Source organism: Bombus terrestris, chromosome 7 (genome assembly GCF_910591885.1).
Source record: "Bombus terrestris chromosome 7, iyBomTerr1.2, whole genome shotgun sequence".
Classification (NCBI taxonomy): Eukaryota; Metazoa; Arthropoda; class Insecta; order Hymenoptera; family Apidae; genus Bombus; species Bombus terrestris.
The window spans coordinates 6,033,971-6,106,059 of NC_063275.1; positions in this window are offsets into that span (position 1 = coordinate 6,033,971).

Consider the following 72,089-nt stretch of genomic DNA (forward strand, 5'->3'; position numbering starts at 1 on the left):
TACATGTTATCAATAGTTTTACACAAAGAGTAATAGTTCGACGAAGTAAAGTGCAACGTGAGTACCAGTATCGCTGAGAAAACTTGGAAATAACCGGAACTAAATGTAAGGAAATATAAAGTATATGTATAACCAGGAAGTTGAAACTAATGAAAATATATGTTAGGAACTATGAAGTATGTGTGTAGCATGAAAATTGTAATCGTTGCTTGCTCGCAGCGTGCGCTCGTAAAAATCTAGTCCTACCTCACAACCGATCCGGCTCGCTCGCAAATTTGAAGTAAATCGCCTCCATATCGAAGGACGAACGCAGGTGGGATTGGTTTTAGGTTAGGCTATAGTTTTTCGAGCGAGCGCAGCGAGCGAGCAATGCGTATACGTGCGTCACAAACCAATTGATTAGCACGTAGGTACACAGAAATATTTGCACCTGCCCGAGGAGCCGGAAGCTTTTATCGAATTGCACACTGAGCAAAGTTTACATGTTATCAATTGTTTTACACAAAGAGTAATAGTTCGGCGAAGTGCAGTGCAACGTGAGTACCAATATCGCTGAGAAAACTTGGAAATAACAGGAAATATATATAAGGAAATATAAAGTATATGTATGACCAGGAAGTTGAATCTAATGAAAATATATGTTAGGAATTATAAAGAATGTGTGTAGCATAAAATTGTAATCGTTGCTCGCTCCGCTCGCTCATAAAAAGATCGTCCAACCTCACAACCGATCCGGCACGTTCGCAAATTTGAAGTGAATTGCCTCCTTACCGAAAAACGAACGAAAGAGGGATTGGTTTTAGGTTAGGCTATAGTTTTTCGAGCGAGCGCAGCGAGCGAGCAATGCGTAAACATGCGTCACAAACCAATTGATTGGCACGAAGGTACATAGAAATATTTGCACCAGCCCGAGGAGCCGGAAGCTTTTATCGAATTGCTCACTGAGCAAAGTTTACATGTTATCAATAGTTTTACACAAAGAGTAATAGTTCGACGAAGTAAAGTGCAACGTGAGTACCAGTATCGCTGAGAAAACTTGGAAATAACCGGAACTAAATGTAAGGAAATATAAAGTATATGTATAACCAGGAAGTTGAAACTAATGAAAATATATGTTAGGAACTATGAAGTATGTGTGTAGCATGAAAATTGTAATCGTTGCTTGCTCGCAGCGTGCGCTCGTAAAAATCTAGTCCTACCTCACAACCGATCCGGCTCGCTCGCAAATTTGAAGTAAATCGCCTCCATATCGAAGGACGAACGCAGGTGGGATTGGTTTTAGGTTAGGCTATAGTTTTTCGAGCGAGCGCAGCGAGCGAGCAATGCGTATACGTGCGTCACAAACCAATTGATTAGCACGTAGGTACACAGAAATATTTGCACCTGCCCGAGGAGCCGGAAGCTTTTATCGAATTGCTCACTGAGCAAAGTTTACATGTTATCAATTGTTTTACACAAAGAGTAATAGTTCGGCGAAGTGCAGTGCAACGTGAGTACCAATATCGCTGAGAAAACTTGGAAATAACAGGAAATATATGTAAGGAAATATAAAGTGTATGTATGACCAGGAAGTTGAATCTAATGAAAATATATGTTAGGAATTATAAAGAATGTGTGTAGCATAAAATTGTAATCGTTGCTCGTTCCGCTCGCTCATAAAAAGATCGTCCAACCTCACAACCGATCCGGCACGTTCGCAAATTTGAAGTGAGTTGCCTCCTTACCGAAAAACGAACGAAAGAGGGATTGGTTTTAGGTTAGGCTATAGTTTTTCCAGCGAGCGCAGCGAGCGGGCAATGCGTAAACGTGCGTCACAAACCAATTGATTGGCACGAAGGTACATAGAAATATTTGCACCAGCCCGAGGAGCCGGAAGCTTTTATCGAATTGCTCACTGAGCAAAGTTTACATGTTATCAATAGTATTACACAAAGAGTAATAGTTCGACGAAGTAAAGTGCAACGTGAGTACCAGTATCGCTGAGAAAACTTGGAAATAACCGGAACTAAATGTAAGGAAATATAAAGTATATGTATAACCAGGAAGTTGAAACTAATGAAAATATATGTTAGGAACTATGAAGTATGTGTGTAGCATGAAAATTGTAATCGTTGCTTGCTCGCAGCGTGCGCTCGTAAAAATCTAGTCCTACCTCACAACCGATCCGGCTCGCTCGCAAATTTGAAGTAAATCGCCTCCATATCGAAGGACGAACGCAGGTGGGATTGGTTTTAGGTTAGGCTATAGTTTTTCGAGCGAGCGCAGCGAGCGAGCAATGCGTATACGTGCGTCACAAACCAATTGATTAGCACGTAGGTACACAGAAATATTTGCACCTGCCCGAGGAGCCGGAAGCTTTTATCGAATTGCTCACTGAGCAAAGTTTACATGTTATCAATTGTTTTACACAAAGAGTAATAGTTCGGCGAAGTGCAGTGCAACGTGAGTACCAATATCGCTGAGAAAACTTGGAAATAACAGGAAATATATGTAAGGAAATATAAAGTATATGTATGACCAGGAAGTTGAATCTAATGAAAATATATGTTAGGAATTATAAAGAATGTGTGTAGCATAAAATTGTAATCGTTGCTCGTTCCGCTCGCTCATAAAAAGATCGTCCAACCTCACAACCGATCCGGCACGTTCGCAAATTTGAAGTGAGTTGCCTCCTTACCGAAAAACGAACGAAAGAGGGATTGGTTTTAGGTTAGGCTATAGTTTTTCGAGCGAGCGCAGCGAGCGGGCAATGCGTAAACGTGCGTAACAAACCAATTGATTAGCACGTAGGTACACAGAAATATTTGCACCTGCCCAAGGAGCCGGAAGCTTTTATCGAATTGCTCACTGAGCAAAGTTTACATGTTATCAATAGTTTTACACAAAGAGTAATAGTTCGACGAAGTAAAGTGCAACGTGAGTACCAGTATCGCTGAGAAAACTTGGAAATAACCGGAACTATATGTAAGGAAATATAAAGTATATGTATAACCAGGAAGTTGAAACTAATGAAAATATATGTTAGGAACTATGAAGTATGTGTGTAGCATGAAAATTGTAATCGTTGCTTGCTCGCAGCGTGCGCTCGTAAAAATCTAGTCCTACCTCACAACCGATCCGGCTCGCTCGCAAATTTGAAGTAAATCGCCTCCATATCGAAGGACGAACGCAGGTGGGATTGGTTTTAGGTTAGGCTATAGTTTTTCGAGCGAGCGCAGCGAGCGAGCAATGCGTATACGTGCGTCACAAACCAATTGATTAGCACGTAGGTACACAGAAATATTTGCACCTGCCCGAGGAGCCGGAAGCTTTTATCGAATTGCTCACTGAGCAAAGTTTACATGTTATCAATTGTTTTACACAAAGAGTAATAGTTCGGCGAAGTGCAGTGCAACGTGAGTACCAATATCGCTGAGAAAACTTGGAAATAACCGGAACTAAATGTAAGGAAATATAAAGTATATGTATAACCAGGAAGTTGAAACTAATGAAAATATATGTTAGGAACTATGAAGTATGTGTGTAGCATGAAAATTGTAATCGTTGCTTGCTCGCAGCGTGCGCTCGTAAAAATCTAGTCCTACCTCACAACCGATCCGGCTCGCTCGCAAATTTGAAGTAAATCGCCTCCATATCGAAGAACGAACGCAGGTGGGATTGGTTTTAGGTTAGGCTATAGTTTTTCGAGCGAGCGCAGCGAGCGAGCAATGCGTATACGTGCGTCACAAACCAATTGATTAGCACGTAGGTACACAGAAATATTTGCACCTGCCCGAGGAGCCGGAAGCTTTTATCGAATTGCTCACTGAGCAAAGTTTACATGTTATCAATTGTTTTACACAAAGAGTAATAGTTCGGCGAAGTGCAGTGCAACGTGAGTACCAATATCGCTGAGAAAACTTGGAAATAACAGGAAATATATGTAAGGAAATATAAAGTGTATGTATGACCAGGAAGTTGAATCTAATGAAAATATATGTTAGGAATTATAAAGAATGTGTGTAGCATAAAATTGTAATCGTTGCTCGTTCCGCTCGCTCATAAAAAGATCGTCCAACCTCACAACCGATCCGGCACGTTCGCAAATTTGAAGTGAGTTGCCTCCTTACCGAAAAACGAACGAAAGAGGGATTGGTTTTAGGTTAGGCTATAGTTTTTCCAGCGAGCGCAGCGAGCGGGCAATGCGTAAACGTGCGTCACAAACCAATTGATTGGCACGGAGGTACATAGAAATATTTGCACCAGCCCGAGGAGCCGGAAGCTTTTATCGAATTGCTCACTGAGCAAAGTTTACATGTTATCAATAGTTTTACACAAAGAGTAATAGTTCGACGAAGTAAAGTGCAACGTGAGTACCAGTATCGCTGAGAAAACTTGGAAATAACCGGAACTAAATGTAAGGAAATATAAAGTATATGTATAACCAGGAAGTTGAAACTAATGAAAATATATGTTAGGAACTATGAAGTATGTGTGTAGCATGAAAATTGTAATCGTTGCTTGCTCGCAGCGTGCGCTCGTAAAAATCTAGTCCTACCTCACAACCGATCCGGCTCGCTCGCAAATTTGAAGTAAATCGCCTCCATATCGAAGGACGAACGCAGGTGGGATTGGTTTTAGGTTAGGCTATAGTTTTTCGAGCGAGCGCAGCGAGCGAGCAATGCGTATACGTGCGTCACAAACCAATTGATTAGCACGTAGGTACACAGAAATATTTGCACCTGCCCGAGGAGCCGGAAGCTTTTATCGAATTGCTCACTGAGCAAGGTTTACATGTTATCAATTGTTTTACACAAAGAGTAATAGTTCGGCGAAGTGCAGTGCAACGTGAGTACCAATATCGCTGAGAAAACTTGGAAATAACAGGAAATATATATAAGGAAATATAAAGTATATGTATGACCAGGAAGTTGAATCTAATGAAAATATATGTTAGGAATTATAAAGAATGTGTGTAGCATAAAATTGTAATCGTTGCTCGCTCCGCTCGCTCATAAAAAGATCGTCCAACCTCACAACCGATCCGGCACGTTCGCAAATTTGAAGTGAATTGCCTCCTTACCGAAAAACGAACGAAAGAGGGATTGGTTTTAGGTTAGTCTATAGTTTTTCGAGCGAGCGCAGCGAGCGAGCAATGCGTAAACGTGCGTCACAAACCAATTGATTGGCACGAAGGTACATAGAAATATTTGCACCAGCCCGAGGAGCCGGAAGCTTTTATCGAATTGCTCACTGAGCAAAGTTTACATGTTATCAATAGTTTTACACAAAGTGTAATAGTTCGACGAAGTAAAGTGCAACGTGAGTACCAGTATCGCTGAGAAAACTTGGAAATAACCGGAACTAAATGTAAGGAAGTATAAAGTATATGTATAACCAGGAAGTTGAAACTAATGAAAATATATGTTAGGAACTATGAAGTATGTGTGTAGCATGAAAATTGTAATCGTTGCTTGCTCGCAGCGTGCGCTCGTAAAAATCTAGTCCTACCTCACAACCGATCCGGCTCGCTCGCAAATTTGAAGTAAATCGCCTCCATATCGAAGGACGAACGCAGGTGGGATTGGTTTTAGGTTAGGCTATAGTTTTTCGAGCGAGCGCAGCGAGCGAGCAATGCGTATACGTGCGTCACAAACCAATTGATTAGCACGTAGGTACACAGAAATATTTGCACCTGCCCGAGGAGCCGGAAGCTTTTATCGAATTGCTCACTGAGCAAAGTTTACATGTTATCAATTGTTTTACACAAAGAGTAATAGTTCGGCGAAGTGCAGTGCAACGTGAGTACCAATATCGCTGAGAAAACTTGGAAATAACAGGAAATATATGTAAGGAAATATAAAGTATATGTATGACCAGGAAGTTGAATCTAATGAAAATATATGTTAGGAATTATAAAGAATGTGTGTAGCATAAAATTGTAATCGTTGCTCGTTCCGCTCGCTCATAAAAAGATCGTCCAACCTCACAACCGATCCGGCACGTTCGCAAATTTGAAGTGAGTTGCCTCCTTACCGAAAAACGAACGAAAGAGGGATTGGTTTTAGGTTAGGCTATAGTTTTTCGAGCGAGCGCAGCGAGCGGGCAATGCGTAAACGTGCGTCACAAACCAATTGATTAGCACGTAGGTACACAGAAATATTTGCACCTGCCCGAGGAGCCGGAAGCTTTTATCGAATTGCTCACTGAGCAAAGTTTACATGTTATCAATAGTTTTACACAAAGAGTAATAGTTCGACGAAGTAAAGTGCAACGTGAGTACCAGTATCGCTGAGAAAACTTGGAAATAACCGGAACTATATGTAAGGAAATATAAAGTATATGTATAACCAGGAAGTTGAAACTAATGAAAATATATGTTAGGAACTATGAAGTATGTGTGTAGCATGAAAATTGTAATCGTTGCTTGCTCGCAGCGTGCGCTCGTAAAAATCTAGTCCTACCTCACAACCGATCCGGCTCGCTCGCAAATTTGAAGTAAATCGCCTCCATATCGAAGGACGGACGCAGGTGGGATTGGTTTTAGGTTAGGCTATAGTTTTTCGAGCGAGCGCAGCGAGCGAGCAATGCGTATACGTGCGTCACAAACCAATTGATTAGCACGTAGGTACACAGAAATATTTGCACCTGCCCGAGGAGCCGGAAGCTTTTATCGAACTGCTCACTGAGCAAAGTTTACATGTTATCAATTGTTTTACACAAAGAGTAATAGTTCGGCGAAGTGCAGTGCAACGTGAGTACCAATATCGCTGAGAAAACTTGGAAATAACAGGAAATATATATAAGGAAATATAAAGTATATGTATGACCAGGAAGTTGAATCTAATGAAAATATATGTTAGGAATTATAAAGAATGTGTGTAGCATAAAATTGTAATCGTTGCTCGCTCCGCTCGCTCATAAAAAGATCGTCCAACCTCACAACCGATCCGGCACGTTCGCAAATTTGAAGTGAATTGCCTCCTTACCGAAAAACGAACGAAAGAGGGATTGGTTTTAGGTTAGGCTATAGTTTTTCGAGCGAGCGCAGCGAGCGAGCAATGCGTAAACGTGCGTCACAAACCAATTGATTGGCACGAAGGTACATAGAAATATTTGCACCAGCCCGAGGAGCCGGAAGCTTTTATCGAATTGCTCACTGAGCAAAGTTTACATGTTATCAATAGTTTTACACAAAGAGTAATAGTTCGACGAAGTAAAGTGCAACGTGAGTACCAGTATCGCTGGGAAAACTTGGAAATAACCGGAACTAAATGTAAGGAAATATAAAGTATATGTATAACCAGGAAGTTGAAACTAATGAAAATATATGTTAGGAACTATGAAGTATGTGTGTAGCATGAAAATTGTAATCGTTGCTTGCTCGCAGCGTGCGCTCGTAAAAATCTAGTCCTACCTCACAACCGATCCGGCTCGCTCGCAAATTTGAAGTAAATCGCCTCCATATCGAAGGACGAACGCAGGTGGGATTGGTTTTAGGTTAGGCTATAGTTTTTCGAGCGAGCGCAGCGAGCGAGCAATGCGTATACGTGCGTCACAAACCAATTGATTAGCACGTAGGTACACAGAAATATTTGCACCTGCCCGAGGAGCCGGAAGCTTTTATCGAATTGCTCACTGAGCAAAGTTTACATGTTATCAATTGTTTTACACAAAGAGTAATAGTTCGGCGAAGTGCAGTGCAACGTGAGTACCAATATCGCTGAGAAAACTTGGAAATAACAGGAAATATATATAAGGAAATATAAAGTATATGTATGACCAGGAAGTTGAATCTAATGAAAATATATGTTAGGAATTATAAAGAATGTGTGTAGCATAAAATTGTAATCGTTGCTCGCTCCGCTCGCTCATAAAAAGATCGTCCAACCTCACAACCGATCCGGCACGTTCGCAAATTTGAAGTGAATTGCCTCCTTACCGAAAAACGAACGAAAGAGGGATTGGTTTTAGGTTAGGCTATAGTTTTTCGAGCGAGCGCAGCGAGCGAGCAATGCGTAAACATGCGTCACAAACCAATTGATTGGCACGAAGGTACATAGAAATATTTGCACCAGCCCGAGGAGCCGGAAGCTTTTATCGAATTGCTCACTGAGCAAAGTTTGCATGTTATCAATAGTTTTACACAAAGAGTAATAGTTCGACGAAGTAAAGTGCAACGTGAGTACCAGTATCGCTGAGAAAACTTGGAAATAACCGGAACTAAATGTAAGGAAATATGAAGTATATGTATAACCAGGAAGTTGAAACTAATGAAAATATATGTTAGGAACTATGAAGTATGTGTGTAGCATGAAAATTGTAATCGTTGCTTGCTCGCAGCGTGCGCTCGTAAAAATCTAGTCCTACCTCACAACCGATCCGGCTCGCTCGCAAATTTGAAGTAAATCGCCTCCATATCGAAGGACGAACGCAGGTGGGATTGGTTTTAGGTTAGGCTATAGTTTTTCGAGCGAGCGCAGCGAGCGAGCAATGTGTATACGTGCGTCACAAACCAATTGATTAGCACGTAGGTACACAGAAATATTTGCACCTGCCCGAGGAGCCGGAAGCTTTTATCGAATTGCTCACTGAGCAAAGTTTACATGTTATCAATTGTTTTACACAAAGAGTAATAGTTCGGCGAAGTGCAGTGCAACGTGAGTACCAATATCGCTGAGAAAACTTGGAAATAACAGGAAATATATGTAAGGAAATATAAAGTGTATGTATGACCAGGAAGTTGAATCTAATGAAAATATATGTTAGGAATTATAAAGAATGTGTGTAGCATAAAATTGTAATCGTTGCTCGTTCCGCTCGCTCATAAAAAGATCGTCCAACCTCACAACCGATCCGGCACGTTCGCAAATTTGAAGTGAGTTGCCTCCTTACCGAAAAACGAACGAAAGAGGGATTGGTTTTAGGTTAGGCTATAGTTCTTCCAGCGAGCGCAGCGAGCGGGCAATGCGTAAACGTGCGTCACAAACCAATTGATTGGCACGAAGGTACATAGAAATATTTGCACCAGCCCGAGGAGCCGGAAGCTTTTATCGAATTGCTCACTGAGCAAAGTTTACATGTTATCAATAGTTTTACACAAAGAGTAATAGTTCGACGAAGTAAAGTGCAACGTGAGTACCAGTATCGCTGAGAAAACTTGGAAATAACCGGAACTAAATGTAAGGAAATATAAAGTATATGTATAACCAGGAAGTTGAAACTAATGAAAATATATGTTAGGAACTATGAAGTATGTGTGTAGCATGAAAATTGTAATCGTTGCTTGCTCGCAGCGTGCGCTCGTAAAAATCTAGTCCTACCTCACAACCGATCCGGCTCGCTCGCAAATTTGAAGTAAATCGCCTCCATATCGAAGGACGAACGCAGGTGGGATTGGTTTTAGGTTAGGCTATAGTTTTTCGAGCGAGCGCAGCGAGCGAGCAATGCGTATACGTGCGTCACAAACCAATTGATTAGCACGTAGGTACACAGAAATATTTGCACCTGCCCGAGGAGCCGGAAGCTTTTATCGAATTGCTCACTGAGCAAAGTTTACATGTTATCAATTGTTTTACACAAAGAGTAATAGTTCGGCGAAGTGCAGTGCAACGTGAGTACCAATATCGCTGAGAAAACTTGGAAATAACAGGAAATATATGTAAGGAAATATAAAGTATATGTATGACCAGGAAGTTGAATCTAATGAAAATATATGTTAGGAATTATAAAGAATGTGTGTAGCATAAAATTGTAATCGTTGCTCGTTCCGCTCGCTCATAAAAAGATCGTCCAACCTCACAACCGATCCGGCACGTTCGCAAATTTGAAGTGAGTTGCCTCCTTACCGAAAAACGAACGAAAGAGGGATTGGTTTTAGGTTCGGCTATAGTTTTTCCAGCGAGCGCAGCGAGCGGGCAATGCGTAAACGTGCGTCACAAACCAATTGATTGGCACGAAGGTACATAGAAATATTTGCACCAGCCCGAGGAGCCGGAAGCTTTTATCGAATTGCTCACTGAGCAAAGTTTACATGTTATCAATAGTATTACACAAAGAGTAATAGTTCGACGAAGTAAAGTGCAACGTGAGTACCAGTATCGCTGAGAAAACTTGGAAATAACCGGAACTAAATGTAAGGAAATATAAAGTATATGTATAACCAGGAAGTTGAAACTAATGAAAATATATGTTAGGAACTATGAAGTATGTGTGTAGCATGAAAATTGTAATCGTTGCTTGCTCGCAGCGTGCGCTCGTAAAAATCTAGTCCTACCTCACAACCGATCCGGCTCGCTCGCAAATTTGAAGTAAATCGCCTCCATATCGAAGGACGAACGCAGGTGGGATTGGTTTTAGGTTAGGCTATAGTTTTTCGAGCGAGCGCAGCGAGCGAGCAATGCGTATACGTGCGTCACAAACCAATTGATTAGCACGTAGGTACACAGAAATATTTGCACCTGCCCGAGGAGCCGGAAGCTTTTATCGAATTGCTCACTGAGCAAAGTTTACATGTTATCAATTGTTTTACACAAAGAGTAATAGTTCGGCGAAGTGCAGTGCAACGTGAGTACCAATATCGCTGAGAAAACTTGGAAATAACAGGAAATATATGTAAGGAAATATAAAGTATATGTATGACCAGGAAGTTGAATCTAATGAAAATATATGTTAGGAATTATAAAGAATGTGTGTAGCATAAAATTGTAATCGTTGCTCGTTCCGCTCGCTCATAAAAAGATCGTCCAACCTCACAACCGATCCGGCACGTTCGCAAATTTGAAGTGAGTTGCCTCCTTACCGAAAAACGAACGAAAGAGGGATTGGTTTTAGGTTAGGCTATAGTTTTTCGAGCGAGCGCAGCGAGCGGGCAATGCGTAAACGTGCGTCACAAACCAATTGATTAGCACGTAGGTACACAGAAATATTTGCACCTGCCCGAGGAGCCGGAAGCTTTTATCGAATTGCTCACTGAGCAAAGTTTACATGTTATCAATAGTTTTACACAAAGAGTAATAGTTCGACGAAGTAAAGTGCAACGTGAGTACCAGTATCGCTGAGAAAACTTGGAAATAACCGGAACTATATGTAAGGAAATATAAAGTATATGTATAACCAGGAAGTTGAAACTAATGAAAATATATGTTAGGAACTATGAAGTATGTGTGTAGCATGAAAATTGTAATCGTTGCTTGCTCGCAGCGTGCGCTCGTAAAAATCTAGTCCTACCTCACAACCGATCCGGCTCGCTCGCAAATTTGAAGTAAATCGCCTCCATATCGAAGGACGGACGCAGGTGGGATTGGTTTTAGGTTAGGCTATAGTTTTTCGAGCGAGCGCAGCGAGCGAGCAATGCGTATACGTGCGTCACAAACCAATTGATTAGCACGTAGGTACACAGAAATATTTGCACCTGCCCGAGGAGCCGGAAGCTTTTATCGAACTGCTCACTGAGCAAAGTTTACATGTTATCAATTGTTTTACACAAAGAGTAATAGTTCGGCGAAGTGCAGTGCAACGTGAGTACCAATATCGCTGAGAAAACTTGGAAATAACAGGAAATATATATAAGGAAATATAAAGTATATGTATGACCAGGAAGTTGAATCTAATGAAAATATATGTTAGGAATTATAAAGAATGTGTGTAGCATAAAATTGTAATCGTTGCTCGCTCCGCTCGCTCATAAAAAGATCGTCCAACCTCACAACCGATCCGGCACGTTCGCAAATTTGAAGTGAATTGCCTCCTTACCGAAAAACGAACGAAAGAGGGATTGGTTTTAGGTTAGGCTATAGTTTTTCGAGCGAGCGCAGCGAGCGAGCAATGCGTAAACGTGCGTCACAAACCAATTGATTGGCACGAAGGTACATAGAAATATTTGCACCAGCCCGAGGAGCCGGAAGCTTTTATCGAATTGCTCACTGAGCAAAGTTTACATGTTATCAATAGTTTTACACAAAGAGTAATAGTTCGACGAAGTAAAGTGCAACGTGAGTACCAGTATCGCTGAGAAAACTTGGAAATAACCGGAACTAAATGTAAGGAAATATAAAGTATATGTATAACCAGGAAGTTGAAACTAATGAAAATATATGTTAGGAACTATGAAGTATGTGTGTAGCATGAAAATTGTAATCGTTGCTTGCTCGCAGCGTGCGCTCGTAAAAATCTAGTCCTACCTCACAACCGATCCGGCTCGCTCGCAAATTTGAAGTAAATCGCCGCCAGATCGAAGGACGGACGCAGGTGGGATTGGTTTTAGGTTAGGCTATAGTTTTTCGAGCGAGCGCAGCGAGCGAGCAATGCGTATACGTGCGTCACAAACCAATTGATTAGCACGTAGGTACACAGAAATATTTGCACCTGCCCGAGGAGCCGGAAGCTTTTATCGAATTGCTCACTGAGCAAAGTTTACATGTTATCAATTGTTTTACACAAAGAGTAATAGTTCGGCGAAGTGCAGTGCAACGTGAGTACCAATATCGCTGAGAAAACTTGGAAATAACAGGAAATATATATAAGGAAATATAAAGTATATGTATGACCAGGAAGTTGAATCTAATGAAAATATATGTTAGGAATTATAAAGAATGTGTGTAGCATAAAATTGTAATCGTTGCTCGCTCCGCTCGCTCATAAAAAGATCGTCCAACCTCACAACCGATCCGGCACGTTCGCAAATTTGAAGTGAATTGCCTCCTTACCGAAAAACGAACGAAAGAGGGATTGGTTTTAGGTTAGGCTATAGTTTTTCGAGCGAGCGCAGCGAGCGAGCAATGCGTAAACATGCGTCACAAACCAATTGATTGGCACGAAGGTACATAGAAATATTTGCACCAGCCCGAGGAGCCGGAAGCTTTTATCGAATTGCTCACTGAGCAAAGTTTACATGTTATCAATAGTTTTACACAAAGAGTAATAGTTCGACGAAGTAAAGTGCAACGTGAGTACCAGTATCGCTGAGAAAACTTGGAAATAACCGGAACTAAATGTAAGGAAATATAAAGTATATGTATAACCAGGAAGTTGAAACTAATGAAAATATATGTTAGGAACTATGAAGTATGTGTGTAGCATGAAAATTGTAATCGTTGCTTGCTCGCAGCGTGCGCTCGTAAAAATCTAGTCCTACCTCACAACCGATCCGGCTCGCTCGCAAATTTGAAGTAAATCGCCTCCATATCGAAGGAAGAACGCAGGTGGGATTGGTTTTAGGTTAGGCTATAGTTTTTCGAGCGAGCGCAGCGAGCGAGCAATGCGTATACGTGCGTCACAAACCAATTGATTAGCACGTAGGTACACAGAAATATTTGCACCTGCCCGAGGAGCCGGAAGCTTTTATCGAATTGCTCACTGAGCAAAGTTTACATGTTATCAATTGTTTTACACAAAGAGTAATAGTTCGGCGAAGTGCAGTGCAACGTGAGTACCAATATCGCTGAGAAAACTTGGAAATAACAGGAAATATATGTAAGGAAATATAAAGTGTATGTATGACCAGGAAGTTGAATCTAATGAAAATATATGTTAGGAATTATAAAGAATGTGTGTAGCATAAAATTGTAATCGTTGCTCGTTCCGCTCGCTCATAAAAAGATCGTCCAACCTCACAACCGATCCGGCACGTTCGCAAATTTGAAGTGAGTTGCCTCCTTACCGAAAAACGAACGAAAGAGGGATTGGTTTTAGGTTAGGCTATAGTTTTTCCAGCGAGCGCAGCGAGCGGGCAATGCGTAAACGTGCGTCACAAACCAATTGATTGGCACGAAGGTACATAGAAATATTTGCACCAGCCCGAGGAGCCGGAAGCTTTTATCGAATTGCTCACTGAGCAAAGTTTACATGTTATCAATAGTTTTACACAAAGAGTAATAGTTCGACGAAGTAAAGTGCAACGTGAGTACCAGTATCGCTGAGAAAACTTGGAAATAACCGGAACTAAATGTAAGGAAATATAAAGTATATGTATAACCAGGAAGTTGAAACTAATGAAAATATATGTTAGGAACTATGAGGTATGTGTGTAGCATGAAAATTGTAATCGTTGCTTGCTCGCAGCGTGCGCTCGTAAAAATCTAGTCCTACCTCACAACCGATCCGGCTCGCTCGCAAATTTGAAGTAAATCGCCTCCATATCGAAGGACGAACGCAGGTGGGATTGGTTTTAGGTTAGGCTATAGTTTTTCGAGCGAGCGCAGCGAGCGAGCAATGCGTATACGTGCGTCACAAACCAATTGATTAGCACGTAGGTACACAGAAATATTTGCACCTGCCCGAGGAGCCGGAAGCTTTTATCGAATTGCTCACTGAGCAAAGTTTACATGTTATCAATTGTTTTACACAAAGAGTAATAGTTCGGCGAAGTGCAGTGCAACGTGAGTACCAATATCGCTGAGAAAACTTGGAAATAACAGGAAATATATGTAAGGAAATATAAAGTGTATGTATGACCAGGAAGTTGAATCTAATGAAAATATATGTTAGGAATTATAAAGAATGTGTGTAGCATAAAATTGTAATCGTTGCTCGTTTCGCTCGCTCATAAAAAGATCGTCCAACCTCACAACCGATCCGGCACGTTCGCAAATTTGAAGTGAGTTGCCTCCTTACCGAAAAACGAACGAAAGAGGGATTGGTTTTAGGTTAGGCTATAGTTTTTCCAGCGAGCGCAGCGAGCGGGCAATGCGTAAACGTGCGTCACAAACCAATTGATTGGCACGAAGGTACATAGAAATATTTGCACCAGCCCGAGGAGCCGGAAGCTTTTATCGAATTGCTCACTGAGCAAAGTTTACATGTTATCAATAGTTTTACACAAAGAGTAATAGTTCGACGAAGTAAAGTGCAACGTGAGTACCAGTATCGCTGAGAAAACTTGGAAATAACCGGAACTAAATGTAAGGAAATATAAAGTATATGTATAACCAGGAAGTTGAAACTAATGAAAATATATGTTAGGAACTATGAAGTATGTGTGTAGCATGAAAATTGTAATCGTTGCTTGCTCGCAGCGTGCGCTCGTAAAAATCTAGTCCTACCTCACAACCGATCCGGCTCGCTCGCAAATTTGAAGTAAATCGCCTCCATATCGAAGGACGAACGCAGGTGGGATTGGTTTTAGGTTAGGCTATAGTTTTTCGAGCGAGCGCAGCGAGCGAGCAATGCGTATACGTGCGTCACAAACCAATTGATTAGCACGTAGGTACACAGAAATATTTGCACCTGCCCGAGGAGCCGGAAGCTTTTATCGAATTGCTCACTGAGCAAAGTTTACATGTTATCAATTGTTTTACACAAAGAGTAATAGTTCGGCGAAGTGCAGTGCAACGTGAGTACCAATATCGCTGAGAAAACTTGGAAATAACAGGAAATATATGTAAGGAAATATAAAGTATATGTATGACCAGGAAGTTGAATCTAATGAAAATATATGTTAGGAATTATAAAGAATGTGTGTAGCATAAAATTGTAATCGTTGCTCGTTCCGCTCGCTCATAAAAAGATCGTCCAACCTCACAACCGATCCGGCACGTTCGCAAATTTGAAGTGAGTTGCCTCCTTACCGAAAAACGAACGAAAGAGGGATTGGTTTTAGGTTAGGCTATAGTTTTTCGAGCGAGCGCAGCGAGCGGGCAATGCGTAAACGTGCGTCACAAACCAATTGATTAGCACGTAGGTACACAGAAATATTTGCACCTGCCCAAGGAGCCGGAAGCTTTTATCGAATTGCTCACTGAGCAAAGTTTACATGTTATCAATAGTTTTACACAAAGAGTAATAGTTCGACGAAGTAAAGTGCAACGTGAGTACCAGTATCGCTGAGAAAACTTGGAAATAACCGGAACTATATGTAAGGAAATATAAAGTATATGTATAACCAGGAAGTTGAAACTAATGAAAATATATGTTAGGAACTATGAAGTATGTGTGTAGCATGAAAATTGTAATCGTTGCTTGCTCGCAGCGTGCGCTCGTAAAAATCTAGTCCTACCTCACAACCGATCCGGCTCGCTCGCAAATTTGAAGTAAATCGCCTCCATATCGAAGGACGAACGCAGGTGGGATTGGTTTTAGGTTAGGCTATAGTTTTTCGAGCGAGCGCAGCGAGCGAGCAATGCGTATACGTGCGTCACAAACCAATTGATTAGCACGTAGGTACACAGAAATATTTGCACCTGCCCAAGGAGCCGGAAGCTTTTATCGAATTGCTCACTGAGCAAAGTTTACATGTTATCAATTGTTTTACACAAAGAGTAATAGTTCGGCGAAGTGCAGTGCAACGTGAGTACCAATATCGCTGAGAAAACTTGGAAATAACAGGAAATATATATAAGGAAATATAAAGTATATGTATGACCAGGAAGTTGAATCTAATGAAAATATATGTTAGGAATTATAAAGAATGTGTGTAGCATAAAATTGTAATCGTTGCTCGCTCCGCTCGCTCATAAAAAGATCGTCCAACCTCACAACCGATCCGGCACGTTCGCAAATTTGAAGTGAATTGCCTCCTTACCGAAAAACGAACGAAAGAGGGATTGGTTTTAGGTTAGGCTATAGTTTTTCGAGCGAGCGCAGCGAGCGAGCAATGCGTAAACGTGCGTCACAAACCAATTGATTGGCACGAAGGTACATAGAAATATTTGCACCAGCCCGAGGAGCCGGAAGCTTTTATCGAATTGCTCACTGAGCAAAGTTTACATGTTATCAATAGTTTTACACAAAGAGTAATAGTTCGACGAAGTAAAGTGCAACGTGAGTACCAGTATCGCTGAGAAAACTTGGAAATAACCGGAACTAAATGTAAGGAAATATAAAGTATATGTATAACCAGGAAGTTGAAACTAATGAAAATATATGTTAGGAACTATGAAGTATGTGTGTAGCATGAAAATTGTAATCGTTGCTTGCTCGCAGCGTGCGCTCGTAAAAATCTAGTCCTACCTCACAACCGATCCGGCTCGCTCGCAAATTTGAAGTAAATCGCCTCCATATCGAAGGACGAACGCAGGTGGGATTGGTTTTAGGTTAGGCTATAGTTTTTCGAGCGAGCGCAGCGAGCGAGCAATGCGTATACGTGCGTCACAAACCAATTGATTAGCACGTAGGTACACAGAAATATTTGCACCTGCCCGAGGAGCCGGAAGCTTTTATCGAATTGCTCACTGAGCAAAGTTTACATGTTATCAATTGTTTTACACAAAGAGTAATAGTTCGGCGAAGTGCAGTGCAACGTGAGTACCAATATCGCTGAGAAAACTTGGAAATAACAGGAAATATATGTAAGGAAATATAAAGTGTATGTATGACCAGGAAGTTGAATCTAATGAAAATATATGTTAGGAATTATAAAGAATGTGTGTAGCATAAAATTGTAATCGTTGCTCGTTTCGCTCGCTCATAAAAAGATCGTCCAACCTCACAACCGATCCGGCACGTTCGCAAATTTGAAGTGAGTTGCCTCCTTACCGAAAAACGAACGAAAGAGGGATTGGTTTTAGGTTAGGCTATAGTTTTTCCAGCGAGCGCAGCGAGCGGGCAATGCGTAAACGTGCGTCACAAACCAATTGATTGGCACGAAGGTACATAGAAATATTTGCACCAGCCCGAGGAGCCGGAAGCTTTTATCGAATTGCTCACTGAGCAAAGTTTACATGTTATCAATAGTTTTACACAAAGAGTAATAGTTCGACGAAGTAAAGTGCAACGTGAGTACCAGTATCGCTGAGAAAACTTGGAAATAACCGGAACTAAATGTAAGGAAATATAAAGTATATGTATAACCAGGAAGTTGAAACTAATGAAAATATATGTTAGGAACTATGAAGTATGTGTGTAGCATGAAAATTGTAATCGTTGCTTGCTCGCAGCGTGCGCTCGTAAAAATCTAGTCCTACCTCACAACCGATCCGGCTCGCTCGCAAATTTGAAGTAAATCGCCTCCATATCGAAGGACGAACGCAGGTGGGATTGGTTTTAGGTTAGGCTATAGTTTTTCGAGCGAGCGCAGCGAGCGAGCAATGCGTATACGTGCGTCACAAACCAATTGATTAGCACGTAGGTACACAGAAATATTTGCACCTGCCCGAGGAGCCGGAAGCTTTTATCGAATTGCTCACTGAGCAAAGTTTACATGTTATCAATTGTTTTACACAAAGAGTAATAGTTCGGCGAAGTGCAGTGCAACGTGAGTACCAATATCGCTGAGAAAACTTGGAAATAACAGGAAATATATGTAAGGAAATATAAAGTATATGTATGACCAGGAAGTTGAATCTAATGAAAATATATGTTAGGAATTATAAAGAATGTGTGTAGCATAAAATTGTAATCGTTGCTCGTTCCGCTCGCTCATAAAAAGATCGTCCAACCTCACAACCGATCCGGCACGTTCGCAAATTTGAAGTGAGTTGCCTCCTTACCGAAAAACGAACGAAAGAGGGATTGGTTTTAGGTTAGGCTATAGTTTTTCGAGCGAGCGCAGCGAGCGGGCAATGCGTAAACGTGCGTCACAAACCAATTGATTAGCACGTAGGTACACAGATATATTTGCACCTGCCCAAGGAGCCGGAAGCTTTTATCGAATTGCTCACTGAGCAAAGTTTACATGTTATCAATAGTTTTACACAAAGAGTAATAGTTCGACGAAGTAAAGTGCAACGTGAGTACCAGTATCGCTGAGAAAACTTGGAAATAACCGGAACTATATGTAAGGAAATATAAAGTATATGTATAACCAGGAAGTTGAAACTAATGAAAATATATGTTAGGAACTATGAAGTATGTGTGTAGCATGAAAATTGTAATCGTTGCTTGCTCGCAGCGTGCGCTCGTAAAAATCTAGTCCTACCTCACAACCGATCCGGCTCGCTCGCAAATTTGAAGTAAATCGCCTCCATATCGAAGGACGAACGCAGGTGGGATTGGTTTTAGGTTAGGCTATAGTTTTTCGAGCGAGCGCAGCGAGCGAGCAATGCGTATACGTGCGTCACAAACCAATTGATTAGCACGTAGGTACACAGAAATATTTGCACCTGCCCGAGGAGCCGGAAGCTTTTATCGAATTGCTCACTGAGCAAAGTTTACATGTTATCAATTGTTTTACACAAAGAGTAATAGTTCGGCGAAGTGCAGTGCAACGTGAGTACCAATATCGCTGAGAAAACTTGGAAATAACAGGAAATATATATAAGGAAATATAAAGTATATGTATGACCAGGAAGTTGAATCTAATGAAAATATATGTTAGGAATTATAAAGAATGTGTGTAGCATAAAATTGTAATCGTTGCTCGCTCCGCTCGCTCATAAAAAGATCGTCCAACCTCACAACCGATCCGGCACGTTCGCAAATTTGAAGTGAATTGCCTCCTTACCGAAAAACGAACGAAAGAGGGATTGGTTTTAGGTTAGTCTATAGTTTTTCGAGCGAGCGCAGCGAGCGAGCAATGCGTAAGCGTGCGTCACAAACAAATTGATTGGCACGAAGGTACATAGAAATATTTGCACCAGCCCGAGGAGCCGGAAGCTTTTATCGAATTGCTCACTGAGCAAAGTTTACATGTTATCAATAGTTTTACACAAAGAGTAATAGTTCGACGAAGTAAAGTGCAACGTGAGTACCAGTATCGCTGAGAAAACTTGGAAATAACCGGAACTAAATGTAAGGAAATATAAAGTATATGTATAACCAGGAAGTTGAAACTAATGAAAATATATGTTAGGAACTATGAAGTATGTGTGTAGCATGAAAATTGTAATCGTTGCTTGCTCGCAGCGTGCGCTCGTAAAAATCTAGTCCTACCTCACAACCGATCCGGCTCGCTCGCAAATTTGAAGTAAATCGCCTCCATATCGAAGGACGAACGCAGGTGGGATTGGTTCTAGGTTAGGCTATAGTTTTTCGAGCGAGCGCAGCGAGCGAGCAATGCGTATACGTGCGTCACAAACCAATTGATTAGCACGTAGGTACACAGAAATATTTGCACCTGCCCGAGGAGCCGGAAGCTTTTATCGAATTGCTCACTGAGCAAAGTTTACATGCTATCAATTGTTTTACACAAAGAGTAATAGTTCGGCGAAGTGCAGTGCAACGTGAGTACCAATATCGCTGAGAAAACTTGGAAATAACAGGAAATATATGTAAGGAAATATAAAGTATATGTATGACCAGGAAGTTGAATCTAATGAAAATATATGTTAGGAATTATAAAGAATGTGTGTAGCATAAAATTGTAATCGTTGCTCGTTCCGCTCGCTCATAAAAAGATCGTCCAACCTCACAACCGATCCGGCACGTTCGCAAATTTGAAGTGAGTTGCCTCCTTACCGAAAAACGAACGAAAGTGGGATTGGTTTTAGGTTAGGCTATAGTTTTTCGAGCGAGCGCAGCGAGCGGGCAATGCGTAAACGTGCGTCACAAACCAATTGATTGGCACGAAGGTACATAGAAATATTTGCACCAGCCCGAGGAGCCGGAAGCTTTTATCGAATTGCTCACTGAGCAAAGTTTACATGTTACCAATAGTTTTACACAAAGAGTAATAGTTCGACGAAGTAAAGTGCAACGTGAGTACCAGTATCGCTGAGAAAACTTGGAAATAACCGGAACTAAATGTAAGGAAATATAAAGTATATGTATAACCAGGAAGTTGAAACTAATGAAAATATATGTTAGGAACTATGAAGTATGTGTGTAGCATGAAAATTGTAATCGTTGCTTGCTCGCAGCGTGCGCTCGTAAAAATCTAGTCCTACCTCACAACCGATCCGGCTCGCTCGCAAATTTGAAGTAAATCGCCTCCATATCGAAGGACGAACGCAGGTGGGATTGGTTTTAGGTTAGGCTATAGTTTTTCGAGCGAGCGCAGCGAGCGAGCAATGCGTATACGTGCGTCACAAACCAATTGATTAGCACGTAGGTACACAGAAATATTTGCACCTGCCCGAGGAGCCGGAAGCTTTTATCGAATTGCTCACTGAGCAAAGTTTACATGTTATCAATTGTTTTACACAAAGAGTAATAGTTCGGCGAAGTGCAGTGCAACGTGAGTACCAATATCGCTGAGAAAACTTGGAAATAACAGGAAATATATGTAAGGAAATATAAAGTATATGTATGACCAGGAAGTTGAATCTAATGAAAATATATGTTAGGAATTATAAAGAATGTGTGTAGCATAAAATTGTAATCGTTGCTCGTTCCGCTCGCTCATAAAAAGATCGTCCAACCTCACAACCGATCCGGCACGTTCGCAAATTTGAAGTGAGTTGCCTCCTTACCGAAAAACGAACGAAAGAGGGATTGGTTTTAGGTTAGGCTATAGTTTTTCGAGCGAGCGCAGCGAGCGGGCAATGCGTAAACGTGCGTCACAAACCAATTGATTGGCACGAAGGTACATAGAAATATTTGCACCAGCCCGAGGAGCCGGAAGCTTTTATCGAATTGCTCACTGAGCAAAGTTTACATGTTATCAATAGTTTTACACAAAGAGTAATAGTTCGACGAAGTAAAGTGCAACGTGAGTACCAGTATCGCTGAGAAAACTTGGAAATAACCGGAACTAAATGTAAGGAAATATAAAGTATATGTATAACCAGGAAGTTGAAACTAATGAAAATATATGTTAGGAACTATGAAGTATGTGTGTAGCATGAAAATTGTAATCGTTGCTTGCTCGCAGCGTGCGCTCGTAAAAATCTAGTCCTACCTCACAACCGATCCGGCTCGCTCGCAAATTTGAAGTAAATCGCCTCCATATCGAAGGACGAACGCAGGTGGGATTGGTTTTAGGTTAGGCTATAGTTTTTCGAGCGAGCGCAGCGAGCGAGCAATGCGTATACGTGCGTCACAAACCAATTGATTAGCACGTAGGTACACAGAAATATTTGCACCTGCCCGAGGAGCCGGAAGCTTTTATCGAATTGCTCACTGAGCAAAGTTTACATGTTATCAATTGTTTTACACAAAGAGTAATAGTTCGGCGAAGTGCAGTGCAACGTGAGTACCAATATCGCTGAGAAAACTTGGAAATAACAGGAAATATATATAAGGAAATATAAAGTATATGTATGACCAGGAAGTTGAATCTAATGAAAATATATGTTAGGAATTATAAAGAATGTGTGTAGCATAAAATTGTAATCGTTGCTCGCTCCGCTCGCTCGTAAAAAGATCGTCCAACCTCACAACCGATCCGGCACGTTCGCAAATTTGAAGTGAATTGCCTCCTTACCGAAAAACGAACGAAAGAGGGATTGGTTTTAGGTTAGTCTATAGTTTTTCGAGCGAGCGCAGCGAGCGAGCAATGCGTAAGCGTGCGTCACAAACCAATTGATTGGCACGAAGGTACATAGAAATATTTGCACCAGCCCGAGGAGCCGGAAGCTTTTATCGAATTGCTCACTGAGCAAAGTTTACATGTTATCAATAGTTTTACACAAAGAGTAATAGTTCGACGAAGTAAAGTGCAACGTGAGTACCAGTATCGCTGAGAAAACTTGGAAATAACCGGAACTAAATGTAAGGAAATATAAAGTATATGTATAACCAGGAAGTTGAAACTAATGAAAATATATGTTAGGAACTATGAAGTATGTGTGTAGCATGAAAATTGTAATCGTTGCTTGCTCGCAGCGTGCGCTCGTAAAAATCTAGTCCTACCTCACAACCGATCCGGCTCGCTCGCAAATTTGAAGTAAATCGCCTCCATATCGAAGGACGAACGCAGGTGGGATTGGTTTTAGGTTAGGCTATAGTTTTTCGAGCGAGCGCAGCGAGCGAGCAATGCGTATACGTGCGTCACAAACCAATTGATTAGCACGTAGGTACACAGAAATATTTGCACCTGCCCGAGGAGCCGGAAGCTTTTATCGAATTGCTCACTGAGCAAAGTTTACATGCTATCAATTGTTTTACACAAAGAGTAATAGTTCGGCGAAGTGCAGTGCAACGTGAGTACCAATATCGCTGAGAAAACTTGGAAATAACAGGAAATATATGTAAGGAAATATAAAGTATATGTATGACCAGGAAGTTGAATCTAATGAAAATATATGTTAGGAATTATAAAGAATGTGTGTAGCATAAAATTGTAATCGTTGCTCGTTCCGCTCGCTCATAAAAAGATCGTCCAACCTCACAACCGATCCGGCACGTTCGCAAATTTGAAGTGAGTTGCCTCCTTACCGAAAAACGAACGAAAGTGGGATTGGTTTTAGGTTAGGCTATAGTTTTTCGAGCGAGCGCAGCGAGCGGGCAATGCGTAAACGTGCGTCACAAACCAATTGATTGGCACGAAGGTACATAGAAATATTTGCACCAGCCCGAGGAGCCGGAAGCTTTTATCGAATTGCTCACTGAGCAAAGTTTACATGTTACCAATAGTTTTACACAAAGAGTAATAGTTCGACGAAGTAAAGTGCAACGTGAGTACCAGTATCGCTGAGAAAACTTGGAAATAACCGGAACTAAATGTAAGGAAATATAAAGTATATGTATAACCAGGAAGTTGAAACTAATGAAAATATATGTTAGGAACTATGAAGTATGTGTGTAGCATGAAAATTGTAATCGTTGCTTGCTCGCAGCGTGCGCTCGTAAAAATCTAGTCCTACCTCACAACCGATCCGGCTCGCTCGCAAATTTGAAGTAAATCGCCTCCATATCGAAGGACGAACGCAGGTGGGATTGGTTTTAGGTTAGGCTATAGTTTTTCGAGCGAGCGCAGCGAGCGAGCAATGCGTATACGTGCGTCACAAACCAATTGATTAGCACGTAGGTACACAGAAATATTTGCACCTGCCCGAGGAGCCGGAAGCTTTTATCGAATTGCTCACTGAGCAAAGTTTACATGTTATCAATTGTTTTACACAAAGAGTAATAGTTCGGCGAAGTGCAGTGCAACGTGAGTACCAATATCGCTGAGAAAACTTGGAAATAACAGGAAATATATGTAAGGAAATATAAAGTATATGTATGACAAGGAAGTTGAATCTAATGAAAATATATGTTAGGAATTATAAAGAATGTGTGTAGCATAAAATTGTAATCGTTGCTCGTTCCGCTCGCTCATAAAAAGATCGTCCAACCTCACAACCGATCCGGCACGTTCGCAAATTTGAAGTGAGTTGCCTCCTTACCGAAAAACGAACGAAAGAGGGATTGGTTTTAGGTTAGGCTATAGTTTTTCCAGCGAGCGCAGCGAGCGGGCAATGCGTAAACGTGCGTCACAAACCAATTGATTGGCACGAAGGTACATAGAAATATTTGCACCAGCCCGAGGAGCCGGAAGCTTTTATCGAATTGCTCACTGAGCAAAGTTTACATGTTATCAATAGTTTTACACAAAGAGTAATAGTTCGACGAAGTAAAGTGCAACGTGAGTACCAGTATCGCTGAGAAAACTTGGAAATAACCGGAACTATATGTAAGGAAATATAAAGTATATGTATAACCAGGAAGTTGAAACTAATGAAAATATATGTTAGGAACTATGAAGTATGTGTGTAGCATGAAAATTGTAATCGTTGCTTGCTCGCAGCGTGCGCTCGTAAAAATCTAGTCCTACCTCACAACCGATCCGGCTCGCTCGCAAATTTGAAGTAAATCGCCTCCATATCGAAGGACGGACGCAGGTGGGATTGGTTTTAGGTTAGGCTATAGTTTTTCAAGCGAGCGCAGCGAGCGAGCAATGCGTATACGTGCGTCACAAACCAATTGATTAGCACGTAGGTACACAGAAATATTTGCACCTGCCCGAGGAGCCGGAAGCTTTTATCGAATTGCTCACTGAGCAAAGTTTACATGTTATCAATTGTTTTACACAAAGAGTAATAGTTCGGCGAAGTGCAGTGCAACGTGAGTACCAATATCGCTGAGAAAACTTGGAAATAACAGGAAATATATATAAGGAAATATAAAGTATATGTATGACCAGGAAGTTGAATCTAATGAAAATATATGTTAGGAATTATAAAGAATGTGTGTAGCATAAAATTGTAATCGTTGCTCGCTCCGCTCGCTCATAAAAAGATCGTCCAACCTCACAACCGATCCGGCACGTTCGCAAATTTGAAGTGAATTGCCTCCTTACCGAAAAACGAACGAAAGAGGGATTGGTTTTAGGTTAGGCTATAGTTTTTCGAGCGAGCGCAGCGAGCGAGCAATGCGTAAACGTGCGTCACAAACCAATTGATTGGCACGAAGGTACATAGAAATATTTGCACCAGCCCGAGGAGCCGGAAGCTTTTATCGAATTGCTCACTGAGCAAAGTTTACATGTTATCAATAGTTTTACACAAAGAGTAATAGTTCGACGAAGTACAGTGCAACGTGAGTACCAGTATCGCTGAGAAAACTTGGAAATAACCGGAACTAAATGTAAGGAAATATAAAGTATATGTATAACCAGAAAGTTGAAACTAATGAAAATATATGTTAGGAATTATATAGAATGTGTGTAGCATAAAATTGTAATCGTTGCTCGCTCCGCACGCTCGTAAAAAAATGGTCCAACCTCACAACCGATCCGGCTCGCTCGCAAATTTGAAGTAAATCGCCTCCATATCGAAGGACGAAAGCAGGTGGGATTGGTTTTAGGTTAGGCTATAGTTTTTCGAGCGAGCGCAGCGAGCGAGCAATGCGTAAACGTGCGTCTCAAACCAATTGATTGGCACGAAGGTACATAGAAATATTTGCACCAGCCCGAGGAGCCGGAAGCTTTTATCGAATTGCTCACTGAGCAAAGTTTACATGTTATCAATTGTTTTACACAAAGAGTAATAGTTCGGCGAAGTGCAGTGCAACGTGAGTACCAGTATCGCTGAGAAAACTTGGAAATAACAGGAACTAAATGTAAGGAAATATAAAGTATATGTATAACCAGGAAGTTGAAACTAATGAAAATATATGTTAGGAATTATATAGAATGTGTGTAGCATAAAATTGTAATCGTTGCTCGCTCCGCACGCTCGTAAAAAAATGGTCCAACCTCACAACCGATGCGGCTCGCTCTCAAATTTGAAGTAAATCGCGTTCTTATTGAAGGTCGAACGCCAGTGGGATTGGTTTTAGGTTAGGCTATAGTTTTTCGAGCGAGCGCAGCGAGCGAGCAATGCGTAAACGTGCGTCACAAACCAATTGATTGGCACGAAGGTACATAGAAATATTTGCACCAGCCCGAGGAGCCGGAAGCTTTTATCGAATTGCTCACTGAGCAAAGTTTACATGTTATCAATAGTTTTACACAAAGAGTAATAGTTCGACGAAGTACAGTGCAACGTGAGTACCAGTATCGCTGAGAAAACTTGGAACTAACCGGAACTAAATGTAAGGAAATATGAAGTATATGTATAACCAGGAAGTTGAAACTAATGAAAATATATGTTAGGAACTATGAAGTATGTGTGTAGGATGAAAATTGTAATCGTTGCTTGCTCGCAGCGTGCGCTCGTAAAAATCTAGTCCAACCTCACAAGCGATGCGCCTCGCTCTCAAATTTGAAGTAAATCGCCTTCTTATCGAAGGTCGAACGCCAGTGGGATTGGTTTTATGTTAGGCTATAGTTTTTCGAGCGAGCGCAGCGAGCGAGCAATGCCTAAACGTGCGTCTCAATCCAATTCATTGGCACGTAGGCACATAGAAATAATTGCACCTGCCCGAAGAGCCGGAAGCTTTTATCGAATTGCTCACTGAGCAAAGTTTACATGTTATCAATAGTTTTACACAAAGAGTAATAGTTCGACGAAGTACAGCGCAACGTGGGTACCAGTATCGCTGAGAAAACTTGGAAATAACCGGAACTAAATGTAAGGAAATATAAAGTATATGTATAACCAGGAAGTTGAAACTAATGAAAATATATGTTAGGAACTATGAAGTATGTATGTAGCATGAAAATTGTAATCGTTGCTTGCTCGCAGCGTGCGCTCGTAAAAATCTAGTCCTACCTCACAACCGATCCGGCTCGCTCGCAAATTTGAAGTAAATCGCCTCCATATCGAAGGACGAACGCAGGTGGGATTGGTTTTAGGTTAGGCTATAGTTTTTCGAGCGAGCGCAGCGAGCGAGCAATGCGTATACGTGCGTCACAAACCAATTGATTAGCACGTAGGTACACAGAAATAATTGCACCTGCCCGAGGAGCCGGAAGCTTTTATCGAATTGCTCACTGAGCAAAGTTTACATGTTATCAATTGTTTTACACAAAGAGTAATAGTTCGGCGAAGTGCAGTGCAACGTGAGTACCAATATCGCTGAGAAAACTTGGAAATAACAGGAAATATATGTAAGGAAATATAAAGTATATGTATGACCAGGAAGTTGAATCTAATGAAAATATATGTTAGGAATTATAAAGAATGTGTGTAGCATAAAATTGTAATCGTTGCTCGCTCCGCTCGCTCATAAAAAGATCGTCCAACCTCACAACCGATCCGGCACGTTCGCAAATTTGAAGTGAGTTGCCTCCTTACCGAAAAACGAACGAAAGAGGGATTGGTTTTAGGTTAGGCTATAGTTTTTCGAGCGAGCGCAGCGAGCGGGCAATGCGTAAACGTGCGTCACAAACCAATTGATTGGCACGAAGGTACATAGAAATATTTGCACCAGCCCGAGGAGCCGGAAGCTTTTATCGAATTGCTCACTGAGCAAAGTTTACATGTTATCAATAGTTTTACACAAAGAGTAATAGTTCGACGAAGTAAAGTGCAACGTGAGTACCAGTATCGCTGAGAAAACTTGGAAATAACCGGAACTATATGTAAGGAAATATAAAGTATATGTATAACCAGGAAGTTGAAACTAATGAAAATATATGTTAGGAACTATGAAGTATGTGTGTAGCATGAAAATTGTAATCGTTGCTTGCTCGCAGCGTGCGCTCGTAAAAATCTAGTCCTACCTCACAACCGATCCGGCTCGCTCGCAAATTTGAAGTAAATCGCCTCCATATCGAAGGACGGACGCAGGTGGGATTGGTTTTAGGTTAGGCTATAGTTTTTCAAGCGAGCGCAGCGAGCGAGCAATGCGTATACGTGCGTCACAAACCAATTGATTAGCACGTAGGTACACAGAAATATTTGCACCTGCCCGAGGAGCCGGAAGCTTTTATCGAATTGCTCACTGAGCAAAGTTTACATGTTATCAATTGTTTTACACAAAGAGTAATAGTTCGGCGAAGTGCAGTGCAACGTGAGTACCAATATCGCTGAGAAAACTTGGAAATAACAGGAAATATATATAAGGAAATATAAAGTATATGTATGACCAGGAAGTTGAATCTAATGAAAATATATGTTAGGAATTATAAAGAATGTGTGTAGCATAAAATTGTAATCGTTGCTCGCTCCGCTCGCTCATAAAAAGATCGTCCAACCTCACAACCGATCCGGCACGTTCGCAAATTTGAAGTGAATTGCCTCCTTACCGAAAAACGAACGAAAGAGGGATTGGTTTTAGGTTAGGCTATAGTTTTTCGAGCGAGCGCAGCGAGCGAGCAATGCGTAAACGTGCGTCACAAACCAATTGATTGGCACGAAGGTACATAGAAATATTTGCACCAGCCCGAGGAGCCGGAAGCTTTTATCGAATTGCTCACTGAGCAAAGTTTACATGTTATCAATAGTTTTACACAAAGAGTAATAGTTCGACGAAGTACAGTGCAACGTGAGTACCAGTATCGCTGAGAAAACTTGGAAATAACCGGAACTAAATGTAAGGAAATATAAAGTATATGTATAACCAGAAAGTTGAAACTAATGAAAATATATGTTAGGAATTATATAGAATGTGTGTAGCATAAAATTGTAATCGTTGCTCGCTCCGCACGCTCGTAAAAAAATGGTCCAACCTCACAACCGATCCGGCTCGCTCGCAAATTTGAAGTAAATCGCCTCCATATCGAAGGACGAAAGCAGGTGGGATTGGTTTTAGGTTAGGCTATAGTTTTTCGAGCGAGCGCAGCGAGCGAGCAATGCGTAAACGTGCGTCTCAAACCAATTGATTGGCACGAAGGTACATAGAAATATTTGCACCAGCCCGAGGAGCCGGAAGCTTTTATCGAATTGCTCACTGAGCAAAGTTTACATGTTATCAATTGTTTTACACAAAGAGTAATAGTTCGGCGAAGTGCAGTGCAACGTGAGTACCAGTATCGCTGAGAAAACTTGGAAATAACAGGAACTAAATGTAAGGAAATATAAAGTATATGTATAACCAGGAAGTTGAAACTAATGAAAATATATGTTAGGAATTATATAGAATGTGTGTAGCATAAAATTGTAATCGTTGCTCGCTCCGCACGCTCGTAAAAAAATGGTCCAACCTCACAACCGATGCGGCTCGCTCTCAAATTTGAAGTAAATCGCGTTCTTATTGAAGGTCGAACGCCAGTGGGATTGGTTTTAGGTTAGGCTATAGTTTTTCGAGCGAGCGCAGCGAGCGAGCAATGCGTAAACGTGCGTCACAAACCAATTGATTGGCACGAAGGTACATAGAAATATTTGCACCAGCCCGAGGAGCCGGAAGCTTTTATCGAATTGCTCACTGAGCAAAGTTTACATGTTATCAATAGTTTTACACAAAGAGTAATAGTTCGACGAAGTACAGTGCAACGTGAGTACCAGTATCGCTGAGAAAACTTGGAACTAACCGGAACTAAATGTAAGGAAATATGAAGTATATGTATAACCAGGAAGTTGAAACTAATGAAAATATATGTTAGGAACTATGAAGTATGTGTGTAGGATGAAAATTGTAATCGTTGCTTGCTCGCAGCGTGCGCTCGTAAAAATCTAGTCCAACCTCACAAGCGATGCGCCTCGCTCTCAAATTTGAAGTAAATCGCCTTCTTATCGAAGGTCGAACGCCAGTGGGATTGGTTTTATGTTAGGCTATAGTTTTTCGAGCGAGCGCAGCGAGCGAGCAATGCCTAAACGTGCGTCTCAATCCAATTCATTGGCACGTAGGCACATAGAAATAATTGCACCTGCCCGAAGAGCCGGAAGCTTTTATCGAATTGCTCACTGAGCAAAGTTTACATGTTATCAATAGTTTTACACAAAGAGTAATAGTTCGACGAAGTACAGCGCAACGTGGGTACCAGTATCGCTGAGAAAACTTGGAAATAACCGGAACTAAATGTAAGGAAATATAAAGTATATGTATAACCAGGAAGTTGAAACTAATGAAAATATATGTTAGGAACTATGAAGTATGTATGTAGCATGAAAATTGTAATCGTTGCTTGCTCGCAGCGTGCGCTCGTAAAAATCTAGTCCTACCTCACAACCGATCCGGCTCGCTCGCAAATTTGAAGTAAATCGCCTCCATATCGAAGGACGAACGCAGGTGGGATTGGTTTTAGGTTAGGCTATAGTTTTTCTAGCGAGCGCAGCGAGCGAGCAATGCGTATACGTGCGTCACAAACCAATTGATTAGCACGTAGGTACACAGAAATATTTGCACCTGCCCGAGGAGCCGGAAGCTTTTATCGAATTGCTCACTGAGCAAAGTTTACATGTTATCAATTGTTTTACACAAAGAGTAATAGTTCGGCGAAGTGCAGTGCAACGTGAGTACCAATATCGCTGAGAAAACTTGGAAATAACAGGAAATATATGTAAGGAAATATAAAGTATATGTATGACCAGGAAGTTGAATCTAATGAAAATATATGTTAGGAATTATAAAGAATGTGTGTAGCATAAAATTGTAATCGTTGCTCGTTCCGCTCGCTCATAAAAAGATCGTCCAACCTCACAACCGATCCGGCACGTTCGCAAATTTGAAGTGAGTTGCCTCCTTACCGAAAAACGAACGAAAGAGGGATTGGTTTTAGGTTAGGCTATAGTTTTTCGAGCGAGCGCAGCGAGCGAGCAATGCGTAAACGTGCGTCACAAACCAATTGATTAGCACGTAGGTACACAGAAATATTTGCACCTGCCCGAGGAGCCGGAAGCTTTTATCGAATTGCTCACTGAGCAAAGTTTACATGTTATCAATAGTTTTACACAAAGAGTAATAGTTCGACGAAGTACAGTGCAACGTGAGTACCAGTATCGCTGAGAAAACTTGGAAATAACCGGAACTAAATGTAAGGAAATATAAAGTATATGTATAACCAGGAAGTTGAAACTAATGAAAATATATGTTAGGAATTATATAGAATGTGTGTAGCATAAAATTGTAATCGTTGCTCGCTCCGCACGCTCGTAAAAAAATGGTCCAACCTCACAACCGATCCGGCTCGCTCGCAAATTTGAAGTAAATCGCCTCCATATCGAAGGACGAACGCAGGTGGGATTGGTTTTAGGTTAGGCTATAGTTTTTCGAGCGAGCGCAGCGAGCGAGCAATGCGTAAACGTGCGTCACAAACGAATTGATTAGCACGTAGGTACACAGAAATATTTGCACCTGCCCGAGGAGCCGGAAGCTTTTATCGAATTGCTCACTGAGCAAAGTTTACATGTTATCAATTGTTTTACACAAAGAGTAATAGTTCGGCGAAGTGCAGTGCAACGTGAGTACCAATATCGCTGAGAAAACTTGGAAATAACAGGAAATATATGTAAGGAAATATAAAGTATATGTATGACCAGGAAGTTGAATCTAATGAAAATATATGTTAGGAATTATAAAGAATGTGTGTAGCATAAAATTGTAATCGTTGCTCGTTCCGCTCGCTCATAAAAAGACCGTCCAACCTCACAACCGATCCGGCTCGCTCGCAAATTTGAAGTAAATCGCCTTCTTATCGAAGGTCGAACGCCAGTGGGATTGGTTTCATGTTAGGCTATAGTTTTTCGAGAGAGCGCAGCGAGCGAGCAATGCCTAAACGTGCGTCTCAATCCAATTCATTGGCACGTATGCACATAGAAATAATTGCACCTGCCCGAAGAGCCGGAAGCTTTTATCGAATTGCTCACTGAGCAAAGTTTACATGTTATCAATAGTTTTACACAAAGAGTAATAGTTCGACGAAGTACAGTGCAACGTGAGTACGAGTATCGCTGAGAAAACTTGGAAATAACAGGAAATATATATAAGGAAATATAAAGTATATGTATGACCAGGAAGTTGAATCTAATGAAAATATATGTTAGGAATTATAAAGAATGTGTGTAGCATAAAATTGTAATCGTTGCTCGCTCCGCTCGCTCATAAAAAGATCGTCCAACCTCACAACCGATCCGGCACGTTCGCAAATTTGAAGTGAATTGCCTCCTTACCGAAAAACGAACGAAAGAGGGATTGGTTTTAGGTTAGGCTATAGTTTTTCGAGCGAGCGCAGCGAGCGAGCAATGCGTAAACGTGCGTCACAAACGAATTGATTAGCACGTAGGTACACAGAAATATTTGCACCTGCCCGAGGAGCCGGAAGCTTTTATCGAATTGCTCACTGAGCAAAGTTTACATGTTATCAATTGTTTTACACAAAGAGTAATAGTTCGGCGAAGTGCAGTGCAACGTGAGTACCAATATCGCTGAGAAAACTTGGAAATAACAGGAAATATATGTAAGGAAATATAAAGTATATGTATGACCAGGAAGTTGAATCTAATGAAAATATATGTTAGGAATTATAAAGAATGTGTGTAGCATAAAATTGTAATCGTTGCTCGTTCCGCTCGCTCATAAAAAGACCGTCCAACCTCACAACCGATCCGGCTCGCTCGCAAATTTGAAGTAAATCGCCTTCTTATCGAAGGTCGAACGCCAGTGGGATTGGTTTCATGTTAGGCTATAGTTTTTCGAGAGAGCGCAGCGAGCGAGCAATGCCTAAACGTGCGTCTCAATCCAATTCATTGGCACGTATGCACATAGAAATAATTGCACCTGCCCGAAGAGCCGGAAGCTTTTATCGAATTGCTCACTGAGCAAAGTTTACATGTTATCAATAGTTTTACACAAAGAGTAATAGTTCGACGAAGTACAGTGCAACGTGAGTACGAGTATCGCTGAGAAAACTTGGAAATAACAGGAAATATATATAAGGAAATATAAAGTATATGTATGACCAGGAAGTTGAATCTAATGAAAATATATGTTAGGAATTATAAAGAATGTGTGTAGCATAAAATTGTAATCGTTGCTCGCTCCTCTCGCTCATAAAAAGATCGTCCAACCTCACAACCGATCCGGCACGTTCGCAAATTTGAAGTGAATTGCCTCCTTACCGAAAAACGAACGAAAGAGGGATTGGTTTTAGGTTAGGCTATAGTTTTTCGAGCGAGCGCAGCGAGCGAGCAATGCGTAAACGTGCGTCACAAACCAATTGATTGGCACGAAGGTACATAGAAATATTTGCACCAGCCCGAGGAGCCGGAAGCTTTTATCGAATTGCTCACTGAGCAAAGTTTACATGTTATCAATTGTTTTACACAAAGAGTAATAGTTCGGCGAAGTGCAGTGCAACGTGAGTACCAATATCGCTGAGAAAACTTGGAAATAACAGGAAATATATGTAAGGAAATATAAAGTATATGTATGACCAGGAAGTTGAATCTAATGAAAATATATGTTAGGAATTATAAAGAATGTGTGTAGCATAAAATTGTAATCGTTGCTCGTTCCGCTCGCTCATAAAAAGATCGTCCAACCTCACAACCGATCCGGCTCGCTCGCAAATTTGAAGTAAATCGCCTCCATATCGAAGGACGAACGCAGGTGGGATTGGTTTCATGTTAGGCTATAGTTTTTCGAGCGAGCGCAGCGAGCGAGCAATGCCTAAACGTGCGTCTCAATCCAATTCATTGGCACGTATGCACATAGAAATAATTGCTCCTGCCCGAAGAGCCGGAAGCTTTTATCGAATTGCTCACTGAGCAAAGTTTACATGTTATCAATAGTTTTACACAAAGAGTAATAGTTCGACGAAGTACAGTGCAACGTGAGTACCAGTATCGCTGAGAAAACTTGGAAATAACCGGAACTAAATGTAAGGAAATATAAAGTATATGTATAACCAGAAAGTTGAAACTAATGAAAATATATGTTAGGAATTATATAGAATGTGTGTAGCATAAAATTGTAATCGTTGCTCGCTCCGCACGCTCGTAAAAAAATGGTCCAACCTCACAACCGATCCGGCTCGCTCGCAAATTTGAAGTAAATCGCCTCCATATCGAAGGACGAAAGCAGGTGGGATTGGTTTTAGGTTAGGCTATAGTTTTTCGAGCGAGCGCAGCGAGCGAGCAATGCGTAAACGTGCGTCTCAAACCAATTGATTGGCACGAAGGTACATAGAAATATTTGCACCAGCCCGAGGAGCCGGAAGCTTTTATCGAATTGCTCACTGAGCAAAGTTTACATGTTATCAATTGTTTTACACAAAGAGTAATAGTTCGGCGAAGTGCAGTGCAACGTGAGTACCAGTATCGCTGAGAAAACTTGGAAATAACAGGAACTAAATGTAAGGAAATATAAAGTATATGTATAACCAGGAAGTTGAAACTAATGAAAATATATGTTAGGAATTATATAGAATGTGTGTAGCATAAAATTGTAATCGTTGCTCGCTCCGCACGCTCGTAAAAAAATGGTCCAACCTCACAACCGATGCGGCTCGCTCTCAAATTTGAAGTAAATCGCGTTCTTATCGAAGGTCGAACGCCAGTGGGATTGGTTTTAGGTTAGGCTATAGTTTTTCGAGCGAGCGCAGCGAGCGAGCAATGCGTAAACGTGCGTCACAAACCAATTGATTGGCACGAAGGTACATAGAAATATTTGCACCAGCCCGAGGAGCCGGAAGCTTTTATCGAATTGCTCACTGAGCAAAGTTTACATGTTATCAATAGTTTTACACAAAGAGTAATAGTTCGACGAAGTACAGTGCAACGTGAGTACCAGTATCGCTGAGAAAACTTGGAACTAACCGGAACTAAATGTAAGGAAATATGAAGTATATGTATAACCAGGAAGTTGAAACTAATGAAAATATATGTTAGGAACTATGAAGTATGTGTGTAGGATGAAAATTGTAATCGTTGCTTGCTCGCAGCGTGCGCTCGTAAAAATCTAGTCCAACCTCACAAGCGATGCGCCTCGCTCTCAAATTTGAAGTAAATCGCCTTCTTATCGAAGGTCGAACGCCAGTGGGATTGGTTTTATGTTAGGCTATAGTTTTTCGAGCGAGCGCAGCGAGCGAGCAATGCCTAAACGTGCGTCTCAATCCAATTCATTGGCACGTAGGCACATAGAAATAATTGCACCTGCCCGAAGAGCCGGAAGCTTTTATCGAATTGCTCACTGAGCAAAGTTTACATGTTATCAATAGTTTTACACAAAGAGTAATAGTTCGACGAAGTACAGTGCAACGTGGGTACCAGTATCGCTGAGAAAACTTGGAAATAACCGGAACTAAATGTAAGGAAATATAAAGTATATGTATAACCAGGAAGTTGAAACTAATGAAAATATATGTTAGGAACTATGAAGTATGTATGTAGCATGAAAATTGTAATCGTTGCTTGCTCGCAGCGTGCGCTCGTAAAAATCTAGTCCTACCTCACAACCGATCCGGCTCGCTCGCAAATTTGAAGTAAATCGCCTCCATATCGAAGGACGAACGCAGGTGGGATTGGTTTTAGGTTAGGCTATAGTTTTTCGAGCGAGCGCAGCGAGCGAGCAATGCGTATACGTGCGTCACAAACCAATTGATTAGCACGTAGGTACACAGAAATATTTGCACCTGCCCGAGGAGCCGGAAGCTTTTATCGAATTGCTCACTGAGCAAAGTTTACATGTTATCAATTGTTTTACACAAAGAGTAATAGTTCGGCGAAGTGCAGTGCAACGTGAGTACCAATATCGCTGAGAAAACTTGGAAATAACAGGAAATATATGTAAGGAAATATAAAGTATATGTATGACCAGGAAGTTGAATCTAATGAAAATATATGTTAGGAATTATAAAGAATGTGTGTAGCATAAAATTGTAATCGTTGCTCGTTCCGCTCGCTCATAAAAAGATCGTCCAACCTCACAACCGATCCGGCACGTTCGCAAATTTGAAGTGAGTTGCCTCCTTACCGAAAAACGAACGAAAGAGGGATTGGTTTTAGGTTAGGCTATAGTTTTTCGAGCGAGCGCAGCGAGCGAGCAATGCGTAAACGTGCGTCACAAACCAATTGATTAGCACGTAGGTACACAGAAATATTTGCACCTGCCCGAGGAGCCGGAAGCTTTTATCGAATTGCTCACTGAGCAAAGTTTACATGTTATCAATAGTTTTACACAAAGAGTAATAGTTCGACGAAGTACAGTGCAACGTGAGTACCAGTATCGCTGAGAAAACTTGGAAATAACCGGAACTAAATGTAAGGAAATATAAAGTATATGTATAACCAGGAAGTTGAAACTAATGAAAATATATGTTAGGAATTATATAGAATGTGTGTAGCATAAAATTGTAATCGTTGCTCGCTCCGCACGCTCGTAAAAAAATGGTCCAACCTCACAACCGATCCGGCTCGCTCGCAAATTTGAAGTAAATCGCCTCCATATCGAAGGACGAACGCAGGTGGGATTGGTTTTAGGTTAGGCTATAGTTTTTCGAGCGAGCGCAGCGAGCGAGCAATGCGTAAACGTGCGTCACAAACGAATTGATTAGCACGTAGGTACACAGAAATATTTGCACCTGCCCGAGGAGCCGGAAGCTTTTATCGAATTGCTCACTGAGCAAAGTTTACATGTTATCAATAGTTTTACACAAAGAGTAATAGTTCGACGAAGTACAGTGCAACGTGAGTACCAGTAACGCTGAGAAAACTTGGAAATAACAGGAAATATATGTAAGGAAATATAAAGTATATGTATGACCAGGAAGTTGAATCTAATGAAAATATATGTTAGGAATTATAAAGAATGTGTGTAGCATAAAATTGTAATCGTTGCTCGTTCCGCTCGCTCATAAAAAGACCGTCCAACCTCACAACCGATCCGGCTCGCTCGCAAATTTGAAGTAAATCGCCTTCTTATCGAAGGTCGAACGCCAGTGGGATTGGTTTCATGTTAGGCTATAGTTTTTCGAGAGAGCGCAGCGAGCGAGCAATGCCTAAACGTGCGTCTCAATCCAATTCATTGGCACGTATGCACATAGAAATAATTGCACCTGCCCGAAGAGCCGGAAGCTTTTATCGAATTGCTCACTGAGCAAAGTTTACATGTTATCAATAGTTTTACACAAAGAGTAATAGTTCGACGAAGTACAGTGCAACGTGAGTACCAGTATCGCTGAGAAAACTTGGAAATAACCAGAACTAAATGTAAGGAAATATAAAGTATATGTATAACCAGAAAGTTGAAACTAATGAAAATATATGTTAGGAATTATATAGAATGTGTGTAGCATAAAATTGTAATCGTTGCTCGCTCCGCACGCTCGTAAAAAAATGGTCCAACCTCACAACCGATCCGGCTCGCTCGCAAATTTGAAGTAAATCTCCTCCATATCGAAGGACGAACGCAGGTGGGATTGGTTTTAGGTTAGGCTATAGTTTTTCGAGCGAGCGCAGCGAGCGAGCAATACGTAAACGTGCGTCACAAACCAATTGATTGGCACGAAGGTACATAGAAATATTTGCACCAGCCCGAGGAGCCGGAAGCTTTTATCGAATTGCTCACTGAGCAAAGTTTACATGTTATCAATTGTTTTACACAAAGAGTAATAGTTCGGCGAAGTGCAGTGCAACGTGAGTACCAGTATCGCTGAGAAAACTTGGAAATAACCGGAACTAAATGTAAGGAAATATAAAGTATATGTATAACCAGGAAGTTGAAACTAATGAAAATATATGTTAGGAATTATATAGAATGTGTGTAGCATAAAATTGTAATCGTTGCTCGCTCCGCACGCTCGTAAAAAAATGGTCCAACCTCACAACCGATCCGGCTCGCTCGTAAATTTGAAGTAAATCGCCTCCATATCGAAGGACGAACGCAGGTGGTATTGGTTTTAGGTTAGGCTATAGTTTTTCGAGCGAGCGCAGCGAGCGAGCAATCCGTAAACGTGCGTCACAAACCAATTGATTAGCACGTATGTACACAGAAATATTTGCACCTGCCCGAGGAGCCGGAAGCTTTTATCGAATTGCTCACTGAGCAAAGTTTACATGTTATCAATTGTTTTACACAAAGAGTAATAGTTCGACGAAGCACAGTGCAACGTGAGTACCAGTATCGCTGAGAAAACTTGGAACTAACCGGAACTAAATGTAAGGAAATATAAAGTATATGTATAACCAGGAAGTTGAAACTAATGAAAATATATGTTAGGAACTATGAAGTATGTGTGTAGCATGAAAATTGTAATCGTTGCTTGTTCGCAGCGTGCGCTCGTAAAAATCTAGTCCAACCTCACAACCGATGCGGCTCGCTCTCAAATTTGAAGTAAATCGCGTTCTTATCGAAGGTCGAACGCCAGTGGGATTGGTTATAGGTTAGGCTATAGTTTTTCGAGCGAGCGCAGCGAGCGAGCAATGCGTAAACGTGCGACACAAACCAATTGATTGGCACGAAGGTACATAGAAATATTTGCACCAGCCCGAGGAGCCGGAAGCTTTTATCGAATTGCTCACTGAGCAAAGTTTACATGTTATCAATAGTTTTACACAAAGAGTAATAGTTCGACGAAGTACAGTGCAACGTGAGTACCAGTATCGCTGAGAAAACTTGGAACTAACCGGAACTAAATGTAAGGAAATATGAAGTATATGTATAACCAGGAAGTTGAAACTAATGAAAATATATGTTAGGAACTATGAAGTATGTGTGTAGCATGAAAATTGTAATCGTTGCTTGCTCGCAGCGTGCGCTCGTAAAAATCTAGTCCAACCTCACAACCGATGCGGCTCGCTCTCAAATTTGAAGTAAATCGCCTTCTTATCGAAGGTCGAACGCCAGTAGGATTGGTTTTATGTTAGGCTATAGTTTTTCGAGCGAGCGCAGCGAGCGAGCAATGCCTAAACGTGCGTCTCAATCCAATTCATTGGCACGTAGGCACATAGAAATAATTGCACCTGCCCGAAGAGCCGGAAGCTTTTACCGAATTGCTCACTGAGCAAAGTTTACATGTTATCAATAGTTTTACACAAAGAGTAATAGTTCGACGAAGTACAGTGCAACGTGGGTACCAGTATCGCTGAGAAAACTTGGAAATAACCGGAACTAGATGTAAGGAAATATAAAGTATATGTATAACCAGGAAGTTGAAACTAATGAAAATATATGTTAGGAATTATATAGAATGTGTGTAGCATAAAATTGTAATCGTTGCTCGCTCCGCACGCTCGTAAAAAAATGGTCCAACCTCACAACCGATGCGGCTCGCTCTCAAATTTGAAGTAAATCGCGTTCTTATCGAAGGTCGAACGCCAGTGGGATTGGTTTTAGGTTAGGCTATAGTTTTTCGAGCGAGCGCAGCGAGCGAGCAATGCGTAAACGTGCGTCACAAACCAATTGATTGGCACGAAGGTACATAGAAATAGTTGCACCAGCCCGAGGAGCCGGAAGCTTTTATCGAATTGCTCACTGAGCAAAGTTTACATGTTATCAATTGTTTTACACAAAGAGTAATAGTTCGGCGAAGTGCAGTGCAACGTGAGTACCAGTATCGCTGAGAAAACTTGGAAATAACCGGAACTAAATGTAAGGAAATATAAAGTATATGTATAACCAGGAAGTTGAAACTAATGAAAATATATGTTAGGAATTATATAGAATGTATGTAGCATAAAATTGTAATCGTTGCTCGCTCCGCACGCTCGTAAAAAAATGGTCCAACCTCACAACCGATCCGGCACGTTCGCAAATTTGAAGTGAATTGCCTCCTTACCGAAAAACGAACGAAAGAGGGATTGGTTTTAGGTTAGGCTATAGTTTTTCGAGCGAGCGCAGCGAGCGAGCAATGCGTAAACGTGCGTCACAAACCAATTGATTAGCACGTAGGTACACAGAAATATTTGCACCAGCCCGAGGAGCCGGAAGCTTTTATCGAATTGCTCACTGAGCAAAGTTTACATGTTATCAATTGTTTTACACAAAGAGTAATAGTTCGGCGAAGTGCAGTGCAACGTGAGTACCAGTATCGCTGAGAAAACTTGGAAATAACCGGAACTAAATGTAAGGAAATATAAAGTATATGTATAACCAGGAAGTTGAAACTAATGAAAATATATGTTAGGAACTATGAAGTATGTGTGTAGGATGAAAATTGTAATCGTTGCTTGCTCGCAGCGTGCGCTCGTAAAAATCTAGTCCAACCTCACAAGCGATGCGCCTCGCTCTCAAATTTGAAGTAAATCGCCTTCTTATCGAAGGTCGAACGCCAGTGGGATTGGTTTTATGTTAGGCTATAGTTTTTCGAGCGAGCGCAGCGAGCGAGCAATGCCTAAACGTGCGTCTCAATCCAATTCATTGGCACGTAGGCACATAGAAATAATTGCACCTGCCCGAAGAGCCGGAAGCTTTTATCGAATTGCTCACTGAGCAAAGTTTACATGTTATCAATAGTTTTACACAAAGAGTAATAGTTCGACGAAGTACAGTGCAACGTGGGTACCAGTATCGCTGAGAAAACTTGGAAATAACCGGAACTAAATGTAAGGAAATATAAAGTATATGTATAACCAGGAAGTTGAAACTAATGAAAATATATGTTAGGAACTATGAAGTATGTATGTAGCATGAAAATTGTAATCGTTGCTTGCTCGCAGCGTGCGCTCGTAAAAATCTAGTCCTACCTCACAACCGATCCGGCACGTTCGCAAATTTGAAGTGAGTTGCCTCCTTACCGAAAAACGAACGAAAGAGGGATTGGTTTTAGGTTAGGCTATAGTTTTTCGAGCGAGCGCAGCGAGCGAGCAATGCGTAAACGTGCGTCACAAACGAATTGATTAGCACGTAGGTACACAGAAATATTTGCACCTGCCCGAGGAGCCGGAAGCTTTTATCGAATTGCTCACTGAGCAAAGTTTACATGTTATCAATTGTTTTACACAAAGAGTAATAGTTCGGCGAAGTGCAGTGCAACGTGAGTACCAATATCGCTGAGAAAACTTGGAAATAACAGGAAATATATGTAAGGAAATATAAAGTATATGTATGACCAGGAAGTTGAATCTAATGAAAATATATGTTAGGAATTATAAAGAATGTGTGTAGCATAAAATTGTAATCGTTGCTCGTTCCGCTCGCTCATAAAAAGACCGTCCAACCTCACAACCGATCCGGCTCGCTCGCAAATTTGAAGTAAATCGCCTTCTTATCGAAGGTCGAACGCCAGTGGGATTGGTTTCATGTTAGGCTATAGTTTTTCGAGAGAGCGCAGCGAGCGAGCAATGCCTAAACGTGCGTCTCAATCCAATTCATTGGCACGTATGCACATAGAAATAATTGCACCTGCCCGAAGAGCCGGAAGCTTTTATCGAATTGCTCACTGAGCAAAGTTTACATGTTATCAATAGTTTTACACAAAGAGTAATAGTTCGACGAAGTACAGTGCAACGTGAGTACCAGTATCGCTGAGAAAACTTGGAAATAACCAGAACTAAATGTAAGGAAATATAAAGTATATGTATAACCAGAAAGTTGAAACTAATGAAAACATATGTTAGGAATTATATAGAATGTGTGTAGCATAAAATTGTAATCGTTGCTCGCTCCGCACGCTCGTAAAAAAATGGTCCAACCTCACAACCGATCCGGCTCGCTCGCAAATTTGAAGTAAATCTCCTCCATATCGAAGGACGAACGCAGGTGGGATTGGTTTTAGGTTAGGCTATAGTTTTTCGAGCGAGCGCAGCGAGCGAGCAATACGTAAACGTGCGTCACAAACCAATTGATTGGCACGAAGGTACATAGAAATATTTGCACCAGCCCGAGGAGCCGGAAGCTTTTATCGAATTGCTCACTGAGCAAAGTTTACATGTTATCAATTGTTTTACACAAAGAGTAATAGTTCGGCGAAGTGCAGTGCAACGTGAGTACCAGTATCGCTGAGAAAACTTGGAAATAACCGGAACTAAATGTAAGGAAATATAAAGTATATGTATAACCAGGAAGTTGAAACTAATGAAAATATATGTTAGGAATTATATAGAATGTGTGTAGCATAAAATTGTAATCGTTGCTCGCTCCGCACGCTCGTAAAAAAATGGTCCAACCTCACAACCGATCCGGCTCGCTCGTAAATTTGAAGTAAATCGCCTCCATATCGAAGGACGAACGCAGGTGGGATTGGTTTTAGGTTAGGCTATAGTTTTTCGAGCGAGCGCAGCGAGCGAGCAATCCGTAAACGTGCGTCACAAACCAATTGATTAGCACGTATGTACACAGAAATATTTGCACCTGCCCGAGGAGCCGGAAGCTTTTATCGAATTGCTCACTGAGCAAAGTTTACATGTTATCAATTGTTTTACACAAAGAGTAATAGTTCGACGAAGCACAGTGCAACGTGAGTACCAGTATCGCTGAGAAAACTTGGAACTAACCGGAACTAAATGTAAGGAAATATAAAGTATATGTATAACCAGGAAGTTGAAACTAATGAAAATATATGTTAGGAACTATGAAGTATGTGTGTAGCATGAAAATTGTAATCGTTGCTTGTTCGCAGCGTGCGCTCGTAAAAATCTAGTCCAACCTCACAACCGATGCGGCTCGCTCTCAAATTTGAAGTAAATCGCGTTCTTATCGAAGGTCGAACGCCAGTGGGATTGGTTTTAGGTTAGGCTATAGTTTTTCGAGCGAGCGCAGCGAGCGAGCAATGCGTAAACGTGCGTCACAAACCAATTGATTGGCACGAAGGTACATAGAAATATTTGCACCAGCCCGAGGAGCCGGAAGCTTTTATCGAATTGCTCACTGAGCAAAGTTTACATGTTATCAATAGTTTTACACAAAGAGTAATAGTTCGACGAAGTACAGTGCAACGTGAGTACCAGTATCGCTGAGAAAACTTGGAACTAACCGGAACTAAATGTAAGGAAATATGAAGTATATGTATAACCAGGAAGTTGAAACTAATGAAAATATATGTTAGGAACTATGAAGTATGTGTGTAGCATGAAAATTGTAATCCTTGCTTGCTCGCAGCGTGCGCTCGTAAAAATCTAGTCCAACCTCACAACCGATGCGGCTCGCTCTCAAATTTGAAGTAAATCGCCTTCTTATCGAAGGTCGAACGCCAGTGGGATTGGTTTTATGTTAGGCTATAGTTTTTCGAGCGAGCGCAGCGAGCGAGCAATGCCTAAACGTGCGTCTCAATCCAATTCATTGGCACGTAGGCACATAGAAATAATTGCACCTGCCCGAAGAGCCGGAAGCTTTTATCGAATTGCTCACTGAGCAAAGTTTACATGTTATCAATAGTTTTACACAAAGAGTAATAGTTCGACGAAGTACAGTGCAACGTGGGTACCAGTATCGCTGAGAAAACTTGGAAATAACCGGAACTAAATGTAAGGAAATATAAAATATATGTATAACCAGGAAGTTGAAACTAATGAAAATATATGTTAGGAATTATATAGAATGTGTGTAGCATAAAATTGTAATCGTTGCTCGCTCCGCACGCTCGTAAAAAAATGGTCCAACCTCACAACCGATGCGGCTCGCTCTCAAATTTGAAGTAAATCGCGTTCTTATCGAAGGTCGAACGCCAGTGGGATTGGTTTTAGGTTAGGCTATAGTTTTTCGAGCGAGCGCAGCGAGCGAGCAATGCGTAAACGTGCGTCACAAACCAATTGATTGGCACGAAGGTACATAGAAATATTTGCACCAGCCCGAGGAGCCGGAAGCTTTTATCGAATTGCTCACTGAGCAAAGTTTACATGTTATCAATAGTTTTACACAAAGAGTAATAGTTCGACGAAGTACAGTGCAACGTGAGTACCAGTATCGCTGAGAAAACTTGGAAATAACCGGAACTAAATGTAAGGAAATATAAAGTATATGTATGACCAGGAAGTTGAATCTAATGAAAATATATGTTAGGAATTATAAAGAATGTGTGTAGCATAAAATTGTAATCGTTGCTCGTTCCGCTCGCTCATAAAAAGACCGTCCAACCTCACAACCGATCCGGCTCGCTCGCAAATTTGAAGTAAATCGCCTTCTTATCGAAGGTCGAACGCCAGTGGGATTGGTTTCATGTTAGGCTATAGTTTTTCGAGAGAGCGCAGCGAGCGAGCAATGCCTAAACGTGCGTCTCAATCCAATTCATTGGCACGTATGCACATAGAAATAATTGCACCTGCCCGAAGAGCCGGAAGCTTTTATCGAATTGCTCACTGAGCAAAGTTTACATGTTATCAATAGTTTTACACAAAGAGTAATAGTTCGACGAAGTACAGTGCAACGTGAGTACCAGTATCGCTGAGAAAACTTGGAAATAACCAGAACTAAATGTAAGGAAATATAAAGTATATGTATAACCAGAAAGTTGAAGCTAATGAAAATATATGTTAGGAATTATATAGAATGTCTGTAGCATAAAATTGTAATCGTTGCTCGCTCCGCACGCTCGTAAAAAAATGGTCCAACCTCACAACCGATCCGGCTCGCTCGCAAATTTGAAGTAAATCTCCTCCATATCGAAGGACGAACGCAGGTGGGATTGGTTTTAGGTTAGGCTATAGTTTTTCGAGCGAGCGCAGCGAGCGAGCAATACGTAAACGTGCGTCACAAACCAATTGATTGGCACGAAGGTACATAGAAATATTTGCACCAGCCCGAGGAGCCGGAAGCTTTTATCGAATTGCTCACTGAGCAAAGTTTACATGTTATCAATTGTTTTACACAAAGAGTAATAGTTCGGCGAAGTGCAGTGCAACGTGAGTACCAGTATCGCTGAGAAAACTTGGAAATAACCGGAACTAAATGTAAGGAAATATAAAGTATATGTATAACCAGGAAGTTGAAACTAATGAAAATATATGTTAGGAATTATATAGAATGTGTGTAGCATAAAATTGTAATCGTTGCTCGCTCCGCACGCTCGTAAAAAAATGGTCCAACCTCACAACCGATCCGGCTCGCTCGTAAATTTGAAGTAAATCGCCTCCATATCGAAGGACGAACGCAGGTGGGATTGGTTTTAGGTAAGGCTATAGTTTTTCGAGCGAGCGCAGCGAGCGAGCAATCCGTAAACGTGCGTCACAAACCAATTGATTAGCACGTATGTACACAGAAATATTTGCACCTGCCCGAGGAGCCGGAAGCTTTTATCGAATTGCTCACTGAGCAAAGTTTACATGTTATCAATTGTTTTACACAAAGAGTAATAGTTCGACGAAGCACAGTGCAACGTGAGTACCAGTATCGCTGAGAAAACTTGGAACTAACCGGAACTAAATGTAAGGAAATATAAAGTATATGTATAACCAGGAAGTTGAAACTAATGAAAATATATGTTAGGAACTATGAAGTATGTGTGTAGCATGAAAATTGTAATCGTTGCTTGTTCGCAGCGTGCGCTCGTAAAAATCTAGTCCAACCTCACAACCGATGCGGCTCGCTCTCAAATTTGAAGTAAATCGCGTTCTTATCGAAGGTCGAACGCCAGTGGGATTGGTTTTAGGTTAGGCTATAGTTTTTCGAGCGAGCGCAGCGAGCGAGCAATGCGTAAACGTGCGACACAAACCAATTGATTGGCACGAAGGTACATAGAAATATTTGCACCAGCCCGAGGAGCCGGAAGCTTTTATCGAATTGCTCACTGAGCAAAGTTTACATGTTATCAATAGTTTTACACAAAGAGTAATAGTTCGACGAAGTACAGTGCAACGTGAGTACCAGTATCGCTGAGAAAACTTGGAACTAACCGGAACTAAATGTAAGGAAATATGAAGTATATGTATAACCAGGAAGTTGAAACTAATGAAAATATATGTTAGGAACTATGAAGTATGTGTGTAGCATGAAAATTGTAATCGTTGCTTGCTCGCAGCGTGCGCTCGTAAAAATCTAGTCCAACCTCACAACCGATGCGGCTCGCTCTCAAATTTGAAGTAAATCGCGTTCTTATCGAAGGTCGAACGCCAGTGGGATTGGTTTTAGGTTAGGCTATAGTTTTTCTAGCGAGCGCAGCGAGCGAGCAATGCGTATACGTGCGTCACAAACCAATTGATTAGCACGTAGGTACACAGAAATATTTGCACCTGCCCGAGGAGCCGGAAGCTTTTATCGAATTGCTCACTGAGCAAAGTTTACATGTTATCAATTGTTTTACACAAAGAGTAATAGTTCGGCGAAGTGCAGTGCAACGTGAGTACCAATATCGCTGAGAAAACTTGGAAATAACAGGAAATATATGTAAGGAAATATAAAGTATATGTATGACCAGGAAGTTGAATCTAATGAAAATATATGTTAGGAATTATAAAGAATGTGTGTAGCATAAAATTGTAATCGTTGCTCGTTCCGCTCGCTCATAAAAAGATCGTCCAACCTCACAACCTATCCGGCACGTTCGCAAATTTGAAGTGAGTTGCCTCCTTACCGAAAAACGAACGAAAGAGGGATTGGTTTTAGGTTAGGCTATAGTTTTTCGAGCGAGCGCAGCGAGCGAGCAATGCGTAAACGTGCGTCACAAACCAATTGATTAGCACGTAGGTACACAGAAATATTTGCACCTGCCCGAGGAGCCGGAAGCTTTTATCGAATTGCTCACTGAGCAAAGTTTACATGTTATCAATAGTTTTACACAAAGAGTAATAGTTCGACGAAGTACAGTGCAACGTGAGTACCAGTATCGCTGAGAAAACTTGGAAATAACCGGAACTAAATGTAAGGAAATATAAAGTATATGTATAACCAGGAAGTTGAAACTAATGAAAATATATGTTAGGAATTATATAGAATGTGTGTAGCATAAAATTGTAATCGTTGCTCGCTCCGCACGCTCGTAAAAAAATGGTCCAACCTCACAACCGATCCGGCTCGCTCGCAAATTTGAAGTAAATCGCCTCCATATCGAAGGACGAACGCAGGTGGGATTGGTTTTAGGTTAGGCTATAGTTTTTCGAGCGAGCGCAGCGAGCGAGCAATGCGTAAACGTGCGTCACAAACGAATTGATTAGCACGTAGGTACACAGAAATATTTGCACCTGCCCGAGGAGCCGGAAGCTTTTATCGAATTGCTCACTGAGCAAAGTTTACATGTTATCAATTGTTTTACACAAAGAGTAATAGTTCGGCGAAGTGCAGTGCAACGTGAGTACCAATATCGCTGAGAAAACTTGGAAATAACAGGAAATATATGTAAGGAAATATAAAGTATATGTATGACCAGGAAGTTGAATCTAATGAAAATATATGTTAGGAATTATAAAGAATGTGTGTAGCATAAAATTGTAATCGTTGCTCGTTCCGCTCGCTCATAAAAAGACCGTCCAACCTCACAACCGATCCGGCTCGCTCGCAAATTTGAAGTAAATCGCCTTCTTATCGAAGGTCGAACGCCAGTGGGATTGGTTTCATGTTAGGCTATAGTTTTTCGAGAGAGCGCAGTGAGCGAGCAATGCCTAAACGTGCGTCTCAATCCAATTCATTGGCACGTATGCACATAGAAATAATTGCACCTGCCCGAAGAGCCGGAAGCTTTTATCGAATTGCTCACTGAGCAAAGTTTACATGTTATCAATAGTTTTACACAAAGAGTAATAGTTCGACGAAGTACAGTGCAACGTGAGTACCAGTATCGCTGAGAAAACTTGGAAATAACCAGAACTAAATGTAAGGAAATATAAAGTATATGTATAACCAGAAAGTTGAAGCTAATGAAAATATATGTTAGGAATTATATAGAATGTGTGTAGCATAAAATTGTAATCGTTGCTCGCTCCGCACGCTCGTAAAAAAATGGTCCAACCTCACAACCGATCCGGCTCGCTCGCAAATTTGAAGTAAATCTCCTCCATATCGAAGGACGAACGCAGGTGGGATTGGTTTTAGGTTAGGCTATAGTTTTTCGAGCGAGCGCAGCGAGCGAGCAATACGTAAACGTGCGTCACAAACCAATTGATTGGCACGAAGGTACATAGAAATATTTGCACCAGCCCGAGGAGCCGGAAGCTTTTATCGAATTGCTCACTGAGCAAAGTTTACATGTTATCAATTGTTTTACACAAAGAGTAATAGTTCGGCGAAGTGCAGTGCAACGTGAGTACCAGTATCGCTGAGAAAACTTGGAAATAACCGGAACTAAATGTAAGGAAATATAAAGTATATGTATAACCAGGAAGTTGAAACTAATGAAAATATATGTTAGGAATTATATAGAATGTGTGTAGCATAAAATTGTAATCGTTGCTCGCTCCGCACGCTCGTAAAAAAATGGTCCAACCTCACAACCGATCCGGCTCGCTCGTAAATTTGAAGTAAATCGCCTCCATATCGAAGGACGAACGCAGGTGGGATTGGTTTTAGGTTAGGCTATAGTTTTTCGAGCGAGCGCAGCGAGCGAGCAATCCGTAAACGTGCGTCACAAACCAATTGATTAGCACGTATGTACACAGAAATATTTGCACCTGCCCGAGGAGCCGGAAGCTTTTATCGAATTGCTCACTGAGCAAAGTTTACATGTTATCAATTGTTTTACACAAAGAGTAATAGTTCGACGAAGCACAGTGCAACGTGAGTACCAGTATCGCTGAGAAAACTTGGAACTAACCGGAACTAAATGTAAGGAAATATAAAGTATATGTATAACCAGGAAGTTGAAACTAATGAAAATATATGTTAGGAACTATGAAGTATGTGTGTAGCATGAAAATTGTAATCGTTGCTTGTTCGCAGCGTGCGCTCGTAAAAATCTAGTCCAACCTCACAACCGATGCGGCTCGCTCTCAAATTTGAAGTAAATCGCGTTCTTATCGAAGGTCGAACGCCAGTGGGATTGGTTTTAGGTTAGGCTATAGTTTTTCGAGCGAGCGCAGCGAGCGAGCAATGCGTAAACGTGCGTCACAAACCAATCGATTGGCACGAAGGTACATAGAAATATTTGCACCAGCCCGAGGAGCCGGAAGCTTTTATCGAATTGCTCACTGAGCAAAGTTTACATGTTATCAATAGTTTTACACAAAGAGTAATAGTTCGACGAAGTACAGTGCAACGTGAGTACCAGTATCGCTGAGAAAACTTGGAACTAACCGGAACTAAATGTAAGGAAATATGAAGTATATGTATAACCAGGAAGTTGAAACTAATGAAAATATATGTTAGGAACTATGAAGTATGTGTGTAGCATGAAAATTGTAATCGTTGCTTGCTCGCAGCGTGCGCTCGTAAAAATCTAGTCCAACCTCACAACCGATGCGGCTCGTTCTCAAATTTGAAGTAAATCGCCTTCTTATCGAAGGTCGAACGCCAGTGGGATTGGTTTTATGTTAGGCTATAGTTTTTCGAGCGAGCGCAGCGAGCGAGCAATGCCTAAACGTGCGTCTCAATCCAATTCATTGGCACGTAGGCACATAGAAATAATTGCACCTGCCCGAAGAGCCGGAAGCTTTTATCGAATTGCTCACTGAGCAAAGTTTACATGTTATCAATAGTTTTACACAAAGAGTAATAGTTCGACGAAGTACAGTGCAACGTGGGTACCAGTATCGCTGAGAAAACTTGGAAATAACCGGAACTAAATGTAAGGAAATATAAAATATATGTATAACCAGGAAGTTGAAACTAATGAAAATATATGTTAGGAATTATATAGAATGTGTGTAGCATAAAATTGTAATCGTTGCTCGCTCCGCACGCTCGTAAAAAAATGGTCCAACCTCACAACCGATGCGGCTCGCTCTCAAATTTGAAGTAAATCGCGTTCTTATCGAAGGTCGAACGCCAGTGGGATTGGTTTTAGGTTAGGCTATAGTTTTTCGAGCGAGCGCAGCGAGCGAGCAATGCGTAAACGTGCGTCACAAACCAATTGATTGGCACGAAGGTACATAGAAATATTTGCACCAGCCCGAGGAGCCGGAAGCTTTTATCGAATTGCTCACTGAGCAAAGTTTACATGTTATCAATAGTTTTACACAAAGAGTAATAGTTCGACGAAGTACAGTGCAACGTGAGTACCAGTATCGCTGAGAAAACTTGGAAATAACCGGAACTAAATGTAAGGAAATATAAAGTATATGTATAACCAGGAAGTTGAAACTAATGAAAATATATGTTAGGAATTATATAGAATGTGTGTAGCATAAAATTGTAATCGTTGCTCGCTCCGCACGCTCGTAAAAAAATGGTCCAACCTCACAACCGATCCGGCTCGCTCGCAAATTTGAAGTAAATCGCCTCCATATCGAAGGACGAACGCAGGTGGGATTGGTTTTAGGTTAGGCTATAGTTTTTCGAGCGAGCGCAGCGAGCGAGCAATGCGTAAACGTGCGTCACAAACCAATTGATTGGCACGAAGGTACATAGAAATATTTGCACCAGCCCGAGGAGCCGGAAGCTTTTATCGAATTGCTCACTGAGCAAAGTTTACATGTTATCAATTGTTTTACACAAAGAGTAATAGTTCGGCGAAGTGCAGTGCAACGTGAGTACCAGTATCGCTGAGAAAACTTGGAAATAACCGGAACTAAATGTAAGGAAATATAAAGTATATGTATAACCAGGAAGTTGAAACTAATGAAAATATATGTTAGGAATTATATAGAATGTGTGTAGCATAAAATTGTAATCGTTGCTCGCTCCGCACGCTCGTAAAAAAATGGTCCAACCTCACAACCGATCCGGCACGTTCGCAAATTTGAAGTGAATTGCCTCCTTACCGAAAAACGAACGAAAGAGGGATTGGTTTTAGGTTAGGCTATAGTTTTTCGAGCGAGCGCAGCGAGCGAGCAATGCGTAACCGTGCGTCACAAACCAATTGATTAGCACGTAGGTACACAGAAATATATTTACCAGCCCGAGGAGCCGGAAGCTTTTATCGAATTGCTCACTGAGCAAAGTTTACATGTTATCAATTGTTTTACACAAAGAGTAATAGTTCGGCGAAGTGCAGTGCAACGTGAGTACCAGTATCGCTGAGAAAACTTGGAAATAACCGGAACTAAATGTAAGGAAATATAAAGTATATGTATAACCAGGAAGTTGAAACTAATGAAAATATATGTTAGGAACTATGAAGTATGTGTGTAGCATGAAAATTGTAATCGTTGCTTGCTCGCAGCGTGCGCTCGTAAAAATCTAGTCCAACCTCACAACCGATGCGGCTCGCTCTCAAATTTGAAGTAAATCACCTTCTTATCGAAGGTCGAACGCCAGTGGGATTGGTTTTATGTTAGGCTATAGTTTTTCGAGCGAGCGCAGCGAGCGAGCAATGCCTAAACGTGCGTCTCAATCCAATTCATTGGCACGTAGGCACATAGAAATAATTGCACCTGCCCGAAGAGCCGGAAGCTTATATCGAATTGCTCACTGAGCAAAGTTTACATGTTATCAATAGTTTTACACAAAGAGTAATAGTTCGACGAAGTACAGTGCAACGTGAGTACCAGTATCGCTGAGAAAACTTGGAAATAACCGGAACTAAATGTAAGGAAATATAAAGTATATGTATAACCAGGAAGTTGAAACTAATGAAAATATATGTTAGAAATTATATAGAATGTGTGTAGCATAAAATTGTAATCGTTGCTCGCTCCGCACGCTCGTAAAAAAATGGTCCAACCTCACAACCGATCCGGCTCGCTCGCAAATTTGAAGTAAATCGCCTCCATATCGAAGGACGAACGCAGGTGGGATTGGTTTTAGGTTAGGCTATAGTTTTTCGAGCGAGCGCAGCGAGCGAGCAATGCGTAAACGTGCGTCTCAAACCAATTGATTGGCACGAAGGTACATAGAAATATTTGCACCAGCCCGAGGAGCCGGAAGCTTTTATCGAATTGCTCACTGAGCAAAGTTTACATGTTATCAATAGTTTTACACAAAGAGAAATAGTTCGACGAAGTACAGTGCAACGTGAGTACCAGTATCGCTGAGAAAACTTGGAACTAACCGGAACTAAATGTAAGGAAATATGAAGTATATGTATAACCAGGAAGTTGAAACTAATGAAAATATATGTTAGGAACTATGAAGTATGTGTGTAGCATGAAAATTGTAATCGTTGCTTGCTCGCAGCGTGCGCTCGTAAAAATCTAGTCCAACCTCACAACCGATGCGGCTCGCTCTCAAATTTGAAGTAAATCGCCTTCTTATCGAAGGTCGAACGCCAGTGGGATTGGTTTTATGTTAGGCTATAGTTTTTCGAGCGAGCGCAGCGAGCGAGCAATGCCTAAACGTGCGTCTCAATCCAATTCATTGGCACGTAGGCACATAGAAATAATTGCACCTGCCCGAAGAGCCGGAAGCTTTTACCGAATTGCTCACTGAGCAAAGTTTACATGTTATCAATAGTTTTACACAAAGAGTAATAGTTCGACGAAGTACAGTGCAACGTGGGTACCAGTATCGCTGAGAAAACTTGGAAATAACCGGAACTAAATGTAAGGAAATATAAAGTATATGTATAACCAGGAAGTTGAAACTAATGAAAATATATGTTAGGAACTATGAAGTATGTATGTAGCATGAAAATTGTAATCGTTGCTTGCTCGCAGCGTGCGCTCGTAAAAATCTAGTCCATCCTCACAACCGATCCGGCTCGCTCGCAAATTTGAAGTAAATCGCCTCCATATCGAAGGACGAACGCAGGTGGGATTGGTTTTAGGTTAGGCTATAGTTTTTCTAGCGAGCGCAGCGAGCGAGCAATGCGTATACGTGCGTCACAAACCAATTGATTAGCACGTAGGTACACAGAAATATTTGCACCTGCCCGAGGAGCCGGAAGCTTTTATCGAATTGCTCACTGAGCAAAGTTTACATGTTATCAATTGTTTTACACAAAGAGTAATAGTTCGGCGAAGTGCAGTGCAACGTGAGTACCAATATCGCTGAGAAAACTTGGAAATAACAGGAAATATATGTAAGGAAATATAAAGTATATGTATGACCAGGAAGTTGAATCTAATGAAAATATATGTTAGGAATTATAAAGAATGTGTGTAGCATAAAATTGTAATCGTTGCTCGTTCCGCTCGCTCATAAAAAGATCGTCCAACCTCACAACCGATCCGGCACGTTCGCAAATTTGAAGTGAGTTGCCTCCTTACCGAAAAACGAACGAAAGAGGGATTGGTTTTAGGTTAGGCTATAGTTTTCCGAGCGAGCGCAGCGAGCGAGCAATGCGTAAACGTGCGTCTCAAACGAATTGATTAGCACGTAGGTACACAGAAATATTTGCACCTGCCCGAGGAGCCGGAAGCTTTTATCGAATTGCTCACTGAGCAAAGTTTACATGTTATCAATAGTTTTACACAAAGAGTAATAGTTCGACGAAGTGCAGTGCAACGTGAGTACCAATATCGCTGAGAAAACTTGGAAATAACAGGAAATATATGTAAGGAAATATAAAGTATATGTATAACCAGGAAGTTGAAACTATTGAAAATATATGTTAGGAATTATATAGAATGTGTGTAGCATAAAATTGTAATCGTTGCTCGCTCCGCACGCTCGTAAAAAAATGGTACAACCTCACAACCGATCCGGCTCGCTCGCAAATTTGAAGTAAATCGCCTCCATATCGAAGGACGAACGCAGGTGGGATTGGTTTTAGGTTAGGCTATAGTTTTTCGAGCGAGCGCAGCGAGCGAGCAATGCGTAAACGTGCGTCACAAACCAATTGATTAGCACGTAGGTACACAGAAATATTTGCACCTGCCCGAGGAGCCGGAAGCTTTTATGGAATTGCTCACTGAGCAAAGTTTACATGTTATCAATAGTTTTACACAAAGAGTAATAGTTCGACGAAGTACAGTGCAACGTGAGTACCAGTATCGCTGAGAAAACTTGGAAATAACCGGAACTAAATGTAAGGAAATATAAAGTATATGTATAACCAGGAAGTTGAAACTAATGAAAATATATGTTAGGAATTATATAGAATGTGTGTAGCATAAAATTGTAATCGTTGCTCGCTCCGCACGCTCGTAAAAAAATGGTCCAACCTCACAACCGATCCGGCTCGCTCGCAAATTTGAAGTAAATCGCCTCCATATCGAAGGACGAACGCAGGTGGGATTGGTTTTAGGTTAGGCTATAGTTTTTCGAGCGAGCGCAGCGAGCGAGCAATGCGTAAACGTGCGTCACAAACGAATTGATTAGCACGTAGGTACACAGAAATATTTGCACCTGCCCGAGGAGCCGGAAGCTTTTATCGAATTGCTCACTGAGCAAAGTTTACATGTTATCAATTGTTTTACACAAAGAGTAATAGTTCGGCGAAGTGCAGTGCAACGTGAGTACCAATATCGCTGAGAAAACTTGGAAATAACAGGAAATATATGTAAGGAAATATAAAGTATATGTATGACCAGGAAGTTGAATCTAATGAAAATATATGTTAGGAATTATAAAGAATGTGTGTAGCATAAAATTGTAATCGTTGCTCGTTCCGCTCGCTCATAAAAAGATCGTCCAACCTCACAACCGATCCGGCTCGCTCGCAAATTTGAAGTAAATCGCCTTCTTATCGAAGGTCGAACGCCAGTGGGATTGGTTTCATGTTAGGCTATAGTTTTTCGAGAGAGCGCAGCGAGCGAGCAATCCGTAAACGTGCGTCACAAACCAATTGATTAGCACGTATGTACACAGAAATATTTGCACCTGCCCGAGGAGCCGGAAGCTTTTATCGAATTGCTCACTGAGCAAAGTTTACATGTTATCAATTGTTTTACACAAAGAGTAATAGTTCGACGAAGCACAGTGCAACGTGAGTACCAGTATCGCTGAGAAAACTTGGAACTAACCGGAACTAAATGTAAGGAAATATAAAGTATATGTATAACCAGGAAGTTGAAACTAATGAAAATATATGTTAGGAACTATGAAGTATGTGTGTAGCATGAAAATTGTAATCGTTGCTTGTTCGCAGCGTGCGCTCGTAAAAATCTAGTCCAACCTCACAACCGATGCGGCTCGCTCTCAAATTTGAAGTAAATCGCGTTCTTATCGAAGGTCGAACGCCAGTGGGATTGGTTTTAGGTTAGGCTATAGTTTTTCGAGCGAGCGCAGCGAGCGAGCAATGCGTAAACGTGCGTCACAAACCAATCGATTGGCACGAAGGTACATAGAAATATTTGCACCAGCCCGAGGAGCCGGAAGCTTTTATCGAATTGCTCACTGAGCAAAGTTTACATGTTATCAATAGTTTTACACAAAGAGTAATAGTTCGACGAAGTACAGTGCAACGTGAGTACCAGTATCGCTGAGAAAACTTGGAACTAACCGGAACTAAATGTAAGGAAATATGAAGTATATGTATAACCAGGAAGTTGAAACTAATGAAAATATATGTTAGGAACTATGAAGTATGTGTGTAGCATGAAAATTGTAATCGTTGCTTGCTCGCAGCGTGCGCTCGTAAAAATCTAGTCCAACCTCACAACCGATGCGGCTCGTTCTCAAATTTGAAGTAAATCGCCTTCTTATCGAAGGTCGAACGCCAGTGGGATTGGTTTTATGTTAGGCTATAGTTTTTCGAGCGAGCGCAGCGAGCGAGCAATGCCTAAACGTGCGTCTCAATCCAATTCATTGGCACGTAGGCACATAGAAATAATTGCACCTGCCCGAAGAGCCGGAAGCTTTTATCGAATTGCTCACTGAGCAAAGTTTACATGTTATCAATAGTTTTACACAAAGAGTAATAGTTCGACGAAGTACAGTGCAACGTGGGTACCAGTATCGCTGAGAAAACTTGGAAATAACCGGAACTAAATGTAAGGAAATATAAAATATATGTATAACCAGGAAGTTGAAACTAATGAAAATATATGTTAGGAATTATATAGAATGTGTGTAGCATAAAATTGTAATCGTTGCTCGCTCCGCACGCTCGTAAAAAAATGGTCCAACCTCACAACCGATGCGGCTCGCTCTCAAATTTGAAGTAAATCGCGTTCTTATCGAAGGTCGAACGCCAGTGGGATTGGTTTTAGGTTAGGCTATAGTTTTTCGAGCGAGCGCAGCGAGCGAGCAATGCGTAAACGTGCGTCACAAACCAATTGATTGGCACGAAGGTACATAGAAATATTTGCACCAGCCCGAGGAGCCGGAAGCTTTTATCGAATTGCTCACTGAGCAAAGTTTACATGTTATCAATAGTTTTACACAAAGAGTAATAGTTCGACGAAGTACAGTGCAACGTGAGTACCAGTATCGCTGAGAAAACTTGGAAATAACCGGAACTAAATGTAAGGAAATATAAAGTATATGTATAACCAGGAAGTTGAAACTAATGAAAATATATGTTAGGAATTATATAGAATGTGTGTAGCATAAAATTGTAATCGTTGCTCGCTCCGCACGCTCGTAAAAAAATGGTCCAACCTCACAACCGATCCGGCTCGCTCGCAAATTTGAAGTAAATCGCCTCCATATCGAAGGACGAACGCAGGTGGGATTGGTTTTAGGTTAGGCTATAGTTTTTCGAGCGAGCGCAGCGAGCGAGCAATGCGTAAACGTGCGTCACAAACCAATTGATTGGCACGAAGGTACATAGAAATATTTGCACCAGCCCGAGGAGCCGGAAGCTTTTATCGAATTGCTCACTGAGCAAAGTTTACATGTTATCAATTGTTTTACACAAAGAGTAATAGTTCGGCGAAGTGCAGTGCAACGTGAGTACCAGTATCGCTGAGAAAACTTGGAAATAACCGGAACTAAATGTAAGGAAATATAAAGTATATGTATAACCAGGAAGTTGAAACTAATGAAAATATATGTTAGGAATTATATAGAATGTGTGTAGCATAAAATTGTAATCGTTGCTCGCTCCGCACGCTCGTAAAAAAATGGTCCAACCTCACAACCGATCCGGCACGTTCGCAAATTTGAAGTGAATTGCCTCCTTACCGAAAAACGAACGAAAGAGGGATTGGTTTTAGGTTAGGCTATAGTTTTTCGAGCGAGCGCAGCGAGCGAGCAATGCGTAAACGTGCGTCACAAACCAATTGATTAGCACGTAGGTACACAGAAATATTTGCACCAGCCCGAGGAGCCGGAAGCTTTTATCGAATTGCTCACTGAGCAAAGTTTACATGTTATCAATTGTTTTACACAAAGAGTAATAGTTCGGCGAAGTGCAGTGCAACGTGAGTACCAGTATCGCTGAGAAAACTTGGAAATAACCGGAACTAAATGTAAGGAAATATAAAGTATATGTATAACCAGGAAGTTGAAACTAATGAAAATATATGTTAGAAATTATATAGAATGTGTGTAGCATGAAAATTGTAATCGTTGCTTGCTCGCAGCGTGCGCTCGTAAAAATCTAGTCCAACCTCACAACCGATGCGGCTCGCTCTCAAATTTGAAGTAAATCACCTTCTTATCGAAGGTCGAACGCCAGTGGGATTGGTTTTATGTTAGGCTATAGTTTTTCGAGCGAGCGCAGCGAGCGAGCAATGCCTAAACGTGCGTCTCAATCCAATTCATTGGCACGTAGGCACATAGAAATAATTGCACCTGCCCGAAGAGCCGGAAGCTTATATCGAATTGCTCACTGAGCAAAGTTTACATGTTATCAATAGTTTTACACAAAGAGTAATAGTTCGACGAAGTACAGTGCAACGTGAGTACCAGTATCGCTGAGAAAACTTGGAAATAACCGGAACTAAATGTAAGGAAATATAAAGTATATGTATAACCAGGAAGTTGAAACTAATGAAAATATATGTTAGAAATTATATAGAATGTGTGTAGCATAAAATTGTAATCGTTGCTCGCTCCGCACGCTCGTAAAAAAATGGTCCAACCTCACAACCGATCCGGCTCGCTCGCAAATTTGAAGTAAATCGCCTCCATATCGAAGGACGAACGCAGGTGGGATTGGTTTTAGGTTAGGCTATAGTTTTTCGAGCGAGCGCAGCGAGCGAGCAATGCGTAAACGTGCGTCTCAAACCAATTGATTGGCACGAAGGTACATAGAAATATTTGCACCAGCCCGAGGAGCCGGAAGCTTTTATCGAATTGCTCACTGAGCAAAGTTTACATGTTATCAATAGTTTTACACAAAGAGAAATAGTTCGACGAAGTACAGTGCAACGTGAGTACCAGTATCGCTGAGAAAACTTGGAACTAACCGGAACTAAATGTAAGGAAATATGAAGTATATGTATAACCAGGAAGTTGAAACTAATGAAAATATATGTTAGGAACTATGAAGTATGTGTGTAGCATGAAAATTGTAATCGTTGCTTGCTCGCAGCGTGCGCTCGTAAAAATCTAGTCCAACCTCACAACCGATGCGGCTCGCTCTCAAATTTGAAGTAAATCGCCTTCTTATCGAAGGTCGAACGCCAGTGGGATTGGTTTTATGTTAGGCTATAGTTTTTCGAGCGAGCGCAGCGAGCGAGCAATGCCTAAACGTGCGTCTCAATCCAATTCATTGGCACGTAGGCACATAGAAATAATTGCACCTGCCCGAAGAGCCGGAAGCTTTTATCGAATTGCTCACTGAGCAAAGTTTACATGTTATCAATAGTTTTACACAAAGAGTAATAGTTCGACGAAGTACAGTGCAACGTGGGTACCAGTATCGCTGAGAAAACTTGGAAATAACCGGAACTAAATGTAAGGAAATATAAAGTATATGTATAACCAGGAAGTTGAAACTAATGAAAATATATGTTAGGAACTATGAAGTATGTATGTAGCATGAAAATTGTAATCGTTGCTTGCTCGCAGCGTGCGCTCGTAAAAATCTAGTCCTACCTCACAACCGATCCGGCTCGCTCGCAAATTTGAAGTAAATCGCCTCCATATCGAAGGACGAACGCAGGTGGGATTGGTTTTAGGTTAGGCTATAGTTTTTCTAGCGAGCGCAGCGAGCGAGCAATGCGTATACGTGCGTCACAAACCAATTGATTAGCACGTAGGTACACAGAAATATTTGCACCTGCCCGAGGAGCCGGAAGCTTTTATCGAATTGCTCACTGAGCAAAGTTTACATGTTATCAATTGTTTTACACAAAGAGTAATAGTTCGGCGAAGTGCAGTGCAACGTGAGTACCAATATCGCTGAGAAAACTTGGAAATAACAGGAAATATATGTAAGGAAATATAAAGTATATGTATGACCAGGAAGTTGAATCTAATGAAAATATATGTTAGGAATTATAAAGAATGTGTGTAGCATAAAATTGTAATCGTTGCTCGTTCCGCTCGCTCATAAAAAGATCGTCCAACCTCACAACCGATCCGGCACGTTCGCAAATTTGAAGTGAGTTGCCTCCTTACCGAAAAACGAACGAAAGAGGGATTGGTTTTAGGTTAGGCTATAGTTTTTCGAGCGAGCGCAGCGAGCGGGCAATGCGTAAACGTGCGTCACAAACCAATTGATTAGCACGTAGGTACACAGAAATATTTGCACCTGCCCGAGGAGCCGGAAGCTTTTATCGAATTGCTCACTGAGCAAAGTTTACATGTTATCAATAGTTTTACACAAAGAGTAATAGTTCGACGAAGTAAAGTGCAACGTGAGTACCAGTATCGCTGAGAAAACTTGGAAATAACCGGAACTATATGTAAGGAAATATAAAGTATATGTATAACCAGGAAGTTGAAACTAATGAAAATATATGTTAGGAACTATGAAGTATGTGTGTAGCATGAAAATTGTAATCGTTGCTTGCTCGCAGCGTGCGCTCGTAAAAATCTAGTCCTACCTCACAACCGATCCGGCTCGCTCGCAAATTTGAAGTAAATCGCCTCCATATCGAAGGACGAACGCAGGTGGGATTGGTTTTAGGTTAGGCTATAGTTTTTCGAGCGAGCGCAGCGAGCGAGCAATGCGTAAACGTGCGTCACAAACCAATTGATTAGCACGTAGGTACACAGAAATATTTGCACCTGCCCGAGGAGCCGGAAGCTTTTATGGAATTGCTCACTGAGCAAAGTTTACATGTTATCAATAGTTTTACACAAAGAGTAATAGTTCGACGAAGTACAGTGCAACGTGAGTACCAGTATCGCTGAGAAAACTTGGAAATAACCGGAACTAAATGTAAGGAAATATAAAGTATATGTATAACCAGGAAGTTGAAACTAATGAAAATATATGTTAGGAATTATATAGAATGTGTGTAGCATAAAATTGTAATCGTTGCTCGCTCCGCACGCTCGTAAAAAAATGGTCCAACCTCACAACCGATCCGGCTCGCTCGCAAATTTGAAGTAAATCGCCTCCATATCGAAGGACGAACGCAGGTGGGATTGGTTTTAGGTTAGGCTATAGTTTTTCGAGCGAGCGCAGCGAGCGAGCAATGCGTAAACGTGCGTCACAAACGAATTGATTAGCACGTAGGTACACAGAAATATTTGCACCTGCCCGAGGAGCCGGAAGCTTTTATCGAATTGCTCACTGAGCAAAGTTTACATGTTATCAATTGTTTTACACAAAGAGTAATAGTTCGGCGAAGTGCAGTGCAACGTGAGTACCAATATCGCTGAGAAAACTTGGAAATAACAGGAAATATATGTAAGGAAATATAAAGTATATGTATGACCAGGAAGTTGAATCTAATGAAAATATATGTTAGGAATTATAAAGAATGTGTGTAGCATAAAATTGTAATCGTTGCTCGTTCCGCTCGCTCATAAAAAGATCGTCCAACCTCACAACCGATCCGGCTCGCTCGCAAATTTGAAGTAAATCGCCTTCTTATCGAAGGTCGAACGCCAGTGGGATTGGTTTCATGTTAGGCTATAGTTTTTCGAGAGAGCGCAGCGAGCGAGCAATGCCTAAACGTGCGTCTCAATCCAATTCATTGGCACGTATGCACATAGAAATAATTGCACCTGCCCGAAGAGCCGGAAGCTTTTATCGAATTGCTCACTGAGCAAAGTTTACATGTTATCAATAGTTTTACACAAAGAGTAATAGTTCGACGAAGTACAGTGCAACGTGAGTACCAGTATCGCTGAGAAAACTTGGAAATAACCAGAACTAAATGTAAGGAAATATAAAGTATATGTATAACCAGAAAGTTGAAACTAATGAAAATATATGTTAGGAATTATATAGAATGTGTGTAGCATAAAATTGTAATCGTTGCTCGCTCCGCACGCTCGTAAAAAAATGGTCCTACCTCACAACCGATCCGGCTCGCTCGCAAATTTGAAGTAAATCGCCTCCATATCGAAGGACGAACGCAGGTGGGATTGGTTTTAGGTTAGGCTATAGTTTTTCTAGCGAGCGCAGCGAGCGAGCAATGCGTATACGTGCGTCACAAACCAATTGATTAGCACGTAGGTACACAGAAATATTTGCACCTGCCCGAGGAGCCGGAAGCTTTTATCGAATTGCTCACTGAGCAAAGTTTACATGTTATCAATTGTTTTACACAAAGAGTAATAGTTCGGCGAAGTGCAGTGCAACGTGAGTACCAATATCGCTGAGAAAACTTGGAAATAACAGGAAATATATGTAAGGAAATATAAAGTATATGTATGACCAGGAAGTTGAATCTAATGAAAATATATGTTAGGAATTATAAAGAATGTGTGTAGCATAAAATTGTAATCGTTGCTCGTTCCGCTCGCTCATAAAAAGATCGTCCAACCTCACAACCGATCCGGCACGTTCGCAAATTTGAAGTGAGTTGCCTCCTTACCGAAAAACGAACGAAAGAGGGATTGGTTTTAGGTTAGGCTATAGTTTTTCGAGCGAGCGCAGCGAGCGAGCAATGCGTAAACGTGCGTCTCAAACGAATTGATTAGCACGTAGGTACACAGAAATATTTGCACCTGCCCGAGGAGCCGGAAGCTTTTATCGAATTGCTCACTGAGCAAAGTTTACATGTTATCAATAGTTTTACACAAAGAGTAATAGTTCGACGAAGTGCAGTGCAACGTGAGTACCAATATCGCTGAGAAAACTTGGAAATAACAGGAAATATATGTAAGGAAATATAAAGTATATGTATAACCAGGAAGTTGAAACTATTGAAAATATATGTTAGGAATTATATAGAATGTGTGTAGCATAAAATTGTAATCGTTGCTCGCTCCGCACGCTCGTAAAAAAATGGTACAACCTCACAACCGATCCGGCTCGCTCGCAAATTTGAAGTAAATCGCCTCCATATCGAAGGACGAACGCAGGTGGGATTGGTTTTAGGTTAGGCTATAGTTTTTCGAGCGAGCGCAGCGAGCGAGCAATGCGTAAACGTGCGTCACAAACCAATTGATTAGCACGTAGGTACACAGAAATATTTGCACCTGCCCGAGGAGCCGGAAGCTTTTATGGAATTGCTCACTGAGCAAAGTTTACATGTTATCAATAGTTTTACACAAAGAGTAATAGTTCGACGAAGTACAGTGCAACGTGAGTACCAGTATCGCTGAGAAAACTTGGAAATAACCGGAACTAAATGTAAGGAAATATAAAGTATATGTATAACCAGGAAGTTGAAACTAATGAAAATATATGTTAGGAATTATATAGAATGTGTGTAGCATAAAATTGTAATCGTTGCTCGCTCCGCACGCTCGTAAAAAAATGGTCCAACCTCACAACCGATCCGGCTCGCTCGCAAATTTGAAGTAAATCGCCTCCATATCGAAGGACGAACGCAGGTGGGATTGGTTTTAGGTTAGGCTATAGTTTTTCGAGCGAGCGCAGCGAGCGAGCAATGCGTAAACGTGCGTCACAAACGAATTGATTAGCACGTAGGTACACAGAAATATTTGCACCTGCCCGAGGAGCCGGAAGCTTTTATCGAATTGCTCACTGAGCAAAGTTTACATGTTATCAATTGTTTTACACAAAGAGTAATAGTTCGGCGAAGTGCAGTGCAACGTGAGTACCAATATCGCTGAGAAAACTTGGAAATAACAGGAAATATATGTAAGGAAATATAAAGTATATGTATGACCAGGAAGTTGAATCTAATGAAAATATATGTTAGGAATTATAAAGAATGTGTGTAGCATAAAATTGTAATCGTTGCTCGTTCCGCTCGCTCATAAAAAGATCGTCCAACCTCACAACCGATCCGGCTCGCTCGCAAATTTGAAGTAAATCGCCTTCTTATCGAAGGTCGAACGCCAGTGGGATTGGTTTCATGTTAGGCTATAGTTTTTCGAGAGAGCGCAGCGAGCGAGCAATGCCTAAACGTGCGTCTCAATCCAATTCATTGGCACGTATGCACATAGAAATAATTGCACCTGCCCGAAGAGCCGGAAGCTTTTATCGAATTGCTCACTGAGCAAAGTTTACATGTTATCAATAGTTTTACACAAAGAGTAATAGTTCGACGAAGTACAGTGCAACGTGAGTACCAGTATCGCTGAGAAAACTTGGAAATAACCAGAACTAAATGTAAGGAAATATAAAGTATATGTATAACCAGAAAGTTGAAACTAATGAAAATATATGTTAGGAATTATATAGAATGTGTGTAGCATAAAATTGTAATCGTTGCTCGCTCCGCACGCTCGTAAAAAAATGGTCCAACCTCACAACCGATCCGGCTCGCTCGCAAATTTGAAGTAAATCTCCTCCATATCGAAGGACGAACGCAGGTGGGATTGGTTTTAGGTTAGGCTATAGTTTCTCGAGCGAGCGCAGCGAGCGAGCAATGCGTAAACGTGCGTCACAAACCAATTGATTGGCACGAAGGTACATAGAAATATTTGCACCAGCCCGAGGAGCCGGAAGCTTTTATCGAATTGCTCACTGAGCAAAGTTTACATGTTATCAATTGTTTTACACAAAGAGTAATAGTTCGGCGAAGTGCAGTGCAACGTGAGTACCAGTATCGCTGAGAAAACTTGGAAATAACCGGAACTAAATGTAAGGAAATATAAAGTATATGTATAACCAGGAAGTTGAAACTAATGAAAATATATGTTAGGAATTATATAGAATGTGTGTAGCATAAAATTGTAATCGTTGCTCGCTCCGCACGCTCGTAAAAAAATGGTCCAACCTCACTACCGATCCGGCTCGCTCGTAAATTTGAAGTAAATCGCCTCCATATCGAAGGACGAACGCAGGTGGGCTTGGTTTTAGGTTAGGCTATAGTTTTTCGAGCGAGCGCAGCGAGCGAGCAATCCGTAAACGTGCGTCACAAACCAATTGATTAGCACGTATGTACACAGAAATATTTGCACCTGCCCGAGGAGCCGGAAGCTTTTATCGAATTGCTCACTGAGCAAAGTTTACATGTTATCAATAGTTTTACACAAAGAGTAATAGTTCGACGAAGTACAGTGCAACGTGAGTACCAGTATCGCTGAGAAAACTTGGAACTAACCGGAACTAAATGTAAGGAAATATGAAGTATATGTATAACCAGGAAGTTGAAACTAATGAAAATATATGTTAGGAACTATGAAGTATGTGTGTAGCATGAAAATTGTAATCGTTGCTTGCTCGCAGCGTGCGCTCGTAAAAATCTAGTCCAACCTCACAACCGATGCGGCTCGCTCTCAAATTTGAAGTAAATCGCCTTCTTATCGAAGGTCGAACGCCAGTGGGATTGGTTTTATGTTAGGCTATAGTTTTTCGAGCGAGCGCAGCGAGCGAGCAATGCCTAAACGTGCGTCTCAATCCAATTCATTGGCACGTAGGCACATAGAAATAATTGCACCTGCCCGAAGAGCCGGAAGCTTTTATCGAATTGCTCACTGAGCAAAGTTTACATGTTATCAATAGTTTTACACAAAGAGTAATAGTTCGACGAAGTACAGTGCAACGTGGGTACCAGTATCGCTGAGAAAACTTGGAAATAACCGGAACTAAATGTAAGGAAATATAAAGTATATGTATAACCAGGAAGTTGAAACTAATGAAAATATATGTTAGGAATTATATAGAATGTGTGTAGCATAAAATTGTAATCGTTGCTCGCTCCGCACGCTCGTAAAAAAATGGTCCAACCTCACAACCGATGCGGCTCGCTCTCAAATTTGAAGTAAATCGCGTTCTTATCGAAGGTCGAACGCCAGTGGGATTGGTTTTAGGTTAGGCTATACTTTTTCGAGCGAGCGCAGCGAGCGAGCAATGCGTAAACGTGCGTCACAAACCAATTGATTGGCACGAAGGTACATAGAAATATTTGCACCAGCTCGAGGAGCCGGAAGCTTTTATCGAATTGCTCACTGAGCAAAGTTTACATGTTATCAATAGTTTTACACAAAGAGTAATAGTTCGACGAAGTACAGTGCAACGTGAGTACCAGTATCGCTGAGAAAACTTGGAAATAACCGGAACTAAATGTAAGGAAATATAAAGTATATGTATAACCAGGAAGTTGAAACTAATGAAAATATATGTTAGGAATTATATAGAATGTGTGTAGCATAAAATTGTAATCGTTGCTCGCTCCGCACGCTCGTAAAAAAATGGTCCAACCTCACAACCGATCCGGCTCGCTCGCAAATTTGAAGTAAATCGCCTCCATATCGAAGGACGAACGCAGGTGGGATTGGTTTTAGGTTAGGCTATAGTTTTTCGAGCGAGCGCAGCGAGCGAGCAATGCGTAAACGTGCGTCACAAACCAATTGATTGGCACGAAGGTACATAGAAATATTTGCACCAGCCCGAGGAGCCGGAAGCTTTTATCGAATTGCTCACTGAGCAAAGTTTACATGTTATCAATAGTTTTACACAAAGAGTAATAGTTCGACGAAGTACAGTGCAACGTGGGTACCAGTATCGCTGAGAAAACTTGGAAATAACCGGAACTAAATGTAAGGAAATATAAAGTATATGTATAACCAGGAAGTTGAAACTAATGAAAATATATGTTAGGAACTATGAAGTATGTATGTAGCATGAAAATTGTAATCGTTGCTTGCTCGCAGCGTGCGCTCGTAAAAATCTAGTCCTACCTCACAACCGATCCGGCTCGCTCGCAAATTTGAAGTAAATCGCCTCCATATCGAAGGACGAACGCAGGTGGGATTGGTTTTAGGTTAGGCTATAGTTTTTCTAGCGAGCGCAGCGAGCGAGCAATGCGTATACGTGCGTCACAAACCAATTGATTAGCACGTAGGTACACAGAAATATTTGCACCTGCCCGAGGAGCCGGAAGCTTTTATCGAATTGCTCACTGAGCAAAGTTTACATGTTATCAATTGTTTTACACAAAGAGTAATAGTTCGGCGAAGTGCAGTGCAACGTGAGTACCAATATCGCTGAGAAAACTTGGAAATAACAGGAAATATATGTAAGGAAATATAAAGTATATGTATGACCAGGAAGTTGAATCTAATGAAAATATATGTTAGGAATTATAAAGAATGTGTGTAGCATAAAATTGTAATCGTTGCTCGCTCCGCTCGCTCATAAAAAGATCGTCCAACCTCACAACCGATCCGGCACGTTCGCAAATTTGAAGTGAATTGCCTCCTTACCGAAAAACGAACGAAAGAGGGATTGGTTTTAGGTTAGGCTATAGTTTTTCGAGCGAGCGCAGCGAGCGAGCAATGCGTAAACGTGCGTCACAAACCAATTGATTGGCACGAAGGTACATGGAAATATTTGCACCAGCCCGAGGAGCCGGAAGCTTTTATCGAATTGCTCACTGAGCAAAGTTTACATGTTATCAATAGTTTTACACAAAGAGTAATAGTTCGACGAAGTAAAGTGCAACGTGAGTACCAGTATCGCTGAGAAAACTTGGAAATAACCGGAACTAAATGTAAGGAAATATAAAGTATATGTATAACCAGGAAGTTGAAACTAATGAAAATATATGTTAGGAACTATGAAGTATGTGTGTAGCATGAAAATTGTAATCGTTGCTTGCTCGCAGCGTGCGCTCGTAAAAATCTAGTCCAACCTCACAACCGATGCGGCTCGCTCTCAAATTTGAAGTAAATCGCCTTCTTATCGAAGGTCGAACGCCAGTGGGATTGGTTTTATGTTAGGCTATAGTTTTTCGAGCGAGCGCAGCGAGCGAGCAATGCCTAAACGTGCGTCTCAATCCAATTCATTGGCACGTAGGCACATAGAAATAATTGCACCAGCCCGAAGAGCCGGAAGCTTTTATCGAATTGCTCACTGAGCAAAGTTTACATGTTATCAATAGTTTTACACAAAGAGTAATAGTTCGACGAAGTACAGTGCAACGTGGGTACCAGTATCGCTGAGAAAACTTGGAAATAACCGGAACTAAATGTAAGGAAATATAAAGTATATGTATAACCAGGAAGTTGAAACTAATGAAAATATATGTTAGGAATTATATAGAATGTGTGTAGCATAAAATTGTAATCGTTGCTCGCTCCGCACGCTCGTAAAAAAATGGTCCAACCTCACAACCGATGCGGCTCGCTCTCAAATTTGAAGTAAATCGCGTTCTTATCGAAGGTCGAACGCCAGTGGGATTGGTTTTAGGTTAGGCTATAGTTTTTCGAGCGAGCGCAGCGAGCGAGCAATGCGTAAACGTGCGTCACAAACCAATTGATTGGCACGAAGGTACATAGAAATATTTGCACCAGCCCGAGGAGCCGGAAGCTTTTATCGAATTGCTCACTGAGCAAAGTTTACATGTTATCAATAGTTTTACACAAAGAGTAATAGTTCGACGAAGAACAGTGCAACGTGAGTACCAGTATCGCTGAGAAAACTTGGAAATAACCGGAACTAAATGTAAGGAAATATGAAGTATATGTATAACCAGGAAGTTGAAACTAATGAAAATATATGTTAGGAACTATGAAGTATGTGTGTAGCATGAAAATTGTAATCGTTGCTTGCTCGCAGCGTGCGCTCGTAAAAATCTAGTCCAACCTCACAACGGATGCGGCTCTCTCGCAAATTTGAAGTAAATCGCCTCCATATCGAAGGACGAACGCAGGTGGGATTGGTTTTAGGTTAGGCTATAGTTTTTCTAGCGAGCGCAGCGAGCGAGCAATGCGTATACGTGCGTCACAAACCAATTGATTAGCACGTAGGTACACAGAAATATTTGCACCTGCCCGAGGAGCCGGAAGCTTTTATCGAATTGCTCACTGAGCAAAGTTTACATGTTATCAATTGTTTTACACAAAGAGTAATAGTTCGGCGAAGTGCAGTGCAACGTGAGTACCAATATCGCTGAGAAAACTTGGAAATAACAGGAAATATATGTAAGGAAATATAAAGTATATGTATGACCAGGAAGTTGAATCTAATGAAAATATATGTTAGGAATTATAAAGAATGTGTGTAGCATAAAATTGTAATCGTTGCTCTTTCCGCTCGCTCATAAAAAGATCGTCCAACCTCACAACCGATCCGGCACGTTCGCAAATTTGCAGTGAGTTGCCTCCTTACCGAAAAACGAACGAAAGAGGGATTGGTTTTAGGTTAGGCTATAGTTTTTCGAGCGAGCGCAGCGAGCGAGCAATGCGTAAACGTGCGTCACAAACGAATTGATTAGCACGTAGGTACACAGAAATATTTGCACCTGCCCGAGGAGCCGGAAGCTTTTATCGAATTGCTCACTGAGCAAAGTTTACATGTTATCAATAGTTTTACACAAAGAGTAATAGTTCGACGAAGTGCAGTGCAACGTGAGTACCAATATCGCTGAGAAAACTTGGAAATAACAGGAAATATATGTAAGGAAATATAAAGTATATGTATAACCAGGAAGTTGAAACTAATGAAAATATATGTTAGGAATTATATAGAATGTGTGTAGCATAAAATTGTAATCGTTGCTCGCTCCGCACGCTCGTAAAAAAATGGTACAACCTCACAACCGATCCGGCTCGCTCGCAAATTTGAAGTAAATCGCCTCCATATCGAAGGACGAACGCAGGTGGGATTGGTTTTAGGTTAGGCTATAGTTTTTCGAGCGAGCGCAGCGAGCGAGCAATGCGTAAACGTGCGTCACAAACCAATTGATTAGCACGTAGGTACACAGAAATATTTGCACCTGCCCGAGGAGCCGGAAGCTTTTATGGAATTGCTCACTGAGCAAAGTTTACATGTTATCAATAGTTTTACACAAAGAGTAATAGTTCGACGAAGTACAGTGCAACGTGAGTACCAGTATCGCTGAGAAAACTTGGAAATAACCGGAACTAAATGTAAGGAAATATAAAGTATATGTATAACCAGGAAGTTGAAACTAATGAAAATATATGTTAGGAATTATATAGAATGTGTGTAGCATAAAATTGTAATCGTTGCTCGCTCCGCACGCTCGTAAAAAAATGGTCCAACCTCACAACCGATCCGGCTCGCTCGCAAATTTGAAGTAAATCGCCTCCATATCGAAGGACGAACGCAGGTGGGATTGGTTTTAGGTTAGGCTATAGTTTTTCGAGCGAGCGCAGCGAGCGAGCAATGCGAAAACGTGCGTCACAAACGAATTGATTAGCACGTAGGTACACAGAAATATTTGCACCTGCCCGAGGAGCCGGAAGCTTTTATCGAATTGCTCACTGAGCAAAGTTTACATGTTATCAATAGTTTTACACAAAGAGTAATAGTTCGACGAAGTACAGTGCAACGTGAGTACCAGTATCGCTGAGAAAACTTGGAAATAACCGGAACTAAATGTAAGGAAATATAAAGTATATGTATAACCAGGAAGTTGAAACTAATGAAAATATATGTTAGGAATTATATAGAATGTGTGTAGCATAAAATTGTAATCGTTGCTCGCTCCGCACGCTCGTAAAAAAATGGTACAACCTCACAACCGATCCGGCTCGCTCGCAAATTTGAAGTAAATCGCCTCCATATCGAAGGACGAACGCAGGTGGGATTGGGTTTAGGTTAGGCTATAGTTTTTCGAGCGAGCGCAGCGAGCGAGCAATGCGTAAACGTGCGTCACAAACCAATTGATTAGCACGTAGGTACACAGAAATATTTGCACCTGCCCGAGGAGCCGGAAGCTTTTATGGAATTGCTCACTGAGCAAAGTTTACATGTTATCAATAGTTTTACACAAAGAGTAATAGTTCGGCGAAGTGCAGTGCAACGTGAGTACCAGTATCGCTGAGAAAACTTGGAAATAACCGGAACTAAATGTAAGGAAATATAAAGTATATGTATAACCAGGAAGTTGAAACTAATGAAAATATATGTTAGGAATTATATAGAATGTGTGTAGCATAAAATTGTAATCGTTGCACGCTCCGCACGCTCGTAAAAAAATGGTCCAACCTCACAACCGATCCGGCACGTTCGCAAATTTGAAGTGAATTGCCTCCTTACCGAAAAACGAACGAAAGAGGGATTGGTTTTAGGTTAGGCTATAGTTTTTCGAGCGAGCGCAGCGAGCGAGCAATGCGTAAACGTGCGTCACAAACCAATTGATTAGCACGTAGGTACATAGAAATATTTGCACCAGCCCGAGGAGCCGGAAGCTTTTATCGAATTGCTCACTGAGCAAAGTTTACATGTTATCAATTGTTTTACACAAAGAGTAATAGTTCGGCGAAGTGCAGTGCAACGTGAGTACCAGTATCGCTGAGAAAACTTGGAAATAACCGGAACTAAATGTAAGGAAATATAAAGTATATGTATAACCAGGAAGTTGAAACTAATGAAAATATATGTTAGGAATTATATAGAATATGTGTAGCATAAAATTGTAATCGTTGCTCGCTCCGCACGCTCGTAAAAATCTAGTCCAACCTCACAACCGATGCGGCTCGCTCTCAAACTTGAAGTAAATCGCGTTCTTATCGAAGGTCGAACGCCAGTGGGATTGGTTTTAGGTTAGGCTATAGTTGTTCGAGCGAGCGCAGCGAGCGAGCAATGCGTAAACGTGCGTCACAAACCAATTGATTAGCACGTAGGTACACAGAAATATTTGCACCTGCCCGAGGAGCCGGAAGCTTTTATGGAATTGCTCACTGAGCAAAGTTTACATGTTATCAATAGTTTTACACAAAGAGTAATAGTTCGACGAAGTACAGTGCAACGTGAGTACCAGTATCGCTGAGAAAACTTGGAAATAACCGGAACTAAATGTAAGGAAATATGAAGTATATGTATAACCAGGAAGTTGAAACTAATGAAAATATATGTTAGGAATTATATAGAATGTGTGTAGCATAAAATTGTAATCGTTGCTCGCTCCGCACGCTCGTAAAAAAATGGTCCAACCTCACAACCGATCCGGCTCGCTCGCAAATCTGAAGTAAATCGCCTCCATATCGAAGGACGAACGCAGGTGGGATTGGTTTTAGGTTAGGCTATAGTTTTTCGAGCGAGCGCAGCGAGCGAGCAATGCGAAAACGTGCGTCACAAACGAATTGATTAGCACGTAGGTACACAGAAATATTTGCACCTGCCCGAGGAGCCGGAAGCTTTTATCGAATTGCTCACTGAGCAAAGTTTACATGTTATCAATAGTTTTACACAAAGAGTAATAGTTCGACGAAGTACAGTGCAACGTGAGTACCAGTATCGCTGAGAAAACTTGGAAATAACCGGAACTAAATGTAAGGAAATATAAAGTATATGTATAACCAGGAAGTTGAAACTAATGAAAATATATGTTAGGAATTATATAGAATGTGTGTAGCATAAAATTGTCATCGTTGCTCGCTCCGCACGCTCGTAAAAAAATGGTCCAACCTCACAACCGATCCGGCTCGCTCGCAAATTTGAAGTAAATCGCCTCCATATCGAAGGACGAACGCAGGTGGGATTGGTTTTAGGTTAGGCTATAGTTTTTCGAGCGAGCGCAGCGAGCGAGCAATGCGTAAACGTGCGTCACAAACCAATTGATTGGCACGAAGGTACATAGAAATATTTGCACCAGCCCGAGGAGCCGGAAGCTTTTATCGAATTGCTCACTGAGCAAAGTTTACATGTTATCAATAGTTTTACACAAAGAGTAATAGTTCGACGAAGTACAGTGCAACGTGGGTACCAGTATCGCTGAGAAAACTTGGAAATAACCGGAACTAAATGTAAGGAAATATAAAGTATATGTATAACCAGGAAGTTGAAACTAATGAAAATATATGTTAGGAACTATGAAGTATGTATGTAGCATGAAAATTGTAATCGTTGCTTGCTCGCAGCGTGCGCTCGT